The sequence below is a fragment of the Ruditapes philippinarum genome, unplaced genomic scaffold (assembly GCF_026571515.1).
Source record: "Ruditapes philippinarum isolate M1 unplaced genomic scaffold, ASM2657151v2 ctg6478_1_1_1_1, whole genome shotgun sequence".
NCBI lineage: Eukaryota > Metazoa > Mollusca > Bivalvia > Venerida > Veneridae > Ruditapes > Ruditapes philippinarum.
The window spans coordinates 1-55,212 of record NW_026859857.1 but is presented as its reverse complement, the minus strand read 5'-3'; the positions used below and the strand labels follow the sequence as shown (position 1 = coordinate 55,212).

The 55,212-nt window shown below is 31.5% G+C and overlaps 3 protein-coding genes across 4 annotated transcripts; 1 reads left to right on the top strand and 2 right to left on the bottom strand.

Annotated features, from left to right (window-relative positions):
• Positions 1-23,001: 23,001 nt before the first annotated feature.
• LOC132758131 (E3 ubiquitin-protein ligase TRIM45-like) lies at positions 23,002-30,642 on the top strand. The gene is made up of 10 exons (XM_060749645.1): positions 23,002-23,880; positions 24,073-24,092; positions 24,422-24,438; positions 24,844-24,991; positions 26,370-26,460; positions 27,013-27,032; positions 27,388-27,404; positions 27,814-27,961; positions 29,037-29,133; positions 29,378-30,642. Exons 1-10 carry the CDS (start codon positions 23,028-23,030, stop codon positions 29,395-29,397), a joined length of 1,431 nt encoding a protein of 476 aa, XP_060605628.1. The 5' UTR covers positions 23,002-23,027; the 3' UTR covers positions 29,398-30,642.
• Positions 30,643-33,756: 3,114 nt separating this feature from the next.
• Positions 33,757-41,477, bottom strand: LOC132758130 (beta-1,3-galactosyl-O-glycosyl-glycoprotein beta-1,6-N-acetylglucosaminyltransferase-like). The gene is made up of 3 exons (XM_060749644.1): positions 40,513-41,477; positions 35,684-36,816; positions 33,757-34,121 (listed from the first exon to the last, which is right to left on the bottom strand). Exons 2-3 carry the CDS (start codon positions 36,765-36,767, stop codon positions 33,838-33,840), a joined length of 1,368 nt encoding a protein of 455 aa, XP_060605627.1. The 5' UTR covers positions 36,768-36,816; positions 40,513-41,477; the 3' UTR covers positions 33,757-33,837.
• A 7,499-nt stretch (positions 41,478-48,976) lies between these two features.
• LOC132758129 (beta-1,3-galactosyl-O-glycosyl-glycoprotein beta-1,6-N-acetylglucosaminyltransferase-like) lies at positions 48,977-55,206 on the bottom strand. 2 transcript variants are annotated; one of them, XM_060749643.1, is made up of 3 exons: positions 54,842-55,206; positions 49,903-51,034; positions 48,977-49,350 (listed from the first exon to the last, which is right to left on the bottom strand). In XM_060749643.1, the coding sequence occupies exons 2-3, from the start codon at positions 50,984-50,986 to the stop codon at positions 49,067-49,069; spliced, it is 1,368 nt and encodes a 455-aa protein (XP_060605626.1). In that variant the 5' UTR covers positions 50,987-51,034; positions 54,842-55,206; the 3' UTR covers positions 48,977-49,066. The 2 variants fall into 2 exon arrangements, with proteins under 2 accessions (XP_060605626.1, XP_060605625.1); XM_060749642.1 differs by having other exon boundaries at positions 49,903-51,041; positions 54,843-55,206.
• Between the last annotated feature and the right edge of the window lie 6 nt (positions 55,207-55,212).

The following is a 55,212-nucleotide window of genomic DNA, read 5'->3' as shown; positions in this document are numbered from 1 at the left end:
TATTTTTTACACACTTTTGCATTAAAAAAAAGAAAACAACAAAAACAAAAAAACAAGGAAAAGAAAAATATATAAAAATAAAATTTTTCCCTTTTTAAACAAATTTTAAGGTATGGAACCCTTATAAGCAATTTAAATGAAAATGATTTTTGGGGCTGTTGACTTTTCTAAATTTTGATTTTGCCCTAAAAAAATATTTTTACTAAACTCTTGTATAGGCTCATAAAAAATTTTTAATTTGAAAAAAGAATTTTCATAAACCCAAAATTTTTAAAAAAAAATTTTTTCCCAAATCAATAACCCCAAAAGTTGCAATTTTTATGAAATTTTTTCTGTTTTTAATGATTCCGAGTGCCACATTTTTTGTTAAATTTTTTAATGCATCACAACAGCAGGGGTGTCAATTTGATTGTGGCAGCCTTTTAAAAGGGTTTGCCCCGAAATTTTCACTTAGTTTTTGTTATTTTTTTCGGGTTTTTTAAAACTTTGGAGTCCAGCATTTTTTAAATTTTTGGAAAATTTGTTTATCCTTTTTAAAACCGATGATGGGGTTTGGGGGGGGATGCTCCCATTTTCATTACATTCATTTTTTATGTTACGGGAAAACCGAGTCTGAAATTTTTTTTTTGTTTTTGGGAAAGGATTTTATTTTTATTTATAAAAATTTCCCACTCTGTTAATGAGGAATGAAATTCCAAACCCAAAAAAGTCTTTCTTTAAAACCCCTTCCCATTAATCCTTTTTTTTTATTTAAACAATTCAACCAAAAAAAACTTTTATAGTTCTGTGAGGGGAAACCTGACTTTTTTTAAGGTTTTGCAGTTTTTTTCTTCAGTAAAGGGACTTTTTGAATGCTACCAGGTTTTTCTGATGTTGAACTGTGATGTTTGGTTTCATTTGTTGCTTCTAGAAAAATTTCGCAAAAAATTCAAAGGGTTACAGGATTTTGGGCCCAAATATGGGGCAAAATTTTTTCTACTTTTAAAAAAAGGAAAAGATAAAGGGTTTTATTTTTTAAAATTCTAAATGTATCCATTTAATGAGAAAGAGCTTTGTTTCATAATTAGTTTTGTATACTTTTTGTTCAATTTACTGAATATGCTTGCTTATTTCAACTATCAAAACTTTTCTGTATTTAAAGATTCTTTTATTTTTTTCATTTTGTAATTTTCTAATCAATTACTAATTCGTTAAAAATTTTAAAGGTACTTTATTATATTGTATTCTTGTAGCGAGCGATATGTTTTGCAAAGAACAAGAATATTAATGTCTTATAAAATATTTATTATATGAATTATGTTCAGGTTTGATTATCTGCCAATGTAACTAAATAAAATTTTCATCATTTCATGTTTGAATGTTCTATTCTGCTTTAACCGGTAATCCTGGAAGGGGTGGGCGGCAGTGTACACTAGCTTACCAATACCGTCCATGAACCAGCTAAATTAAACCAAGCCTGCTTTGCTGTTCTTGGCGTTTCTTAGACATTCATTTTTCTTTCTTTATTTTACAGTAATTTTACTTATAACAACGATGATCGTATTCGGAAACAATACTACTGATCCTGATCTACCAATACCTTCGTCTATTTTTGTTGTTTTTGTTGCATATGTTGTCTTCAGAGTAAAGAAAATCCATGTGTCTAACGAATATATTCCAGTAGGTTCTGAATCTTTAAGAATAAATGTTTAATTAATTACATACTCGTGAAAGTTGGACATTTGTTGTTATGTATTATGTATTAGAATCATCAAATAAATGTCAATTAACCAAAGAGGAGCATATTACATGTCTTGTACAGAAGGTGCTTGTAGTCAAACCGCTTTTTGTTACAATTAATTAAAAGTGAGCCATTTCAGAAAAAAAACCTTTATATCATTTTTAAATGGCCAATGAGATTCCCAGATTTCTGTTTGTAATTTTAAAATATCAAATGAAAATTTTACTTTGATTCAGTTCTTCCCTTATTATTTTACAGGCAAACCTAACTAATTCTTCGATGAAATAAATCAGTTTTTAGTTTTATTCAATCTTCACCTGTTTTCTAGTGTCATTGTAAAAGAGAGAGTCAAAATAAATTTGCCAAAAAATGACTATTTTCAGTTTAATGTTAAATTATGCAACAATCCAAGTGACCTACGGCTAACACTTTAAATATTGTTAGAAATGTATTTGTATCAATCAATTTTTAAAATTTGTGTGGCCGAACTTTTAAAATGTAATTTTATATTATATCCTGAATATTTTTTATTATCAATTTTTGGTTAGTCACCATTATAGTAGTCAATCTATTGAAACACATTTATTTATTTACTAACTCAACTTAACTTGACAGCGACAAAAATGGTATTTCTGATATTTACTAGATATAACGCCCAGTCTAAAAAGCTATACAAGTATCTTACATCATGTTGCTAAATGCAGTTTGATATTTTAACAAACAATCTTAACAGAAAAAAAAACAAATACATTGAAAGGGACTTTATTTAAGAAAGTTGTACATTTCAACAACCATTATGATATAGAGTGACACTCTAAAACAACTATATTGAGGCATCAAAAATATATTTACATATACCGGTCATTATATAATATGCTATGCTGAGTTATTTATATATATTATATGTAAGTATCAAGATTGATTAAATTTTTTATTCAGTGAAACAATTTAACAAAAATTTAAGCAAAAAGTCGGAAATGACTACTAGTTTACAATTTTACTACAGTTTGGATAAGTTTACTGTCCACCCTCGCAGCATGGTTGTATGCTTAGCCCTGTACATCCGCTTAAAAAAAGTGAAAGACGTTAACTTTATTCTGAAAGTGTGATTAAAACAATCAAATTGAAACTAACTGAAAGCGTCTAACTGGAGCTTTTATTCTGTTGTAAATAATAATATGAGCATTTTTGTAGGTGATTGTAATATAATGCATAAATAGTTCTACTGCAATGTTTTAATTGAAATTATTTGTAATGCAGACTATATGATCTATGTCACATTATAAAAATGTGCTCGCTTCTGTATAATCATACTGTTAGTTGATGAGCCAATAAAAAATAACCGTAAGAGGGCGTTGTTGTGCAAAAGCGTATAAAATCAGAGGTATGTACTAAGGTGAGAGTTAAGTTTTGTTGGTAAAAACAAATTTGTCAGCATGTAATGCTGAAACTTGACGTTATATCTGCAATACAATGTATGTTATCCGTGTTTCCTAGGGTGAAACTCTTCCGGAGATGGTTTTATAGTAGAAACTAGAAAGATAACTGCGTTGAAAGTTACTCGTTTGATAATTGTAAAGATAAACAAAATAGAGTTATATAAAATTACGTGCATGATACAATTGTTAGGCATTGAGACTGGGCTTTGTGATTGTCACCTTAGATATCAATTAACAATATTGTATATACATAGTTTGTTTGATATTTGTTTAATTAAAGTTGTTAGATTTGCATTCCAATCATTTTGAAATCATTGGTCTTCAATTCTTGTAGGTTAGGAAACCTTGACGAAAATCAATAATGTATCATACTGAATACGAATACTTGTACTGTCGGTACACGTTCGTTACAATAAAAAAGCACACTACTAAAGTTTACGTAATAAAGCTGTTGGTTTTCCGTCCATATTTTGTTATGATATTATTGTAACGTGAATGTTAACATATTTTTATTTACAATTAAAGTACCGAAAAAGCATATTAAACAAGCCGAAACGAATTTTTCGAAACAAAAGTTCAATTATTCTACATTATAGTATCGAGACCCATAACAATTTTCCTTCAGGATAAGGACACATTACACTGCTTGGATTGTTTACGTTACATAATATATACAGTAATATTGACCCAACAAAGAAAAAATGATAAACAATGTACTTGCAATTATTATTTTTATAATAATACTATTCCAAAAGTTATTCGTAGAAGAATATTAAAATACGAACACAAACACAAACTTACATTGAACGTTTACATGCATACATTTACTTTTAGTAGGGTTAAACATTTAAAGTCAATTTGTGATGTTTTTAATGTATAAAATGTCTATTTTTAAGAAACTCCATAAAATATATGTTTATTTGATCACCTCAGGTAAGTTAATTTTAGAGATGCACTTTACACCACAATGATTGATTGAATGACGAATTTTCTTAAATGACGACTTGCCAAACGCTGTTAATTATGTTCAGCTCAAGCATTGTATTTAGCAAAAATTAATCAAATAGAGAAAAGCGATTCTAAAAATGAAACTAAAATCGTCAGTATAAGCACACAATTTTGACGCAGTTAAAATAGTACCTATACGTTTTGTACCATATCACTTTTTTGATAATCGTTCAATAATGTTTACTAGATGTTTGTGTTTTCTTTCCAGTACGGTATCTGAATATTTCTGTTAAAATTTCAGTACAATGTCGTATTTGCCGTCGTTTTGCTGTTACGAACAATTTCTTTTAACCTTCATCACTAAGTGGCGAATAGAATAATGATGACCCCAATACGAGTGCCAGTTTATACCATTAGCGAACGTAGAGTGATTCCCCGACTAATATAGTTCATTCAAATTGCTTAGATGACAAGCTTCATACCACCATGCTCCTTTGAATATTTGAGCGCAGTTGGCGAACCATGCGTCGTTATCCCGATCTTTAGTCGAGAACATATTTCCATCATGTAAATAAAGACTATCACCACAGTTTCCGGAGAAGCCTTTTACATGCAATCGAAAATTTGAAGCCTCATCGTCAACCTTAAACATGGCATAGTGAGCAGTAGCACTTGTAGGTTACACATTTTCAAATGCTTCCATGTCAATTTTTAAAGAACTGTCATCAGTAGTTAGACAATATATATTTTGAAGGCCGATCCAATACTCGCCTGATCTGTTACCGAATCCACAAGATTAATCAGTCCATGTTCTGTGGAAGCTTTCTGATCCGTCAAGTCGATGTTGTAAAGTGTCCATCCACATTTTTCATATCGCACCATGTTTGTATCTTTAAACCTATGAGGAGTTATATTGTATATATACCATCTTCGTTAGCTACTTTTTAAAAAAGTGGAAGACTGTCACTTTGTCTGAAAATGCAAATTAAACATCAAATTTAAACAGGCTGGACGCATTTTCTTACGTGTGATGAATAAAACATTGTAAGCGCATAATTGCTTGATTCTTCTTTTAACGTTTTTATTCTTTAGGCATCTATGGAATAGAATAATGCAATGTAATAGTGTTTTCTGAGTTTCAAAAAGTCCTTTACAAATTTTTGATTCTTTGATACATTGTTTTAATAAGCATAAACAATCCAAGTTTTATTAAGGATTTATTACTATCGTAATGATTATCATACTTTTCAAAAAGTTATTTTATTCACACATAATAATACAAATATTACGTTATGATCATGTAATTTTGTTGTCTATTTTTCTTTTCTTCCGGGGGAAGTTTGGAAGTTTTCAAGTTTGGAGTGTTTACACTATGATTAACTTACCAATAATAGGCCATTGTGCAAGATTGACCCAGGCTCTCTCTATAAGCAAACTTCCCAGACACAGAATACATATCACACATATGAAATTTTCTTCTGTAAACTGAGACATAAATGTTAGTGATATTATTTTGGAAATAACTCACATCGGTTACGGATGTCCATGATTATACACAATTATTAATTTTCTATTAATATTTGAAATAATGTAAAAGATAAAAACATCTAACTCTACCAGGATACATTTTCCTAGCATCTCATAAACACATTTTGATACGTCTTAATTTCAGATATCTATAAAAATATTATTCTTTAAAAAGATAAACCAGTTCATACTAAAATGCTTGAAAACCTGAAAACTGTCTTTCTCTAAAGTATTGATAAAATACAAACTTCAAAGCAGTAAAAGATAATAACTTTATGAACAATAAGGTAATTCTTCAGATAATAACATTACTGGATCAGCAGTTAATGACAATGATTTAAATGCTTGTACGTGTAATTACAAATAACTGTGTTCAATGTTATCACTTTTTTTTAATTACAACACAATTCATTATTAATACAGACACCATATATCTTTAAGTTTTTTGCTCTACGCATGGGCAGAAAAAAGGAACATTCATCCAATAAACAAGATTTATAGAGTACTACTATCTATATTTTATCCGTAAAAAGGTTGTAATAACATTTATTTTCATCATTGTAGAAGACAAAGCCTTACCCATTTTCTTTAAAATCAAAGCTGATAAAAGTATATAAATCAAGATTCAAATACCCATAATTTGTAACAAGCTTTAGTGGCATAGAAAACAAATACAAAAAGAATGTTTATACTCAATTTCAATCAAAATTATACACATTCTGGATAGAAGAAACTTAATTAGAGTAATAAAATTAGATACAAATAGTATACGAATACACTAGGAACAATTTTGCAAGATTGTTGAGGATGAAATTTAAGATATATCTCGCTGAATATTACATTCAAAGCTGATACCTCTCTTTCACTGCTTATGCCCGTGTCCCTCCTCTTTTGATGTTCATGCCTCCTTTTTTCTCCGTATACACCTCCTCTTTTACTCCTCATGCACCCCTTCACTCTAAATGCCTCTAAAATGTTATTCTTAATGGGAATTATAACTTCTTTGACTGCAAAGGACACTACTGATGCGAGATACAAAATCCTTCGCAAAATTGTTTCTAGTTTATGTTTGAAATGGTCAAAAAAATAATTCATTTGCAACACACACTTGTAAGAATAAAACTCATTTGTATGCCATAATCTTAAATGGTGTTATGAGAGTCAGTGACTCCGTGTGGACGTCAAAATGTCGAGACGTGTGTTACAAACATGGAAATATTTGATAACAAAGACATCACGTGGATGAGTACGAGGAAGATACGAAAGAAGCGGGTTTTAAAGGAGTCAGAGGTATCAATCTGAAATAATTTATATCAGGATGGGTCTACCAACACAGCAGACAAGCGCTATATCTAAAAGAATGCTAGAACCTGAAGCTAAATCGAAAGATGTATCATAGGTCAGAAAGACAAATAGACCACCAGCCAAAAACTCAAACGTCAAAATTCAAAAGTAGGTTGCTAAAATCAGGAAAAGTATAAAAATCTGGAAACAAAGTTAAGCCTCTGAAGCATTAATCACAACACAATTAAATGAAAATCGAGATTCAATTTTGATTGAGTAACATAGACAGGGTCCACCATCTGCAGGAAAAAAGCGGAAAGAGAACACCGGTGAACTCGACAACATCACAACTATTGGACGCATATTAAGCTGAATGCTTCTCTCATTATTCTTAGTTATTTTTAAAAGTGTTGAGGACGAGGTTTAAGTGTTTAAACACTTTTGAGAGAAAGTATAATGCACTGTATGGTACGACATAAAAAATGTCGCTTTTAGACATAGATTCGGATGTAGACCCAATTTCAAACGTATCAGTGGAAGAGGTGACGATGAGTCCATTCACAGTGACGGCGATGACAATTCATCTGTCACTTCAGAAGGGTATATTGAGATCGATCATTGTAGTAAAATTGTAGATGGATCGTTGAAATTACAGTATGACTCCATGGTAAATGAGACATTGGAGGAAGATACGACATTAGTGAATATGAAGCCAAAGAAATTGTTTTCAGGAATATGAAAAGCACCTTCCGAAAAGCAATGATGAATAGTTATAGGTCGCCATATGTAACAACATGAGATGTCAGTGCAAACGATCTAAAGATATATACATGTATATAAATAATAAATTATGCCATTGCTAAAAAAATATAGCTTTGGAAGCATTTTACATGAGAAATAGAGACAATTAATCTTTTTGTAGCTTTTTAAAAAAGAGAAAAATAAAATCCCTAAAAAAGCCCAAACACGGCAAAATTGAAAATGTTGCAGGCTAGGTTTGATTGAGCCTGTTCATGGGGGGACGGTATTGTAAAGTACAAATCTACCGTCAACGCCCCTAGCACCGACTTAAGCAGAATTCAACATTTAATAAACATGGAATGGTAAAATTTTGAATTTAGAAAATTTCCGCAGATGTGTTCATACGGCGGTTTTCATGGAACCTTTAGTGTGACACTTCCGTACCATTCAATGAACTAATAAAATGGAATTTTGAAAGGGAATCAGAGGTTATGAAGCCTGCATATTAAAGATAAAGACGTCAAAAGACACGTTAAAAGGCAGGCAACATATCCTAAAGGTTTGATTCAATATTATTCAAGTAGGAATATTGGAACCACACAACTAGAAAATGCCAAAGTTAAAACATAAAAAATACCACAAGCACAACAATTAATGTCGTGACTGCAACGCAATTTTATGAATCGATATTAACATCTCTGATTGAATGTACGGGGCGGACATTTTACAGCCTCCACAAAGGCACAAACAAACGCTTGATGTGCGCATCAAATTGAGAAAATAAGAATCCTAAAGGAAAAGCCAAACATTAAAACCATCAAGATGTCAAAAAGAAACCATATAACAGAATTGTATATTGATGAATAATAATTTTGATTAAAAAAAACAAACAATGAAATTTTATTGAATTTCCTTTGTTGACTCTTTTCTATATGTATGTATTCCTAGTTATCACTTTCCTCTGTGATATGAACCATACATTCCCTTACTCAACTGGTCCGCCTGGGCTTCTTACCATTGGTTCTTGTTGCTGGGTCACATGGGGGGTTGCGTTCATTGAACGCCGCCTTTCCTTGTTGATCTTGTTTATCATATTTTATGTTAACTGTCATGCTTTCCTTCTCTTTTAATCCTCATGCCTCCTCTCCTTACTCCTTATGCATCGTCCCTCACCTCCTAATGGCTCTGAAAAATGTTTTTTTTTTGCCATAGTGATCCTCCTGGGTCAATTGCACTGGTTTGCGGCCGTTTCTGACATTTATCGCAGACTTCCAGGAATGTTGATGCCAAATGGATTAAACATTTTAATTTGGGTTCTTGTAACCACAAGGAGTTCATTTCGTTGGTCTGTTCCAGATTCTGGGACACTTTCAGGATTTTAGGTGCAAAAGAAGATAATGACAGTTTTGACATCTAGGGACCTCCAGAGTTCATCTTTTGGTCTGCGAATGATTTTGGGACACTCGCAAATTTTCAAGAAGTTTGGTGCCAAAAAAGAGTGACATTTTTTCTTTTAAATTTAGGTCCCTCCAGGGTGCATTTGTGTTGGTCTGCGACAAATGTTTGGACACTCGCAGTCTCTCAGGAATATTTAAAGCCAATGGAAATAATGACATTTTTACATCTAAAGACCCTATAGAGTCCATTTTGTTGGTCTGTGACTGATTCTTGGGCACCTACAGTCTTCGCCCGACCCCTTTGTTTTATACTACTACCTACTTTACATATCTTGCTTATCTTTCTTCAGTAAGTCTTTCAGACATAGCACCATAATTGTTTCATATTTATAATCATAATAATTTGAGATGTTCCATTATCAACTGCCTTTTCTTTGAGTGCGTAATAATCACGGGTCTGTCTGCCACGTTTAACGTCCACCATCTACCTAGCCATTGTATAAAATAAAGGGTATGACTAAGTTTGTCCCGATATTAAATAAAAGACCAAAACGGTCAAATTAACTTTGTTGGTTGAACCTGTTCCTAAACGGACGGTAGTTGTAAGTTTCGTCCGTTTCCCGTAGTACCAGTTAATTTAACAATTAAATATGAATTGATGAACATTTACTATTGAATTTAGAATAAAATCAAAATTAAGGTTTTTATAACCATTTAACATAAAAAGAATTGTTGAAAAACAACGAAATGCCATGGAAAAATGTTTTTGTAGCATTGCTACTTTTATCACTAGTTTATTTTTCAAATTGTTTGCTGACATTATGTACATATAAGTGTCCACTTAACAAATCCGTTGTAAAAAAAAAAATCTCCCCTTTGCCTTGTTTGTTTGTTTTTTTCTGCACTTTTGCTATTCATTTAGGTTTTTTTTATTGTGAGGACTATGTTTCGTGAACGAACGTTGCTCTCTCCTGTTGATATATGTGTTCATATTTGACATTGTTTTACTCTTTTTACTTATAAAAAAGGACTTGAGAACATGTTCAATAAATACTAAATATAACACATTATTCCATGTAATTTTGCTTTATCATTTAAATGTATTTTGTGATAGTTCTGGTTTGAATAAGAAACATTCTTACAATTATCTTGAAAAGTTAACGTTTGGAGATTCAATTAATCATTGTGATTTTTTGAAACGACAAACACCAAAGTGATATGCTTTTGTTATATATGAATACGTTAATGCTATTTAAGTTTAATGTTAATGTTCTATTTTATTTGTACCATTTTGTAAGTTGGCATAACAGCTTGATCAATATATTTAGATCTATAATCACATTACTTTTTTAAGGAGGCTCAACATCATGCTAATAGTTGTGTTTTGAGTTTCTGCGCTCGATATTAAACAAGTGCATGTTTGTACTATTAACTGTTTAGATGTTTATATTTAGATTTAGTCTTGGGTTAAAGCTAGGAAATGTGCCTATTAAAATGAGTTGATTACAGCTGTAATGCACTTAAGTCTCAGCATGCACTTTATCCTCTCTCCCTAAGATGATGAAGCGTTTTGATGAAAAAGTTGTTCAGGATAACAGTTATAAATATTGCAGATGCTGCAAGTTTCCTGTCTGTCTACTTCCGAGTCATTAAATCTATTGTGATGAACGATACAATGTTTAATGTAATACAGCTTTATGCAATGCCTATAAGCTTCGCCGGGACCATTTAATTATTGATGAAGTTGTCCCATAGGAGGATATGTCAGTTTGTACGGTATTGTGTTAAAATAATGCATGTCATCTTAAATGCATGGTTTGAAACATTATGAATATGAAACAAACATTTTCGCATTTTTTTAAAGTATAAATCATCTCTCGGTACAATTTATTGTGTTATCACCATGTGGTTCTGTTTGAAGTCATTGTAAATCAATCGAACATAAATTCTCATTTGTCAGCTGAAATCATTTAAATTTCATAAACAGAATACAGAATTTCATAATTTACATATTCACGGAAGTTAATCATTTTCAAAAAGGCTAAAAGTCAAAATACTGAAAACACACCTGATAATATAAAATTCAAATTTATTTCACATAGTTTTGCGTACTTTCCGACGCAACAGCAAATTAGAAAAATCCTAGAAACAATATGGACAGCCACAAACAAAGCTGTGAAAATGATGCATGCTTGATTTGATTGGTCGGGTTCATGGATTATAGAAATATGTTCTACATGTACTAGCTATTGTCCACGCTGCGACAACTCAGCGCCACCACCAGCAGTGACTGTTTAATAAAAATGAAAGTGTTGAAATATTTTGCATCAGCAGTATCTGGAGATAAATATTGTTTTGAAGTATAGTTTTAATGAATCAGTCAATATTCAGCCAGAATAGTTAACACTTTTAGCTTTTCCTCTAGTTTAAATCTCAATATCAGCTGTTTTTGCATACTGTTAGATCTAAATTTTCCAACAAAGATATTGTTACTTTACAATGCAATATTAGTATCACGTATTCTTCAAATTCTTTAAAAAAATAAAGGGAGGTTATCAATACTAAATATTACCAAAAAAATATCTTAAGTTCATGTTCTTTGTTTATTTAACACGAACCCATTTAAGGATTTTTCAAATATTTCTATGATAAATTATATACGTTTTTTAGAATAATCGGTAATATATACTAATGCATATAATTTTGAGAAAAAGAAGTAGAAAATGCAATATGTCATTGCTAGAAGTGACAAGGAATCAATGATCCCCACCAACCGCTATAATGATTCATAGATGATCATAAAATGCCACCGAAAGTCCGAAATACGTCTCTAAATCAAAACAAAGAAAAAGAAATTATGTCATTTTATGTATTCAGGGCATAAACAAAACCGCAAGTATTCCGTCAACAACATCTGCGAAAATTCAAATTCTATTTAAGACAGAGTAAAAATACTTCCTAGTGTGACAGTACATTGTTAATTAACCGTTAAGTTGGTTAAATGTTATTTACATACACTTAATGCAAGAGTAAAAGTTTTGTAATTTCCAGGTAATAATGATAATTAAAAGTGCAAAACCAATGGGCTTCAATTATCAGGAGAAAGTTATGCACTAGATTTTGTTAACGAGAAAAGCAAGGCGATTTTACAGATAATGAATAGTTTGCTTTATATGTGTATTTAAAAAACCCGTATAACTTTGTTTCATACACTACCGGAAAAACAGTTGTAAATGGAAACGGCGTAATATTCGTTTACAAGAGTTAGATGACTGATATTAACTATGAAAATATTTGAACACGTTACATAACTACATTGGTTTCTTATTATGAGCAAAAATTGTTCATTGGATATGGCAGATACGAAAATTGTAAAAAAGGGAAACAAAATAAAGAGAACCTCCTGTGTTTAACAGTGAAAGTGGCAGACGCGTTAAGTTTATATTTTTGATAGCTAAAAATTTGTGAGGAAATGATATGAATAAGTGAATATTTTATTTCTAGTCCTAGAATGCAAATAAGTTTTTTTTTATCAAATTCAGCAAATATTTTATCTTGGCAAATGAAGCAAGATTTATGTTTATGTTGTGATCAAAATTAGAGAAAATCTTCTGAGACAGTTTCAATATCTTAATATTTAAACATTTTTATTATTTTTAACCTCATTTGTATATATGTGTTTTATTATATTGCTCAATATTATATCTGTTTGACTTGATGGATGGTACACTTGTGTTTCAATTCTTAAAGTTAATCTAATATTATATTTTCCGTTCTGATAATATGAAGCCTCCCAACATTACTCTAAAGGCAAACACAAAAGGGCACCGAATGACCTGTCAGGCGACATTAACCATCTTTGATTTAAGCATATTTAACAGTGTACAATATAAAGAAAGAATGTCCAAATATTCCTGTTTATAATGGCCCTTTTGGTCATTTCAGTGGTTTAACTGGTACATAAAAATCAAGGCAAATCGATATAAATAGACATTTCTATATTAAAATCATTGAAATATCAAAAGCAATTTTATTAACAAATAAAATATTTCCATACACAAGTCACATTTCTAAATTAACTTACAGATTCCGTTATTGTCAATATTTAATGTAATATCTTAAAGAACGGAAAATCTGGGACTAAATTATGTGTCAGCTATTTAGAGAGTTCAGATATTCTTAGCGTCCGGTTTTCCCAACTTTCACTGTATTTAGTAATTTTAGAGTTATTGCCCTTGACTTAGTAAACATTTACAATTTTCAATTTGTGTCGCACTTTACTCAAAAAGTATTTGACTTAATGCCATGAAGTTTTGCAGGGTTGTTAATCAGCCTGTGTAGTTGTGCACCTGTGTATTTTTGTGTGTATTTATTTAGTATTTTTAGAGTTATTGCCCTTTGTTATTTTGCAGTTTTCAACTTGTGTCGCAAGCAGCTTAAAAAGTATTTGACCTTGAGTCATGAAACCTTACAGGAACCTTGATCAGCATGTGTAGTTGTGCACCTGGGGTATTTTCGTGTGGATATAGAGTTATTGTCCATGACTTAGTAAAAAATACGATTTTCAACTTGTGTCACACGTATCTCAAAAAGTATTTGACCTTGAGTCATGAAACCTTACAGGAATGTTGCTCAGCATGTAAAGTTGTGCACCTTGTGTTTCGCTTGTGGATATATTATGTTTTGTCAGATTTATGGCCCTTGATTTAGTGAAAATTTGCAAATTTCAATTTGTGTCATGCGTAGCTCAAAAAGTATTTAACCTAGAGTCATGAAACTTAAAAAGAATGTTGGTCAGCATGTGAAGTTGTGCACCTAGTGTTTTGCTTGTGGATTTATTCAGTATTTCAAGAGTTATTGCCCTTGACTTAGTAAAAACAGTTCCATTATGTTGTGTTATTCGTTCCTTGAGTGCTTGGGTTAGAATCAACCAACTTAAAAGGAATAATGATCAACATTACTGCGAAGCTATGCACCTTGGGTTTTACATGTGGATTTGTTTCAGTTTTGTTAGAAGTAATGCCCTTGACTTGGTATAAATTTGCAATTTTTAACTTGTGCATGCATAACTACAAACATATTTGACTTATAGGTCTGAAAGTTTACAAGAATGTTGGTCAGCCATGAAGTTATGCACCTTTGGGTTTGCTTGTGAATTTATGTAGTATTAAAATTTTTGTAAAGTTCTTGTCCTTGATTAAGTAAAAGATTTTTTAGTTTTCAACTTGTGGCACATGTAGCCCAAAAATATTTGACCTAGAGTCATAAGGTTTACAAAACAGTGGAGTGTGGGGGCACCCGTGTCCTATGGACACATTTCTACTTGGTAATTATTTTACTTTAAAGTACATTTATGAGTCATTTCTCTTGTTATTTGAAAAGGGGTATTTATTTTAAGTCAAACTTACTATTAATTTCCACAAATATGAATGGTACATAATGAGGCAGATTTACTTGTTTTATTTACCAAGTTAGCATCAGTATTAGTGCAGTCATGTTCACACCTTTTAGACATATTACATCTTTAAAAACAACATGTCTTCAGAGCCTATTTATCCATTATTTGGACAATTATACATGTTTCTTTTCTTTTCTAAGACGGACTTTTAAATTCAGCATTCATGATTCCATGATCTTGTCAATTTCAGAGGTTTTATACCTTATTCATCCGTTTTATACTCCTTTACAGGTACATTTATCCTTTCTAATAGTTGGGCACACCCATGAAGATGTTGACTGTGCATTCAGCAAAATATCTGAAACATTGCACAAAAAAGATGCAGAGATATTGGAAAAACTTCTAGCAGTTCTTCCAAAAACAGGTCTAGTCAAAGACATGCTGAATGTTAAAGGATGGCTTGCCCCAGCTGTAAATGAAGTTTCTGGTGTGAGTAGATCGCTTCATTACAAGTTTGCAAAAGCGGATCTGGCAGTTAATACCTTTTACAAAGGCCAGCATGACCACCCATGGACACAGCTAAGTGGTACTTTTTAAAGTTACATTCCAGATGGCAGACCAACTAGATTGGTCCCGGACTATTCCAACATTGACTGTGTCGTCCAAATGAGACAAATTGAAAATTTACAGCACATGTTCAAAAAGCCGACAACATTGAATAAATGGAGGCAATTGTATGATACTATAGAAGACGGGACATTTGACCGGTATCTTCTAAATGAAGAGACTAGAGAGATATGGATTCTGGATCGTTTACCAAAACAAACACGAATTGAACAGTTTGTTTGTGCGATTCCAGAAGTAATAAGGCTAATGGAGAGGGAAACAGAAATAAAACCGAGAATCACATGTTTCCTATTGACATTACTTTAAAGAGCAAAAGAATAAACAACCGAGAATCATGTGCAGGGATATAGATTATACATCAAAGATATATTAAGTCTTGACATACTTGTTCACTACGAAATTTGTAAGGCATTTCTAAGGAGCAGATTATCCAGAAAGCCATGTCTGCATAATTATTTCCCTTCTTTATAGTTGCAATTGTCTAAAACATTTAGAATAATGCAATTTTCTGAAACATTTTCATTTATTTATTGACTATTGATTTATCTGGCTTTGAGAAAAGAGATGGATGCTGTCAGGTGTCAGGTCTTTGTAACTCTTACAATCCCGTATATACATATGTGTACATAACTGGACATTTATAATTATATCATAATTAAGCTCTGTTTCTGTCTTCAGATCAGGTTTAGAAACGTATGCATCAAACTGGACAGGATAAGAGTGTTACAAAGAGAGGGAAAACATAAACTGGTGTTAAAAGGTAATAAGTTTTATATATAAATCCTTAATTTTTGTCTTTTAATGCCTCTGGGCATGTGGTAATTGAACTTTCCGTCCTTCCATATGCGGTTAACCTAAAACGACAAGTTGGATTTTTCTTAAGTTCTTCCTGTAATAATGGCTTCATTATTTACACACTACCACTCAATACAAGGTACATGATCTTGTAGAACTCTGGCTTCCAATGATTTTCAAGTTCTTGGACTTTGAAATGGATATGGTTAAACTAAAGCGGCAAGTTGGATATATCTTAAATTCTATCTATACTCATAATTTCCATACTTACCTATCAATACAAGGTGCATGATATTGCATGATAGTGCCAATATATTTTTATATAACTGTGCCATCCATTTTACGGTCACAGTCTAACTTGCCCATGTTACCACTCATATAACGTACAAATGGTATAAGAGAACGCCTCCTCGTGATGTCGCAAGTGTCAACAATCAAAACACAATATATATTGTGTGAAAAACTTTATATCCAAACAGTTTGTAGTTTATGCAAATGAAGCTATGAAAAACATGTGATGTGTATTATCCAATAAAATTGATCGAACAAAGCAATGCTCTGCCCCTACAGTGATGTGTCATTATTATCTTTTGCATGCCTCTCCATTTTAAGTGCCCCAATTTCTCTATGTTAGAAATTCAAATTTTGTGTTTAGACTTTTAGACTTCCGAATAAAAAGTTTGCTGTGGGCAGAATAAATTACAACTCAAAGGGAGATTACACACAGGATGGTAACATGCAAGAATTGTAATTATGGGAACTAGCTGCCATTCATTATAATTTTCATATTAATTTCTTCTTTCAGGTAGATGTCGTGTTCAGTGGAAGTCTGATGGAATGATTTCCACCCAAAGGCATCATGAGGTACATAAGTTGAAGTAAACACAGATATATCCACAATGAATAGAACGCTCAGAAAATAGATGATAGTCAGATTCAGATCCACAATCCTTTGCGTGCTTTTGTGATAATTTGGCTCTCCAGCTAATCTCCGATTTTCACGCTCTCGTTAATCTTCGGCGATATCTGTGAATTATTGCTTACATTGCCGACATGGATTTTCATCGGAGTAATATTTGTGTAGAAAAGTGTGTTTTGTACTTTTTAGAATAAATAATTATTGCTTCTTATATAAGTAGAAAATGCTTAGTCTTTTTTGTTGATGTACCTCCGGGAATTCAATAAGGCGGTACTAATTTTTTTTACTCTTCGTTATATAGTAGGTGGCTGTAGCATTGCTTCTAACATTTAACAACCCTTGATTTTCATTAAACTAAGAAAACTGTTTTGTGTTGTAACATGTAAGAAAGCCTTTTTTTTTAATTTCAAGTCCGCCCAATGTTAGTAAATATTCTTGTTCTGTTTGATCAAACCTAGTTATATTTTGTAGTTTTTATTTATTTTTCAAAAACATCATTGCTTGAAGTTTTTCAGTCAATTTGTAAAGTCTGTAAAATGCCATTACATTTTTAGTTGTAGAAACTAATACTGTACATATGTTAGAAAAAGTGTAGATGTGTTAGAATTATATTTATATATCTGTAAATTTGTTTTAATGGTTAAGACTGTACGAATATAATTCTTTTTTCATTTTGTAAAATGTTCTGTGCTGTAACATTTTGAATGAAAACTTGTATTAAATGATTCTATCTATTGTCAGTAAACCTTTTTTTTAATTTAGAAATTGTTTTACAATTAAAAAACTGATTTAATGCTTTAGTCTGGTCATACAATAATTCATTTCGTTTTTAGCTTTTTTCCTTATTTTGCAAAAGTGCTGAACATTTTTTTTCAAAGTCAGCAAGTTTTTTTTATTATTTTTAAAACTTATTTGAAATAAAGAAAGTATTTTTTGAAATTTTACAAAATGTTCGTTGCCCTAACATTTACCATTAGTGAATTCTTTAATGCTTGAAAAAGGTCCATTGTATATATTTTGTACATGGTATATTGTAGTAAATAAAAATGCAAAAATGTCACCTCTGTGCCATCGAAGTTATCTCTCTAAAATTTCTGTCCTTTAACATAGCATTACATTCCAAAATAATATTATGAACATCTTTAATCGAAAACAAATTATTTATTTTTCTTTGATATATTCAATTTAATTATGATGAAGCATTTCTATTGCTCATGATCTATTTGTAAAAAAAGTCAATGTATCAAATAATCATTAGGCGTTTTACTAAGCTATCAATTGTGTTTGAAATTGGTTGCGCACTCCTCACATGTTATAGCCGACAATTTCGCATTTTCTAGAATGGACGAACTCATGGATTTACTCAAGCACAAATCAAATACAAAACATACACATAAAACTTACATGCAATCATTTATTATTATTATTACATGTATTATAGTTTCCGCGGTAAGTAATTTCTTAACATGCAGTCGGAAATCCCTGCACACATAGAAGGTCGAAGGCCGGTTGTTCAGCAGCTCACTCTCTTCTTTTTTGTCGGTATTCGAAGTACTGTTAAGTCTTGCTATTTTAATTATGTAAGCCTACACCAAGTATATACATTTTGTTGCATGTCAAAATGATTTCATATAATTACTGGTACCTATGCAGTCTAAGATTGGTGCTTAAGAACATTGAAACTAAAATTCTAGTAAAAACGGATGTTTTTTGGGGGAAAGACATGTCTTATCGTAAGTAAGATACTTATTAAGATGAAACATGTACAATTGCATGAAAAATAAATGATGTTTGATACGGTATTTGTTGAAGTTCTGAAAATGGTATAAAATTTGTCTGTGTGAATGCTTTTGACAGAATTTTAAACATAGAAGTGAACAATCTTTATTGATTAAAGCAATTAAAACATTGTGCAGAATATTTTACAGTTACCACTCGTAAGTATAGCTCAGTAAATCTTTGTAACTTTGTGGATTATTTACGTTAGGCAGATCTGTCTTTGAAGGAAAATGGAAATTTTGAAATTGTTTCTTGAAGACATTGTCACAATCATTTTCATATTAAACCATCAGCTGCAATCCGTGTATTATTCCAGAAACGACCATGAAGTTTTGAGTGACACTTATCACTAGTGTACAAGTGAATGCTTTAATGGTGGGCGATTTCTAAACTTTGTACGAGGCTTTAAATAAAATTCAACATAGGAAAATTTCAACGCATGATATCAATGGGTAAAGTTTTCTATTGAATATTTATGTCAAAGTCCATTCTTTGTCTTTTATCAAAGCCTTACACACGTATCAGCAATCACAGTTCTGAAAAATATAGCATACATGTAATATTTTATTATATTATTACTTTTTAAAGATTTTTGACGTCATATAACCTGTCAAAAATCTTTATAACTAATATTATAAACTTCACGATTATCCAATGAAAAACGACTTTACAATCGTGCAGTATTATAAAAAGATAAATATATCTATCATTTTCAATATTTTTTTCATATATTATATTTTGATTGTTAGGCGGGGAATCCGATGAAAAATAGATATTTTTTCCACCCCCCCCCCCTAAAAAAAAAAAAAAAAAAAAAAAAAAAAAAAAAAAAAAAAAAAAAAAACGACAAAAAAGACAGAAAAAAAACAACGACAAAAAAAACACACACACAAAAAACAGTCAATATGTAACAGAGCGAGCATCCGAATAGACTGAACTAGAATTCTGCTCTGCACACATATTGAAATATATTGGGGATTTTATTACTACGTGATGAGCGAAAAAGGTACATATATTTCTGTTCAGGCATACATGATTTATGACATAAACCCCAGCGCAGGAATATAATAAATATAGTATGTTGAATGGGTGTAGGTTTAATACAAAATGTATTGAACGAGTTGAATAAAATCATATGGGCCTTTCCACTGTTTACAGTTTTATGTAAATTGGCTAACTTTATACCCAATAGCTACACTGAGATAATACATAGTCACTGGTTGACCTCGTTTGCACAAACGAACACGTGGTTATGTTTGTGATACTGTCTAGCAATAAAAGGAAAAGGTGCTGCTAAATGTTCCGCTACAAAAAACAGTAAAGGTCCATGCGAGCTTCTGGCGAACATAGTATTTTTTTATTCAAGGAGTTCAATAAATTTAGTATTGAATCTACAGGAATATAAAATTATATTTATCACATATAATTACAAAATAAGAACGATAAACTGTTAACAAGAGTCATTTTTATTTGACGTGCCTAGAGTGTAACGCTAACATTAGCGCGTTTAAACGCTACCTTTATAGAGCAAATGTCGCCACGTCAAAGTGTTATTACACTAGTGTAATATCGTCAAGTGTAATATCATTTTTATTAAAAAGCTTTATTACACAACTGCGCCGCGTTTTTTTTGATAAAGCAACTTTAATAATAATGATTTTACACTTGTGTTATTACACCTTGACGTGACGCCTATTGCACTATATATAAACGTAGCGTTAAAGCGCGCTAATGAGGCACGTCAATAAAAAAATTGACTCTTTTAAACAGTTTACCGTTCTCATTTTATATATGTGATAAATAGAGTAGTATTTTCGTGTAGATTAAATACTTAATTTCTTTAACTCGTTGAACAAAACAATATAATGCTCGCCAGAGGCTCGCTTAGTATGATTTTATTCAACTCTTTCAACGTATTAAACGTACACTCATTTAATATCATCTATATAGAAACCCATGCATGCATGATACTATGTTACAATAATTTGTTACATTTTTCACTAATTGATCCTTTAATCGTCTGAGCTTAAAGTAAGATGGAACCAGAATAGTTCTCAGTGAAAATGAATGAATGCATACTAATATCTTGTTTGAACAGCTATAAGTTGTTGATATGGTTGACTGCCATTGGTTATAATCAATTGCGCCTTACAAAATGTTGACAAAATGTTTGTTTTTTTATATTAAGGATTAGAACAACAATACATACCTAGGTTTTCTGTTTACCTGTGAAAAAAATAAATTAACAAATAACTAAATTATTTCAAGCATTTTACAACACTACTTAAATTTTCTAACTTTATAATTAAAGTGATGATCATAAAGCTCTTTCCAACTTTATCTTATATAACGACTATGGTAACGCCGTTTTGAAAACTTATATGTTTGAAGAAAAAGAACAGAAATTAATCAAACATCTTAAACATAGAGGTGTTCAAAGACTTACGTTTTGCTTGTCATGTTCGGCATCTGGAATGGAAAGAAAGAATCTTTTAAAAAAACGACTCGGAAAACAGGTCGTAAAAATAAAGACATGTAAACGAAAAATTTCGTGCTACAAATTCTAATAGATTGATGATATCTTACTTTATATATAGTACATAATTATAAGAATTGTTTTTACCTGGACTTCTTTGAATTAAGTCAAGTCCTTTACACCCTTCAATCACATTTCCTATGGTGTCTTGTCTAATGAACGTATATGCTCTAGCTCTATTATTTTTGTCAAATTAAGCAAAAGTTTCCTTTATATCTTTCAATTGTTTTGGCGAACGTATTGGATCATTTTTCACTATCTCCAATGTCATTTTCAGTGCAGATAGCTTTTCTCTCATTTGATGCATTTACTTCTAGCTTTTCTAAACATCTTAAAGTCTCGGTTTTTGTATCGTTTGCCTCTTCACAAGCGTCAAACATCATGTAATCCATGATACTTTACATGTTTTATGTTCGAAGATAATGCAGTCTCTACATCCAATCTCTCGATGCGTTGCGCAATAAAACGTCAAAGGTTGTTGATCATGCTTCGGACATTTATCTTACAAACCTCCTAATTCTTCGTTCACAGCCGACGAACCAGCAATACAAGCAGTATCCAGAAACGTATGGTTCCTACACATCTTTCCCCTCCGATGATGCTGAAAACACTCAGCACACATGTTCTCCTGACATTCATTACAACGGCCTTTAGCTGATGTTACATTTCAATCAAAAATGCACGGTTTACACATAATATCTTTTACGTTTTCAGATTTTTTATAAACAGAAACATTACCTTCCGCTACAGCCATTTCAATACATGTACTAAATTAATATAATGTTCTTTTAGAAAACATTTTTTACAAGGAAAGTTAAATCCCATAAAACTGTCTTTGCGTAAACAACTGTATTATAAAGTTATTCCAACGATATTGATTTTTGAAATACGGTTTATATAAATATTTAAATAAAGCATTTCACATTAAGACGGTATATATATTCAATCGACATACTGTACTACGAAAACCAAATAGCGCCATTACTTCAGTCAAACGCCTTTACGAATTTAGATATTAACTACAGTCATGGTAGACGTTTATGCATTTTAACATAATATTACAACAAATTATTGATTTACAGTAATATCTAAAATTCTAAATGAAGTGGTAAGATCAGCGTTTCAGACGTTAAATGTATTTTTAAACTGTACAACTGACAATATAAATCTTTAACCAAACAAAAGTATTAAATAAATTATATATAAATTTGATAGTAAAATATATCCTTAAAATGGTGATTAATGCGTCCGTAATTTAAGACGCGTGCAAAATTTTGTCGACGATGGTAACCATCAGACTATCAAACCTTGGTAAAATCGAAATGATTATGCACAATTTTCAAAAGTTGTCATTAAACAAATGATTGAATCTGAACTGATATTTATAGTTGATATCGATAAGACATATATGTGACAAAGTTTTTAAAATATTTTATATACGAAATAAAAAAAAAACTAAATAAATACATAAATAAGTAGTTTCACGAAGTTTCCTAATTTGCGATATTTCAATTGATGTTGGCAATTTTACGTCCTCATGTTGTAGCAGATGTGAATGCACAAAAGAAAGGTGTATTAAACCTGTATTAATAACTTATTTAGTCTAATTTAAAGGATGTATGATTGCCATATATTTTCTCTTAGTTATAAACAGTTGTGATTGTGCCAAAAAAGTTTTGTCACTGTAAATGCGCCGTAGTTTTTATCCAGGGTAATATAGGTGAAACTCTTTATATTATGATAAATATAGTTTGTATAAAGTCTATATAAATGCCTAAGCCTTAACCTGTTCACTATTTATGGATCGATATTTCAATTATTTACTTGTAAAGCGTTGTATGTGTATAAGCTTTAAATACAGTATTTATAGTTTCGTTATTTCGTTATAGCATACAGAATTTAACTATTACTCGTAAAATGGAAGTATCTGGACGAAAAGGACATATTGTTTGTGAACCGTGTGCAGAAGATGGAGACGACATTACTGCTGACGGATGTTGTAAAGAATGTGAAGAGAATATGTGCAGTAAATGTTTTCAACATCACCGGAAGGGCAAACATTGCAGAAACCACGTGTTTCTCTATGCAGAATATAGTGGTTCACCATCTGCTTTAAAAATAAAGCCAGTAGGATTGATAGACAAATGTCCAAAGCATGTTGAAGAGAAAATAAACTTCTACTGTGAAGCTCACGAAATAGTTGGTTGCGGAGAATGCATAATACACGAGCATAAAACATGTGAAGTTTTGTATATATCAGATGTGACAAGGGGACAGAACGAAAATGAGTATATAGAAGAGGTTGTTAAAGAAATAGAAAATTGCAGCAACGAAATTAAAGAATACGAGAAAGAAATACATAGAAATATTGACAAAATGAAAGCTACACATGTAAAATTCACTTGTGATGCTGAGCGATTTAAGCAAGAGATACTGGAAAAAATAGACAAACTCATATTTGATGCATGCAAACAGGCCAGTTTTATTATAACCGATACCTTGAGTGCATTAGGGAAGCTTAAGGTAGAAGTATCTCATATAACAGATGAGTTATCATCAATGAAAACTAAGGCCGACATAGAGAAAAATGAGCCAACTGGTAATTTTGTCACGGCCTTGTGGTTAAGAAAGAGATTAAAGGAAATAGAAGAAGACTTAATAGAAATTGGCAAAAGGACTATTGGGACAAAATATAGGTTTGTGAAAAATGAAAACATTGAACAAGAACTTGAAACATGCAAGGGACTTGACTTATTTCGAAGAAGTCAAGGTAAGAAAATTGATTTAATAGCACATAATGATTCCTATTTATTATTGTCATGACACGCAAATACTATAAATTTCACATTAATCGTTCGTTACTCGGAGATAATTTACAAGCGTCTTTTTGGCATTTACAAAGTATGTCTTCATATTGTCATATTTCATTTTCATTTTATTAATAAATACGTTATTTTTTCAGATGCTGAACAAGACAATAATGTGAGCATGCATTTTACAAAAGATTGATTATATTATTATTTAAGTCTCCTATTTGCGGTTTAAGAAAGTCAAATTTATTTCATAAATGGGTACATGATGACAGGTTGACAAATTGCAATCGAACTAAAGTTTACATATACCTTTTTTCTACATTGTACGTTTTGAGAACTTGTTTTAATCAGATTGATTGACATAGCTCGTATTCATAACTGTACACTAAATCTAAACGTTTAATTATCATACAGATACTTAAAACAATGTTTAAAATACTGGTCAAATATTGGTATAAAATTTTAAACTGACTTTGAGTTCTTCTTTGTCTATTTTAGGGTATCAGGAACCTAAGGTAAGTGTCGTTGTCTTTTTTTGCCTTCTTGCAATCTGTATAGAATATGAATTGAAAATATTATAAGTTTTAATTGCCCACTGATGGTACAGTCTTAAGCGGAGGTAATGCCAACGCCATACTTATATCGTTATTAAATATTACACAGCTGATTAAAAATTAGATACTGGTCATTTGTTTCACTGAGTTAAAGTATCTAAGTCATACTTATGTTAAGCTTGTATCGTAATTATGAATGGAAATATCAGTATGATTATTTTCAAACAAAATTTACACACTATCTTTCAGTAATTAAGAAATAAAATATTTGCCGAGATCTTGTCAATGGAGAAAGAGATTTGCCGATTTTAAGTGCAACAAAATAAAATCTGTTTCATGGATAATTTTTTTTTCCATGTATTTCAGAATGGTTACCTTAGAGAAAGCCTCTGGAGTCCTTGGTTTTAGAATAGACGGGGGAATTGATGGACAACCGCTATTTGTAGGTGAAATTATACCTGGTACACCAGCTGCAAATTCTAACAAGATACTGATTGGAGATAAAATCATTTCGGTAAGAACGTAAATGATTTAGTAAAAATTGAAAGGAATAAAAAGAGCTAAACTTTGTTAAACTTTTATTACAAAACTCAAGTTATCAAAAAAATATTATATTACCGTAATGTTTTTTTTAACAGTTATATCTTTATCAAGTAAATAATGGGAAATGTATTAAGATAAGAGAGCTCATAAAAAAATGAGAACACTGAGCATTCTTGACAATAATAGGAATGTTATACTGTTTTTATTGGCTTCTTTTTTAGTATGAATGTTTTAACATCTAATTCACTTTGAAATAGCGCGTAACTTATAAGACGAAGCCTCCTCAGTATTCATATATATGTTTTTTTAAATATTTAAATGAAAACCATGATGTCAAGATCCTGGACCATTTAGCCCCGTCACTTTTCCGTTCCCAACTGGGTACTTTTTGGGTAGTCCTGCGTGCTATGATTTTGTCGGCATAACGGTTAAACGTTCTGTCTCGTATCGCTCTACCTTGCATTTGATATTATAACCTGCTTATATCGAGACCTTTCTTACGTAATATAGGACAGAAAGGCTTCATATGAACGAATGTGTTTATAATAAATAAAAGTTTTCATTTAGAGTTTTTCGTTACCAGATGATTCTCAGAATAAAAATCAGACCGCGCTGCAAACAGTTCTGCTACTTTCGAATTGCATAAGTAATTTCAATGATATAATTTCAAAGAAAGATATTTATGCATTACAAAAAGGGGGAAAAAGAAATAATTAAAACATAGAGGGGCAATCCTGTCGCATATTTCAAAGATAACACTTAATACAAACGAGCGATATCTTGACATAATATAGATACTATTAGATAAAACGATTTAATTATTTTTAATACATACATAATTCATAACCGGAAAATGCTTCGAATGTTTTTGTTTTTTGTTGTTTTTTTTTATTCATAGAAATATCTCAAATTTGTTTATTTGTGTCTTTCTGAACGAACAACATTTCAAAGAACTTTTAAAAATGTTCGACATATTGCGAAATATTTATTATTTTTTATGGATTTAACTCAATACAGGATTGGAGCAGTACCTCTAGACGGTTGCAGAAATCATGATCACAAAATAGACAAATATCGTTTTTTTCGCCGATTTTTACATTTTTTTTTCATTATCGTACATAAATTGCTGTGAAAAGATGAATTAGACCTATTAAAGTTCATTCCGTTGGGTAAAAAGACAAAATTTTAGCATTTTATGATTCAAGCGCCTTGCCCGTTATATACCGGAATACGGTATTTAGTGTGGTGCTCCAATCCTTTTTTTAGTCTCACTCATTTTTTAAAATATATATTTCTAACTGGTACTATGGTGCTACTTATTGTTCAGCTTTTGATAATTATTTTAATAGATAAACAACGTAGATGTAACTTCTCAACTTGAGGCAGCTGCCTTAATAAAACAATGTGAGAAAACAATTCTAGTTCTTTGCCGACCAGAAGGTAAGGACATTCTTGAAAAATGTATATGCTTTAAACTACTGTACAAAATATAGTTTTATAACAGACATCAACACGCATATATACTGTATGACCATTTGTTTGTAAAAAAAATATTTTAAGATTACTTGATTTACTGCGTACAATCAATGCTAGAATGTTAACGGTATGCGTATATTTCAATAATTTCATTTCAACCGGTAACTTTGTCACGGCCTTATGGTTAAGAAAGAGATTAAAGGAAATAGAAGAAGATTTAATAGAAATTGGCAAAAGGACTATTGTGACAAAATATAGGTTTCTGAAAAATGATAAAATTGAACAAGAAGTTGAAAAATGCAAGGGACATGACTTATTTCGAAGAAGTCAAGGTAAGAAAAATGATTAAATAGCACAAAATGATTCCTATTTATTATTTAAATGACACGCAAATACCATTTCACATTAAGCGCTCGTTATTCGGAAATAATTGACAAAGCATTTCTAAGTATGTCTTCATATTGTCATAAATTTCATTTTGTTTCATTTTATAAATAGATACGTTATGTTTTTCAGATGATGAACTGGACAAATATGTGAGCATGCATTTTACAAAATATTGATTATATTATTATTTAAGTCCCCTATTGGCGGTTTTAGAAAGTCAAATTTATTTCATAAATGGATACATGATGACAGCTTGACAAAATGCAATCTAAGTAAAATTCAGATATACTTTTTCTACAGTGTACGTTTTGGGAGCTGGTTTTAATCAGATTGATAAACATAGCTCGTAACTGTACACTAAATGTAAAGGTACTATTACAAAAAAGATACTTATACAATAATTCAAACAATTGTGAAATATTGGCATAGAACTTTGGACTGAATGACTGTGATCTCTTCTTTTAAATTTTGAACTGACTTTGAGTTCTTCTTTATCTATTTTAGGGTATCAGGAACCCAAGGTATGTGTCTTTGTCTCTTTTTGTCTTCTTAAAAACTGTTGAGAATATGAATTGAAAATATTATTAGATTTAATTGCCCACAAATGGTACAGTCTTAAGCGCAGGTCATGTGAGCGACCTATTATACCGTCATTGACTACTTCACAGCTGATTAAAAATTAGATACTAGTCGTTTGTTTCACTGAGTTAAAGTATCTAAGTCATATTTATGTTAAGCTTGTATCGTAATGGAAATATCAGTATGATTTATTTTCAAACAAAATGTACACATTGTCTTTCAAAATAAAATATTTGGCACATGTTTGTTACTGCCGTTATCTTGTCAATGGGGATAGAGATATGCCGATTTTAAGTGCAACAAAACAAAATCTGTTTCATGGATAAATTGTTTATTTTTTGTGTATTTCAGAACGGTTATCCTAGAGACAGCTTCTGGAGTAATTGGTTTAAGTATAAAAAGAGGTGATGATAAGCAATCGCTATTTGTAAGTAAAATCATACCTGGTACACCAGCTGCAAATTCTAATAAGATACTGCTTGGAGATAAGATCATTTCGGTAAGAGCGTAAATAATTAAAAAAAATAATGAATTTAAATGGAATAAAAAGAGCCAAACTCCCCAAAACCTTTTTTGACATAACTTAAGTTTTCAAAGAATGGTTATATTACCGTAATGGTTTTTAACAGTTATATCCTTATCAAGTAATAATTGTATTAAGATAAGACAATATTAAGCGAAACTCATATTATTAAATAAACGAGTAAACTGAGCATTGTTGACAATAATAAGAATGTTGTACTGTTTTTATTGTCTTCATTTAAAGTATGGGTATTTTTACATCATTCTATTTAACTTTAAGATAGCGCGTAACTTATAAGAAGAAGACCCATAAGTATTCATATATGATTTTTTTTAAATATTAAAATAAAAAACATGTTGTCAAGACCCTGGACCCGTCACTTATCGGTTCCCAACTGGGTACCTTATCGGTAGTTCTGTGTACTATTTTGTCGGCATAACGGTTAAACGTTCTGTCTCGTATCGCTCTACCTTGCATTTGATCTAATAACCTGTTCAAAGCGAGACCTATCTTACAAAAAGGACAAAAAGGTTAAATATAAACGAATTTTAGGAGTTTAAAAATAAATAATACTTTGCATTTAGAGTTTTTCCTTACCAGATGATTCTCAGAATAAAAATCACACCGTGCTGCAAGCAGTTCTGCCACTTTAGAAATTACATAAGTAATTTCAGTGATATAATGTCAAAGTTTGATATTTATGCATAACAAAAAGGGGGAAACAGAATTAATTAAAACAAAGAGGAGCAATCCTGTCGCATATTTCAAAGATAACATTTAATAAAAACGAGCGATATCTGACATAATCTAGATACTATTAGATAACACGATTTAATTATTTTCAGAAACATACAGAATTAGATTTTCATAACCCGAAAATGCTTCGAATGTTCTTTTCATAGAAATATCTCATATTTGTTAATTTATCTCTTTCTGAACGAACACCACTTCACAGCACAAGACGTTCGAACATGTTCGACATTTTAATTATTTTTATAATATTTCTGACTGGTGATACTTATTATTCATATTTTGATAATTATTTTGATAGATAAACAACATTGATGTAACTAAGTCGTTTCACCACGAAGCAGTTCCCTTAATAAAAAAATGTGAGAAAACAATCCTAGTTCTTTGCCGACCAGAAGGTAAGGACATTCTCGAAAAATGTATAAGCTTTTAACTATTGTACAAAATATAATTTTATAACAGACATCAACACGCATATATACTGTATGGCCTTTCGTTTGTAAAACATTTTTATTTTAATATTACTTGATCTACTGTGTACGATTTTGTTTCCATCTATGCTAGAATCTTAACAGTATGCGTATATTTCATTAGTTTCATTACTCTTTGGCAAATTATTTGAGCAATCTTATCCAATTTCAGATTACAACGCAAAAAAGTAGCTATGAACAAGTGAAAGTTTTAGAATTATGATCAGCATGAACTGTTTCAGTGACAGGTAAGAGGCAAGATGCCCGAAATCAAGAAGATACATCAGAGCAAGACTTAGATTAAAGACTTATATGATGAGTGTATTTAAAATATAAGTTTAATAATGGTTTTAGAGCATGTTAGATGCTTGTAACCTGAATAATACACATATCTCGAAATAAAAATAAAGTGTGTCAAAAAGTGTAAACAAAACAGTATTTCGACTTCCATACAAAATACTGAACCACTATAAATTTAATGTACTAATTACCAAAAAGCAAATGAGTATTTGTTGGAAACTATAAAAATACCACCATAAAAAGATTACCAAAACTTAAAAGTGAAAGCATTTCCAAGACATAATGTGCCTTCGAAATTCGCTTTAAATGACAGAGGAACTTGGACCTCATCGACATATCAAACCGGATTGTTTGAAAATGTAATAACTTCGGAAAAAAACGTGCATTCTATTGAAGCTAAGACCTTAAAAGAATTGAGTTTCAAAATTAAAATATCACACGGAATGAATTATCTAGATTACCGTCGGAAGTTAAACCTGTCAGCAACGTAGGAGTTACATGCCAAGCAATTATATAAAACTTCTGTAGAAATTACTTCAACATTTGCTGTTAAAGTTTTTCTAAGAAAAGTAGGTTTAACCGAAATAAATATAACACTTGGAATTTATCTTTATCACTTGTTTTTCTAATTGAAGTTTACTTTAACTGTTACAAACTTAATGAAACTAGTCTGGGATATGTAGGTAACAATTTACGTGTTAACTTCAACATGCAGTTACATGCATTTACACCAGTCGGATTGCTACTTTTTAGAACTAATTACACGAATGTCTTAAAAAAACTTGCAAATTACGAGAGTTTGTTGAATATAAGCCAGCTTATTATTCAGTTGTATAAATCAAGGCAGAAATGATATATTATAAGGCTTAAAAGTCATTAGATACTTTCATTTCTGTGAAACTAAATAATTATTTATATATACAATAACAGTTATCACCACTTGTTGCAAATTATCACCACTTATGATAAAAACAGATCATATTACTATACACTTTAATTACATTGCATATATGAAATAACATTACCTTGTCCCAGATTACAAAACAGAAAGGACCATATAAACAAATCAGGCGAAATTTTGCTTAACTAACAAGCACGGCAACATTTATTTGTTGATGTCGTGTTAGAATCGAAATAATATAGATCTATCCCAAACAGTGATTTTATCGTTTGATAACATCACTGTTCGTCGTTCGGATGCGCATCATTATATCACTCGGGCTACGCCCTCGTGATATAATTCCTCGCCTCCGAACTCCAAACAGTGATGTTATTAGGCGATAAAATCACTGTTTGGGATATATTTTTTCTTAATTAAGTCATTAACGCTGTAAAGGCGTTTAAAAGAGTTGTTTACATGACGTCACAATTTAGCGCCAAATATTGCGTGCAAAACAAGACGCATCTATAAATAATAATATTACTGCGCGATGTACAATTGCAGTTGCGTAACAAGCAAGGGGGTTCGTAAACATTTTTTACTATGAAATTAAATTAAACGGTTATTTTATCGTTTTTCGTGAAATATGGTATATATTTTCACTCAACATGATAAGAGGGAAATACATTACTTTTTTATACTTGCTATAATCAATTACATAGTAAATCCAACCCGGGATTATGCGCGTGCCTTTGTATTTTGTAACTTTTTTCAGGAGAGCGAATTGGTCATCAGTCTTAAGTTTAAGACAAAAGATAGGACAGTTACTTGAAACGGTCTTAAGTGCAAAAACTTTTTCTCCTAAAGTTGGTCATAAGTCCTAGGGTTTAGGATTAACATAGGACTCTCCATGAAACTCAGCCCAGATGCTCTAAATGTCATTGGACGTTTAATATACATAGAGTTTGCAAGAAATGTTCTTTTATCATTTTTAGTTTTATAAATTTAAGCATGCTTGGTTTAACATAATAATAACTTTTCATGCACAATTTCCTCAATTCAATATAACACGGGCAAATCAAAATAAAATGATATTCGTCTTCCATTTCGTGTTTATCACAGTATATACAATAAAGTTGATTTTTCTCGATAATCTGGTTACCGTATCGACCTGTTTGAATTGTCAAAGAATGTGAAGGTGAACTTAATTGTGTAATATTATATCTTAAATTAGATTGCAACATATCCAAGTACTTTTCATATTCAAAATCATAATTGACATCATTATATACGACTGAAACTGGACTGTTTTCCTTATTCACCAATTGGCCACCCTTTAACAAAATTATCGATTATCCCTTGTTTAAAGCATAATATAAATTTTCTTTTCAAACACATATTCAAAGTCATAATCAGATTATATTTTTACACAAGTGACAGTTTTTTTCTATCCCATTTCTATACGTGTGCTGTAATATTATATATTATCTGTTTTAGTCAGTTCAAACCAATATATGAGTACATATATATTATTTAATATTTTTCACATATCTCATTATATAAAGATGATAACGTGCAAGGTCATCATATACAGCCGTTGAATATGGCGTTATTTCGACCTTTAATATATTTGTTACAAAGTTTGAGATACATTATTTCAATTTCCTTTGAATTACTGAATCCCCATATATCTTATGCATAATTTAAAATCGAACCAACAAATGAACCAAATAATAGACAAATAATTTTATGCCTTAATCGATATTTGCGACAATAAATAACAAATGTAAGGCTTTCAATGTCTTACAACTAAATGTTAAAACTACCTGTACAATTAACAAGAGCCACAGTCGGGGGGGGGGGGGGACAATGCTCGATTTTTTTTTCTAAAAGCAAGTAAAAAAAACGGTAAATAAAAAAGTATAGTTTTTTTAATTGATCTTGTAACAGATTAGACAACATGTGTTAATTGTTTCACAGGAACATTTATGTGACTCTTATTAGTTCGCATCATATTATGGTGTCATTCTTTAAATGATCCAAAACTTAGTAATTATTCAGATTATTTTTATCAACAATGCAGGGCTGTTCGGTATTTCCGAAATGACCTATTCTCGTTATAGATAATAAGATCATCATTCGTTAGTATGTTAAACTTTTAAATATTGGGACATCTGGAGTAAATATTACAAACATATTTTAACAGTGGTTAGATATTTACATTCCTGTAAGCAATGTACTTAATTCCTTTCCTCATTAATGTGCAGAATGAAAAGGGAAATAAATAGCTGTCTACCACCGTTAGTAAAGTCAGAGTTGTCTCTCTTTTTTATACATTCTCAAATGGTAAGCCCTGGAGTCAAACGTCCCCCAGCCCAATTATTATTGATTTGCTTACATTAATATAGTAAAAACTTCAAAAATCGTCTTTATAAACCCCAAAAGAGTTAGAACTTAGATATTAAGCATGAACAATCTTCTTAAAGGTGTAAACCAAGTTTGATTAAATAAAAGCATCGAGTTCAAAATTGGCACCGTCCCAGGGGGTCCTTGATTTTACTTTTATGTACTTAAAAATAGCAACCAGTAATGTTTTACACATGCAGATACAAATATGAACTTTGTGATATCAGTTTTAGATTTAGATTTTATATCTGCTCTTGTTAAAAGATTGCAATATAACTTGTTCCTTGTCATGGAGAGTTTTATATTCAGGTCACCGATTTCAAGGCCATCATGGCGCTCCTGTTTATTTAGCTAGTCATAATTGTTTTCTTTCTTTGTGATATAAGTTTAATTTTTGTCTATTATTTTGCTTTACAACCAGTTGAATATCATATGCTTTGGTTTAATAAAAACTGAAACTGTAAAAATCTTAAGTATTTAGTATAATTGTAATATTTAAAGAGTAGTTTATCAAGAGATTAAGGAAATCGAATACTGATAATGATCTTTTAGATCTTGTATTCATGAGACGGATTAAGATGTTGTGGCTAGTTCGGTTTCTGCCCAATTCGTATTTATGTTGACGACCACTATTATTTTGCCGAAAAAGTAATTTCGTCAACGGTAGTATATACTTGCACAACTGTTTTGAGTTCATAGCACTGTCTGCGTGAACAACGCAGGGTTTTGCGTCACTGGGTGCACTGTCTTTCAATGGTGGTCTTAGTTTATCTTGTTCAAAGGTAGCAACAAGCATGCCGCTAAATTTGCGTCAATGACGATGATGAATAATGCATAATGATTGATGATAATGATAATAATGATAATTCATCTGTTCATTTTGAAATGCCAAGATGATATTGAAGAACATCTTTGAAAGATATTTAAAGTGACAAATGTATTCATACACAGTGACAGAACTCAGCACTTTTTTAGATTTTTATTTCAATGTTACCCGTCTTCAAAAAATGTAAAAAAATGAAAGAGTAACATTCAATAAATAAGGACTAGCTAGTAATTGCAATTTTCTTGTATTTTTTGGTGTCAATAATGCCCACTTGATTAAGCGTTTTATTATGAATCCATTCTTCCATACACATGTAAGCAATGGGGTCATATTCAATGTCAAACTTATTAGCGATGAGCTCATATCTGTCTTTTAATGCTGGAAGGTCAAGGGCACTGAACACGCAGACGTTATGCACGTAATGTTTTTCTTTGCATCTTGATAATAATTTAGTGGTGTTCCATCCAATATAACGTCCAAAGAACGGCTTCTTATCGGGATCACCTGTAACAAAATTAGATATAACTTACATAAATGTAAATATCATATACTTAATATTAAAAACTTTTGACGAAATAAAATGCGTATTTGTATTTTCCGTATTTTCACTGTAAAAAATATTTCCCTATAGTGAAAAATATTTTCCGTATTAAGACGGATGTTTTCCCGGACTACGTTCTTCCAAATTCTGCCAATATACAATATTTAAGGGAAAGTCTTTCAAATTGTATTGTCACAAAAATATATAAGTATATAATAAACATAAATTTCAATTTTTTTCTATGAAATACAGGATTTATTTTCATCTTGTGGTATGAAAATTATCATATATCACTCGTTTCTACAGCTGAAAATCCTGTATTATTAATAGAAAAAAATGAATATCCCTTATTGATATACGATATGTACCGTTGCGAAGATTTCATTTTTATATACTAAGAACAATAAATATTAAAGAAACTTTGAGTATCAGATTGAGTTTTTTTCTTGTTTTTGCGCCGTTATGTGGATTTTGGCGCAAGGGTCATCATATCATTCCGTCGCCGGTGGGAATATTGTAAATTCATACGCGACTACAATATTGGTGCCTATCCTACGTGCCTTTTTTCAGCGGCGGACATGGACAACTTGTTTAGTTTTTTTTTATATGGGATAAAATGTAGAGTCCGCTCATCTTAATGAGTAACCCTTATGTATAATAAGATAGTGCTGAATAGCAATATTAAATTGCATTACTTTTTTTAGCTTGACTTGTTAGTAAAACGTTAAATTCAAGAAAAAAGATCATGTAATGCATAATGGTCCGTAATTCTTGTATATATTATAATATAATTGAACTTTACTGTAAGCTTATAAAAAAGATTGCATAATAGATGGTCATATAAAATTAAATATGGTTGCTGATTTGTTACACTTTAGCAAGCGACAAGACAACAAATATCGTTATCGCCAGTTAATAAATTCTTCCATTTGTGTCAATCTACAATGTCTCATCGCGACAACACGCCGTAAGACAATGCGCCGTTAAAGCATTGCTTCGCTTGCAACAGGACGACAAGGCGATAATCAGCCGTTTGGCGCTTTGTCGTGTTATCGCCAGCGACAGCGTGACGCGCAAAATAATAACAAATCAGCCACCATAATTAACTATGGTGGCTGATTTGGCACGCTTTTGTGCGTCGTGTCGGCGCTAGCGACAACAGGATAAAGCGCCAAACGGCGCTTTGTTGAACTTCCGTCTTGTCGGCCTGTCGCTAACGATGTACGCCAAACGGCGCGTTATTGTGCGGCGTGTTGTCGCAATGTCACATTGTCGCCCGGTTAAACTGAAGGATCGGCTTATAAGCCAAGCGACAGGGCGACATTGCGATAACGCGCTGCACGACAACCCGCAGTTTGTTTACAACGTTAGCGACAGGACGACAAGACGAAAGTCCGACAACGCGCCTTTTGGCGCTTTGTCGTGTTGTCACTAGCGTCAAAACGAAAGGCGATAACGATATAGGTTAATGTTCAATGTACCAAATCAGCCACCATAATTAACTGTAATCTTGAGTAATACACACCTTTAAAACCACCGGGTGTATCAAGAAATGGGTTACTGTACAGATTATTCAAAGTTGCCCAGTAATGTTCGTCGGGAGTTAACGTATCAGCTGACCATGCTAGCAAAGCCCGAGCTCTCTCGTCCTCGAGGACAAACTCAACAAATGCCCGGCTGAAGACATTATAAGCATTGCCCTTTGTAATTTTTAAGCCGTACGGCGGACCTTCTTTGGCCTTTTTTGTATGTATGATGTACCCAGATTTACTCTTTATATCGATGTAAGTAAAATGTTTTTGTTTAAATCTTTGACTGTCCATAGTAATGAATACTTCGTGTATATCATTAGCTCCATTAAAGTCATTCAATATTTGAACTGTTTGTAAATTCGTCATAATAGGGAACTCGCTGGCGGCCATATTGAGTAGATATTTCCATTCAAAATTTCGTTCTATATGGTCTTTCATACAATTAATGTCTGCAACTAATCGCGTATAACTTGCGTATATGATATATTCAAGTTTAGATGCTATGAACACGTTGTCAAAACAGTCAGTTAACAGTTCCATCGTTTCTAAAACGTCGTCTGGCGTTTTCTTATCAACATGTATACAATACTGGTTCTGTGGTCTATATATTGCACGTAAAAGTCGTTCAAACTGTTCTATATTTCTGTGAAACAAAATATTGTAGGCAATTGGGAAATCCTGTTCTAATTTTGTTACTGGAGCAGCAAAGAATCCTCGGGATTTCTTGTATTCTTCACAGTTTAGCGACAACAGTCTAAATTCATCGTCTTCACGGTTTTTAAAATGCCGGACATTTCTAAGGTAATCACTGGCACGATTTATCTCCGAGTTATCGCCCTGGAATAATTTATCACAGCTAAACGTTCTAAGAACCGGGTTAAGTTGAGGGTCTGTCAAATACTGTGCAGTTTGAGATCGTTGTAAAGTTTGCTTTTTATTCGTAAACATTATGGGTCCATCGTAGAACACATCTTGTGATGACTTTTCAAGCCACATGAAAGAGAAGACGAGGGACAGGCACATTATCAAGGACACGTAGGTGAAGTATTTCACGAATTTGATCCGTAAAAACCTCATGACGTCACTCACAACCACTACGTTATCTTCAGATAACTCTTTTGAATACCTGCAGAATAAAAACAAAACGTATATTGTTAATTTAGTTTGTTAATCTAAGTTTAATAAATTTAAGCGGAACATCGACAAAATCTTAAGAGAAAAATAGCAATCCTTTGAAAATGTATATAGAGACAAGTGTGTCTACGACAATAAAACAACAACATTTCAATATTTTCATTTGTATTGTTGTTTAACTCTCTTTTACTGTTTAAACTCGTTATACAAGAACCATTTATAGCAAAATAAAAGTAAATAACATAATAAAATAATTTTATCAAAGAACATCATCATCATCATCATTAACAGCAATATAATCATCATTAACAACACCATCAGCAACAGCATCATAAGATAACAATTTACAACAACAACCACAACAACAACCACAACAACCACAACAACAACAACAGAAACAACAACAACAACAAGTCAAATTAAAGCTCTTCTGTTGAGATGACGCAAAGTGAGCGATTCAGGTCTTACATTGTTAATTTTTGAAAAGTAAGCACTTTTCTGAATTACTTCACATGTCGTGAAAGTAATTGATTCCCTCGCTGTGGGAAACAAGCAATTTTCAAATGTTAGAACGGATTATAATCCCTACAATGATGTGTAATTTTTGAAATAAGAGAAATGCCAGTTTTTCACAGTGAACTTTCACCATGATAGATGTCGCTGGCCGGTCCAATATTTAGTTCAAATTATAAATGTTCATCACCCTTTAAAGGGACTCCACTGAGTTTTTTTTCTTAACAAGACGGAACTAAAAATATTTTTTCGAGGTTAATGTTCAATTCTAGACAAATTATTTAGATTATTCCCCCAATCCGCTTTTAAAGAATAATTATTCAAGTGAATAATGACCAATAGTTAAAGCGTTGCAACCCTTTTCACTCAAATTGGTCTAATAATAGCACAGAAATACGATGTTAAATTTATTTCAGACTATTTTTCTTAATTATCGTTTGCAAATCGTTCTGTTTAAGGTGCCCTTGCCGGTCTATGTAATAAAAATGGTTTAAGCGCTTTGAAACTCTGTGGGGTTCCTTTAAGGCGTTTGCTTCAGTAAAGTATATGCAAGAAAAAATTGCATATAATAGAAATCATTTTAACTCTGCACGATCTAAAAATATGATAACACAAAAATTTCGAGCGAAAAATAAGTGGGAGTCACCGAGTTTATTTTTGAATATTCTGCCTTTGACATTATATTTTTTGCTATTCCAAATAAAATCATCAAAACTATTTATTTCTGTCATTTTGATAAATTTATGGTCTGGTCAACGATTTAGGGTCATTATATGGTCATTTAGTTTTGTTACTCGGATATTCAGATTATACTTTTTTTAATATACGAGGTGCTCATGAGTTTGTTTCTTTATATTTGTTAAGTAAATATTAGAATATTTACAAAGGCAAATAACTACAGGGAACTTTTAAGGAAATTTTGCATTTATTAAGGTAAAAACAAAAAAGGTACAACTTTAATTTTAAACTAACAAACTACCAATAAGGCAATAGAAAATAAATAACTAGATTCTGATCCAAATTTTGGGAAAAAATGGGGCGGGTGGGTGGATTTTAATTTTTATTTTTTATTTTCCATTCTCGGTCAGGGAGGTCAATATTTGGGACTTTGTTCTATATAATAGGTTCTAATATTATGTGTATGTAAGATATATTTATTCAGATTGAGAATGGAAGCAACATTATAATATATCTTGATTGTAATGATCTAGCTGTTTTATTGAACCTTTCATATTATTGACATGTTTGGACAAAAAAAAACAAAAACAACAATATATAGATCTAAATGTATTGTTACAAAATAAGACATATTAATTTTATAAAGGAGTTGAATAAAGATGTACTATGCCTATGCTGATCAATAGTGCTTTTACATGAGTAAATTAATTAATCAACCAATGAAGCTACACAAAAAGACTCCCATTTATTTACATTGCAAAAATAACATCTAAGCTATTGAAAATTTGGCAAAGAAAGTACAGAGATTTACATATTATATTAAAAAGCGATCTTATTTTCACTTTCATACCATGACTAGATATTATAAAGATTACATGTATACAAAATCAAGCAGATTTCAGATTTCAAGCAAAATTCATTTTTAAGGCCACAAGGACCGGCACCCTTTTGTTTATAATTAGTTCAGATGATTATTTCAGGCCGTGACATTTCAAGTATTATATGATAACAACCTGGGTGAATGTCAAAATGACGGCTTTTCTTATTGTGGCTTTCACTGAAGAAACAAAACAAAATGTGGCCATTAGAAATAATCAGGGTCCTCACTAGGATTTTCAAAATCCTGAGACTCCCAATTCTTCTGTTTCTTCTTGATTAATTCCATCATGGAGCTTGTATAATATATCTGTGATTCCACACACCCCCCTCCCTTAAGAAAATATACTTTGTGCAACACAAACTGGCTAATGTCTCATTCTAAACTAATGTAAACAATACAGTACGTTTACTTAATTAATAAACTATATGAGCCGTGTCACGACAAAACCAACATAGTGCGTTTGCGACCAGCATGGATCCAGACCAGCCTGCGCATCCCCGCAGTCTGATCAGGATCCATGCTGTTCGCTTACCAACTCTATTACAAGTAGAGAAACTGATAGCGAACAGCATGGATCCTGATCAGACTGCGCGGATGCGCAGGCTGGTCTGGATCCATGCTGGTCGCAAACCCATTATGTTGGTTTTGTCGTGACGCGGCTCATATTTAAAGTGTCATTTGACAATTTTTATCAATTATAGACTTCCTTTTTGTTACTTCTTTTTTTATTATAAAAATCGGCATCGCGAAAATATGTGACAAACGAAAAAATATCTGTTTTCTGCATAACCATTCACAATTCTAGTTTATGTTGATTTTAATTTTATCAGATTAATTATTTTATGAGTATTTATAGATTGTTATTCAGCTGCTTTTTTAAAAGACATTGTAAAACAAAATTTCCAAATTTGTAATTTACGGCAAAATTTACCGATGCTGTTTATGAACTGCTGTTTATTTGAATATTTGACTTGTCAAAAATTGGTCTTTTGTGGTTCAAACTTCAGTATAGTTAAATTTCTGTAACACATTTCATTTTAACAATCAAAACAGGTTATTTTTAGCTCTGAGAAATTTTATTTGGACCCGAGGATTTTTCACGGTAAGAAATTTAATCTCGGCCCGCATGATCCGATATTTATTCAGCCAGGACCGAGACTGACGGATTTTCGGCCGCACAGATGATGATACACTTAAATACTTAATTCTTTTTCTTACTTTCTTTTCTTTTTTTTCTTTTTTCTTTTTTCTTTTTTTGAAAATAAAAATCGTTCGGGCGGAGCAATTTTTGCCGGGCGGGCGGGGATGAGAATCTGGGAATTTATTTTCTTTTGCCTAACAACAACAAACAAACAAAATAAACAAACAAAACCCGTCACACAAATAACAACAAACTTGACATGGTGTTTACATGCTTATGTACGTTCATTATATTACATTTTGGCTCATAATATAATCAGTTGAACATGATTAAATCACAGGGACCCAGCACAGTGTTGGGATAGTATAAAAAAGTAATTCTAGAAAAAAAATATACTGTATATATAATATAATATATACAGTATATTTTTTTTCTAGAATTACTTTTGATTATATTATTAAATTAAAAATTCATACCTAATTTTACGTAAGACTTCTAGGATACGTCATTTTCTTTGTAATATGACTCTGACGTAACGTAGTGTCGTATGCACGTCTTTCCATTTCGCATCCAGCGGCTGTATACACGTGACACATTCTATTTATAAATCCAGTATTTATAAATGATTTCTGATTTCTTATCTAGGCACCATGTGCAGTTATTTTTCTTATCTCCCGTACGAATTTTATCTCCCGTACAAAATAACATTCCTATGCTGATCTCTTGTTTACTATATATTATTCAACAAATTATTTCATTGTGTTGTGTCGAAATCAACATTTAACTCTTAGTATGCATAACATTATGCGGACCCTAAACATTTTGTTTTGAACATTTAAATGAGTCACTTTTAAACATTGTAGATCTAATCCAATAAAAGAAAATCTTTTTATTACATGTTGAATTTCACATGTTAAATCGCCAAATCAGCTGTTTGTGAGATCAAATATTAGATAAGTATTCAACATAGCGTGCGTTATCTCCTTAAAGTTCTCGTCTGCATTTGTGAAAAATGACAGAAGGTTTAAATTAATAGTCCTTCGTCGATCTGGATTTTGTTACTGATTCCTTATCACAGATGTTAAAGTACAAATCCAAGCGGTAATTTTACTATGTTTCCTAAAACTGCAATTTGGTGCCAAAAAATAAAGATCCATCGATAATATCACTTATTCTCCTAAAACATTACGCAGATATTGTGTCGTCTGCTATCGATTGCCTGTGTTCTGCAATTCCTCTGCAGAATCCGAAAATTAGTGAACATGAAAGTCTTAACGTGGCATTTACTACATACCAGGTTTAATAATCATAACGAAGTTAACGAATATTCCCACATGCTCGTCTGTGTAAATAAACCAAAATTCTCATGTACAATGAACTCTTATTATAACAGAAGCAGAGGGGCACGTGGTGTAATTTTATATACCAGCTTGACATTTCATTCGTTATTCGTTTGGTAATCGCATTGTAGTAATCTTAGCGTAATTTGGGGTCACTTAAACCAGAAATGTGTACGCTTTTAATTTTTTTTTAGATTGTAAATGATAATATTTTCTTTGTTACTATTGTTTCCGACATAAAACAAGCACTTGAGATAATTAATTGTTTCTTCCATAATTATGCACTCAAGATATACTTAAAACTGAAAATGAGTTCACGTTGACATCCTTAATCCTGCTTTAATAATCACAAATCTTGATATTTGCTATAAAAAAAGAAAAACGCGTTTTGTCGTCTGCTTGATATTGTTTTGTTTACACGTCAGTTCCAATGTTTAACTATTATTGAACATCTTAAGCGCCCCCCCCTCCTTTCTTCTTTCTAATCCTGCCGGGTGTCTGGGTTATGTCGGGGACTGCGTTCTGTGCTTCGTTGATTCTTAATTCTCATTTTTACGGCACTTTTAAGTAGCTTAATCTGATTTATAATTGAACCGGTGACCTACAGGTATGGTGTTTGTCTCTTATGCGCCAGGTGATCTGTTAAAGCAGTACGCTTAAAGACTCCTGTTATTTTTATGAAAATCTAAACTTTGTATTAATTAGTAATTATTCCATAGTGGACGATTATTATCGTGTTTAACGTTGCATATTTTGCATATTATCTACAAAAGTTTAAAAGCTTATCATTTGTCGAAATATACGGAAATACCCATTACTATGTTCAGAGACATAGATAACATATTTATGTTATCTACATCTCTGCTATGTTTTTGTTTGCCACAAATACTAGTATATGTAGACAAAATAGTAGTACTAAGTATTACTTTCATTATAAATAATTATATAATTAATAATTAAATAAATAGATACTTATACATTTCCTATCCAAGACGAAAATTGTTTACCCTCTGTACGGCACTATGAGTTTAATACAAACATTTATTAACTTTTATAATGTACATGTTATCAGCTGATCACAGGAAGAAAAAACGTGCTGAATGTGAAATTATTCGATAATGGGGCTTTAAACAATGACCGCTTTATATTTTGATTTTTATTGCTTAAAGGATCAAGATCTGGGGCGTGGCTCTTTTTACAGACGATGACAACGAAAAATACTGGATACGCTCGTCTGTTTATTTTTGTATCGGTATTACGTATCTGGGGTGGATATCATGTATCAGTTTGTGAAGCAGACGAAACATGCAGAAAATTAAGCAAACTATATTTAATTAACATAAATATTTTTCTCATAGAAAACACGTGCCCTATGTTTTTTTATCAGTTAATATGTTTCATTTTATACGAATTTATTTAAGTTTGATATTGGGTTGGAAGCTACAAGCTTACTGAAACACTCTGGAGTCCGTGCCTGCAACTAACCAATACAAAATAATGAGCGTAAAGTTTCTTTCTCGAGGAAACAACGGCTTGCCCTTGACTGACGGGGTTTACACCGAGCGGCCAGCAGTCCTTAGATTTCTAATCAGACGCGTTAATCACTCGGACACGCATATGTTTTGCTATCGCATTCATCAAATACTAGTAGTACTAAAAACAGAAGCAAAAAAATATTGTTAATTAAGAGTTTGTTTGTTTTAATGATTAATTTCATAATATACATGTAATACACTTAGGACGCCGTAATACCGGAAATAAATTTATTTTGCAACGGAAACTGCATAAGACATTAAAGATCCCGTAAATCATTTTTTATGGTTTTATATAATAAATAGTATGCTCAAATGAAGATTTATCAATATTGTACGTTCCAAAAAGCATTATTTGAAAAGATATTAACGAATTTACATTTTGTGTCAATAAAGGGAAGTAATTAGAAACTCATTTTCGATAAAGTCTAAGCCATTTTTTCAGAAAAGAAATGAATGCGATATATTTTTATGATTACTTATAACGTTTATAAACATTTGAAAATTTAACATATTCTTGGATGTTAGAAATGTTTTAGAAGACTAATTATACACAAATATAAAATTTCACTTAAGTGCTGTTACAAATACCGGATCTTTAATACAATTAAATGTCCGAACAATTGACACAGAATATCTGCCGTTTAAATTAGATGCCCTCTTGTAAAGTGAAGTACCTTTTTGTTCAGCACAAATGGGCACACAGGGGGAATAATGGTGTATGGCGACCGGCATGAAAATCGCTCAGTGGATTTATGTATGGGTAAGAGTTCGTATTAAGACGACCGTAGGGAGTCTTATCGGACTCTTACCCATATAACTGCAAATCGGCTCTTACAACTCGATATCAGATAAAAATATAGAAAGTGTCACCTCTTTAATTAAGCATAACATTATTTTTCCCCAGCAGTCACGTACAAACAAGGATGGGGTCCAATTACTTAATCTGGCATGTAAAACAATGAGTTTTCAACAATACCTAGTATTTTTGATGCAATTCATTCCTGTCATATGAAACAAAATAATGTTTTGCTTACTTTTTCTAGAAAATATAAAACAGTCAGCAATTAATAATTGACATTTTTCATAGAGTTTAAAGGATATCAAAAAGTTACTGTGTTCACATTTGTCTCTGCGAGCTGAGCTCCACGTGCATTATCTATGTAATAAATTTGAATGTATCCTCACATTGCTACAGTGTTATCAGCCTTTTTAGAAACACCTGACCTGGCTATTTAGAATATGCCAATCACAATTTTCAATATCAGCACTGGTTTCTTCATGAAATAGCGGCTACACTAATTACTGCCGAGTAAGAGCCGATTTGCAGTTATATACAATAAATGAAACAAACAGACTATTTATGATACCTTGTATATATTTATATAGTAAACTAGTGCTAGATAGTAATTATGTTCTTGGTGATCAAGGTGAGATTATTTTATGATAATTTGATCATTATTGGCCAAGCAAATATGCCAAACGCCTGATAATTAAACCATACAATAGATTAACAAAAATAGGGAAAAATAATCAATTCAATTTAAGTAATAAGTGAAAGAAGTGTCAGTACAAGTAATATTTTGTTGTTTTTCGTGTGATGAAAGCAATAAATGTTATTCTCATCATTATCATTATGAATAAATAAATAAATAAATAAATAAATAAATAAATAAATAAATAAATAAATAAATAAATAAATAAATAGATAAATAAATAAATAAATAAATAAATAAATAAAAAAATAAATAAATGAATAAATAAATTATAAATGATTAAAAACACGTTGAAATTGGGCCCTAAAATTATAAAAGTCTCTACCGGAAGAAAATAAGGTTTTTTTAGCTAGAGTGGCGATGGACTGAACTAGTGACCTACACACTGGTATACCACTGGACTGCTGCGACCAAAACGGTTGTATATTACTGAACTTAGCACTGCCACCCACTTTAAAGCTACTTTACAACATTTTTATAAATAAAAAATGTATATGATGTTATTATCCCAGACACAATGCACGTAAACACACTGAAAACTCCCTTTACCGGAAAAGCTGAAATATTTACTGCGCCAATGTGTTCGTACCAATTAATTTAAAACTAATAAATTAAATTAAAATATATTCTTTACTTTGTTTAAGAAGATTTTATTACATTCTTTTTAATCTCATTACATTTTCATAAGATGTATGTTTAAATGCACATTCTTGATAGGAAAATTATTTATAATACGCTAGCAATGACGCTTCTCTAAACACAAAATTGTATGCAAATGATGGTTGATTATTGTTTTTGCTTTAAATTCGCTTTTTAGTAAGCATTGATTAAGAATGGGCACGTAAATGAATGTTTTGAAAACATGTTCAGATTAAAAGACAGAGGTTAAACTATTCAAAATTAGTGATTTTTATTGTTTTTTCTTCAGAGTATAACCTGTTACTAGTTATAGAAGGTCAGTGTTTCTGCTCAAGCCAACCACGAATAAATTAAAACACGAGCAAGAACCTGCATGAGCCTTCCTGTGTTGATAAATGGCTTTATGCAATCCAAATGAAAAATATTGTGTTTCATTTTACGCGATGTACTTGTAAATTTTAATATAACAGGGTCAAAATAAGGACCCGTCTTTCTCTATACCGTGCCTTAACCCATTACTTCATGAGCATTTTGTGAAAAATGGCTGTTTTCATTGAAAAGTCTCCCGTTACAAGTTCAAATTGCTATAATACTATAAAAACTGCTTCAACACTAATCAAACTTGGCACAAATGTTGACTGGACCTTTGTCCTTGCAACAACATGCTCAGGCTTAAATTTTCTGTTACCATGGCAACGAGGGGTCATCTCAAAATTGCCAAAAATCACTATTTTGCGTTGATTTTTTCCATCATAATTGATTTCAAAGTGCTGCAACTTCTCAATGGATTGAGATAGAGTCAAATGCTTTTCAGCGTTGGTCACACGTTACCTTATGATCAATCTGGGGTCATTTATAGCCTCTCACAAGTCCAAAATTTTCTTGGCGATGAGGGGGACTCCGCCCCCCTTCAAACCCCTGATGTATCTTTTGGTTGGGGGGCCGCGCCGAAAAACTGGTCACTTTTTTTAACAACATTTCTCAAACAAAAACAAGTGTTAAGGGCCTAAATAATGCATTTTTTCACCATTTGAGACAACAAAAGGGGGGGGGGGTGAAAAAGGCGTTAAAAGGCGTGTATATGAAGTAATGGGTTAAATAATACAGACAGTAAGAAAAGAGGAGTTTTGACCTCACATAAAAATCAAACCCGATTGTCTTAACTTCGTCTGTGAAAATAAAACATGTTTTTATACCAAATTCAACGTTCTTAGGTTCAATACACTTAGTGAAGCTAATAACTTGAAAAGAATTGTGTTACAATCTTCAAATATCACACGGAATAAAATATATAGATTACCGTCGGAGGTTGAACCTGTCAGCAACGCGGGAGTTAGCCAAGCAATTATATAAAACTTCTGTAGAAATTTCTTCAACATCTGCTGTTAATGTTTTTTCTAAGAAAATTAGGTTAAACTGAAATATATACAACCATTGGAATTTATGTTACTAATTTGTTTTTCTAATTAAATTTTACATTAACTATTACAAATTTAATGAAACAAGTCTGGGATTATTTTGTAAGTAACCGTTCGCGTGTTTAATACCACGTGCAGTAACATGAATCTATACCAATCGAATTACTACTTTTGAGAAATAATTAAATAATTACACAAATGTCCAAGGAAAAAAAACTCTGAAAATTACGAGAGTTGTTGAATAAAAGCCAGCTCATTGTTCATTTGTATAAATCAAGCACCGCCTCCGTGGTCGAGGGGTTAGAGTCGATGACTTCAAATCCAGTTACCTCTCTGGCGTGGGTTCGATCCCCGGGAGATGCTTTGGTAGTTTAGCGCGGAGGAAGGTAGTCTAGTACTGGTGTAACTATCCAGGGACGATGGTTAGGAACCTACCCGCCTACATGACTGAAATACTGTTGGGAAAAGGCGTAAAATGAACCAAACAAAGTATAAATCAAGGCGGAAATGATATAGCATAAGGCTAAAAAGTCATTAGATACTTTCATTTCCGTGACACTTAATGAATATATATACAATATCAGTTATCGCCACTTATCGCAAATTATCACCACTTATGATAAAAGCAGATCATATTATACACTTTAATTGCATTGCATATATGAAATAACAAGGCATTGTCCCAGATTACAGAACAGAACGGCACATTCATCGTAACATACTTACAAAATTGATACACTTACATTAAGTATAATACAGTCCCATGATTAACATTTATTTATTTATAAGTATCGACTCGCAATATCACATACATTAATTTATTTAAATTGAATAGAATTACATGATATTTTAAACATGCAATATTCATTATTTTTTATTCTGGAGCATTAACTTATATATGTGTAAATATGTGTAGCAGATGCTGTGAAAGTCATAGCAAGTTTAGTATTAACAGCTAAATTTGTGAGAATTGTTCTTTTATCATATTAATAGTTCTGTTAATTTAAGCATGATTAGTTTAACATAATAATACCATTTTATGCACAATTTCCTTAACTCAATATAACATGGACAAATAAAAAAAATGATATTCGTCTTCAATGTCGTGCTTATCACAGTATAAACAATAACGTTGATTCCCTGGGTACTGTATCTACCGGTAGGAATTTTCAAATAATTGGAAGACAACATTTAATGTATTAGATGATATCTTAAATTAGAAGGCAAAATATCCAAGAACTTTTTATTTTCAAAACCACTTTTAACAGAATTATATACTTCTAACACTGGACTGTTTTTCGTACTTACCCATTGGCCACCCTTAAACAAAACTATCGATAATCCGTTGTTATATAAATTATATATATTATATAAAAACGTTTTCAGGCGTATCACGCACATATGCAAAACCATAATCAAATCAGATTATTTTCCTTTTCACATGTGACAAACAGTCTTTCTTTCCCTTAAAACAATCATCTTATGCAATTTTATACGCGTGCTGTATTATACTATATGCTTCAGTCAGTTCAAACAATTATTTAGATATTTTTTCTTATCTCATTATATAAAGAAGATATCGTGCAAGTTCACCATATACAGCCGTTGAACATGTCGTTGTTTCGACCTTTAATATTACTATTTCTTTTTATAAATTAGCGGTGCATTCTTTCAAATTCCTTTGATTTACTGAATCCCCATACCACTGATGCATAATTTAAAATCGAACCAATAAATGAATCAAACAATTGACAAATAATTTTAGGCCTTAATCGATATTTTCGATAATAAATAAGTAACATAATTATTTAAGTTTTTCCTTTTTCTAAAAACAAACAAATAAACGGCAAATAAAACATTGATAGCCACTTGTAACAGATAAGATAACATAGGATCATTTATGTGAGTCCTCTTATTAGTTAACATACATGGTGTCATGGTTTTTATAATCCAAAACTAAGAAATTCTATTTGTTATCATTAATACTGGACTGTCGGGTATTTCCGAAATGACATATTCTCGTTATAGATAATAGGATCGTTCGTAAGTTTGTTTAACTTTTAAATATTGGGAATACTGGAGTAAATATCACAATCATTTTCTATTTATCAGAGGTTAGATATTTGCATTCGTACCTAGTTGGAATAATGTACAATTTCCTCATTTAAAAGGGAAACAAATAGCTACCTATCTCAGTCAGTAAAGATCGAGTTGTCTTTCATTATTTTAAGTAGTAGAAAGAGCATCGAAACACGAGGCTATGCCCCTCCCTCGTACAAATCAGATTGCCGGGTGTTCTGAATTCTTTTTTACATTAAACCACCTTTTATGATATTCACTTTCATCAATGATGATTATGAAAAAATGATGATTGATGATGATGATTACGATACATCTGATTATGTTAAAAGAACAAGATGATAGTGAAGATCATGAAAGGAGGTTTGGTGTAAAAAACGATTCTGAAAGACATTCATGTTGACGAATACACAACTAGTTGAAACACAGTGACAAAAAATTCGTTATTTTTTCTTTTTAATTTTTATTTCAATGTAAGTCGCCTTAAAAATATAAATCTGAAAGAGTAACATTAAATAAATAAAGATTATCTAGCTATTGCAAATTTCTTGTATCTTTTTACATATCTAACGCCTTCTTGATTAAGCGTTTTATTTTGAATCCATTCTTCCATACACATATAAGCAATCGGGTCATATTCAATGTCAAACTTATCAGCAATGAGTTCATATCTGTCTTTTAATGCTGGAAGGTCAAGGGCACTGAACACACAGACGTTATGCACGTAATGTTTTTCTTTGCATCTTGACAATAATGTAGTGGCTTTCCACCCAATATAACGCCCGGAGAACGGCTTCTTGTCAGGATTACCTAAAACAGAATTTGATTTAGCAGAATTAGGTAAACTCTAATACATGTAACTTGATAAAATAATAAATATTATTATATACGTACGACCCCGGCTTTATTTTTCAGGCTCCGGCAGCAACTTCTTGAGCGGTCGCAAAATTTTAAGCATGCCAAATGAAAAAAAAAAATAAAAAAATAAAAATGAAAAATAAAAAAATGAAAATAAATAAAAAATGCCGGAAGACAAGGCGAATGTTCATTTATTAGATAAATTTGTAAACTTCTTGGTAAAAATGTGCAACTTTGAGGTGACTTTGTGTGTGGATCGGATGACATCGTGTGATCTTCGGTAGAAATCATGCATGTGTGGATCGGATGTGATCTTGTGACCTTCTGTAGGAATCGTACTCGCTTCGGCTGTTGAGAGGCTGTCGACCAGTTTCGGGGCCACCTTCGCGCGATATTTAAAATTCCATTTTCGCATGCCCATCTGGTGTCAATTTCGGGACAGCGTGAGGCCTGCAGATTGCACATTGGTCATTAACATTAACAATAATATTGAGTAATACACACCTTTAAAACCACCAGGTGTTTCAAGAAATGGGTTACTGTACAGATTATTCAAAGTTGCCCAGTAATGTTCGTCGGGAGTTAACGTATCAGTCGACCATGCTAGCAAAGCCCGAGCTCTCTCGTCCTCGAGGACAAACTCAACAAATGCCCGGCTGAAGACATTATACGCATTGCCCTTTGTAATTTTTAAGCCGTACGGCGGATCTTCTTTTGCCTTTTTCGTATGTATGATGTATCCAGATTTACTCTTCATATCGATGTAAGTAAAATGTTTTTGTTTAAACCTTTGATTGTCTATATCAATGAATACTTCGTGTATATCATTAGCTCCGTCAAATTCATTCAATATTTGAACTGTTTGTAAATTCGTCATAATAGGGAACTCGCTGGCGGCCATATTGAGTAGATATTTCCATTCAAAGTTTCGTTCTATGTGATCTTTCATACAATTAATATCTGCAACTAATCGCGTATAACTTGCGTATATGATATATTCAAGTTTAGATGCTATGAACACATTGTCAAAACAGCCAGTTAACAGTGTCATTGTTTCTAAAACGTCGTCTGGCGTTTTCTTATCAACATGTATACAATACTGGTTCTGTGGTCTATATATTGCACGCAAAAGTCGTTCAAACTGTTCAATATTTCTATGAAACAAAATATTGTATGCAATAGGGAAATCCTGCTCTAATTTTGTAACTGGAGCAGCAAAGAATCCTCGGGATTTCTTGTATTCTTCACAGTTTAGCGACAACACTCTAAATTCATCGTCTTCACGGTTTTTAAAATGCCGGACATTTCTAAGGTAATCACTGGCACGATTTATCTCTGAGTTGTCGCCCTTGAATAGTTTATCACAGTTAAATGTTCTAAGAACCGGGTTAAGTTGTGGGTCTGTCAAATACTGTGCAGTTTGAGATCGTTGTGAAGTTTGCTTTTTATTCGTAAACATTATGGGTCCATCGTAGAATACACTTTGGGTTGACTTTTCAAGCCACATATGGGAGAAGACAAGGGACAGGCACATTATCAAGGACACGTAGGTGAAGTATCTCACGAATTTGATCCGTAAAAACCTCATGACGTCACTCACAACCGCTACGTTATCTTCAGATATCTTTTTTATATAGATCTACCTGCAGAATAAACAATAAATAAAAATATGTTTGTTTTCACAAAGTCTGTCCAAAGTGAAAGTAGGCCAAAATGCATATAACAACAAAGCTCACATTGTTATATGATGAGCCATTTGCAAGTACACTTTAAGGACAATTATAAACAAAAATAAAAATGATAACAATAAGAATATTGACCTTGAATCATTTTTATTTTTGTTTAAAATAGTCTTTTAAAACATAGAACTGGAAGTGCACTTGCAAATGGCTCATCTTATAACAATGTGAGCTTTGTTGTTATATGCATTTTGGCCTACTTTCACTTTGGACAGACTTTTTGAAAACAAACATGGCTGACAAAGCACAATCACCTTAAGTGAAAAAAAAGATCATCACCATTAACATAATCATCAACACCATTAACAATGACGACCTAGAAAACAAAAACAATCACCATAAAGCTACACATGTACAACAGCAAAATCAAATAATAATAATAATAATAAAAAAAACAACAGACCTCAGCAATACATTGTAGTATAAACACAAAATTCCGTTTACTCTACATTATTATTTCATTGGCATTTAGAAAGGTATCTATTTATGTACAGTATCATTTGTAAATTCCAATTCTGTCATTTGTAGTGTTGTTTAAAATTGTTTTAATGTTTGAACTTGATACATTATAGCACAAATGTCAAAAGCAAATAAGACAATAACAATATTTTTAAAGAGGTTTTAAAAAAGTTAAAAAAAAAATAAAAAAAATAAAGAGGTTTTAAAAAAGTTAAAAAAAAACAAAAACAAAAAAAAAACAACAACAACAACATCACCAGCTACAACATCATCATTATTATCACCGTCATCATCAAAAATAACACTTCCATAAGACGAAAGCGACTAGCAACAATAACAACAGTAACAAATCAATTAATTACGTTGCATTCCAACAGTAAAAGCTGTAAAAATAATGCACAGAGAGCGATTTGGTTCCCCATTAATAAGTTTTTGAAAAGTAATTATGTCTACTCTCACCTTTTCTGTGAAGCTTATTTCATTTACTTCACATGACGTGAAAGTAACTGATTCCCTTACTGTTTGAAACAAGCAATTTTCAAATGTTAGAACGTATCATATTCCCAACAGTAAGGTGTATTTTTTAATATAATAGATATGCCATTTTTTTCTTTCTCATTAACACTTTGAAATTAGATCATTAATTGGAGTCGGCCCAATAGTTAGTTCAAATTATAATTAATGTTAACCTCTTTACAGCGTATGCTAAAGTTAATTAACTACATAATAAAAATTATTTAAGATAAACACAAAATCAAAAAATTATCAAAGAAATATGTCAAGCGAAAATAAATTTGGGCGTCACCGAGTTGAATTTGTTACCGAATTATCTATTTATTTTTGTTATTTTAGATAAAATTATAAAAACTATTTATTTCTGTCATTTTGAGAATTTATGGTCTTGTCAGCGATGTAGGGTCATTATGGATTTTAGTTTTGTTACTGGGATATCCAGATTACATTTTTATTTAAATATATGAGGTGTTTATAGACTTTGTTTCCTTATGTTTGCTACAGCAAATATTCAGGAATTCGACAAATTACACTTTTAAAGACATTTGCGACTATTGACTTAAGGTAAAAACAAAAAGGTTACAAACAAAAAAACCCCAAAAAACACACAAAAACAAAACAACAAATAAGAAGAACAACAAAAACAGCAAAACAACCAATTAAAACCCGTTCAATTTCATAACTCAGCCAAATTTCTATATATTTTTAAAAATTTGGTCTCGATAAATAAAGTAAAGATATATGTATGCAATGACATCTTTCAAATTAAGCAGTGTTATAGGAAGACACAGGAAAAATTTTCATTTCTCCGTTTTGAGTTTTTTTGATTTAGTATTCTGTAAATGTCCTCAAAATGGATACATTAGGCAGTCACAGGAACAAAACTTTTCTCCTTATGAATAATAAAGTGGTAGTTTCCTTACTTGACCCACGTGGGTCAGGTTAGAGCGTTAATATTTAAAAATAGTTTTCACCGTGAACTCTGGAAACGTTAAAGAACATGTCAATTATTGACTTAAACTTGTTTCAATCATACTTTATCCACAATATCTGTTATTGTAACTTCCAGGGTTTGTTCAAGTCACAAGACTTGTTTTAGAACTACTAGGTGATTCTGTTGGCAACTAAACTAAAAATATATTATAGAAAATTACGTAGAAATTATTGCTGGGAGTTCAAAAAATGTCATGAGGTATGATAAGAGTAGTATATAGGAACATTTTAATAGTTTTATAATTTTTTGCCTGAGTATCCCTTTAAGTATTTTGTTATATACGAACACTAAACAACCTGTGAAATCTAACACACATTCTTATCAAACATTGAAATTTCTACTATAGAATCGCTTAAAAGAGGCAATGTTGCGTAAGAAATACTATTGCATCTGTAAAAATTAAATGATCTATGACACTCACCAACGAAAATCCCGTCTAAATGTATTTTATACCGCAGCTAAACGAAGAAATGCACAACGAAATTTTTATTCTTCTCTCATGCCTCCCTAACAAATATTTTATCCGGAACACTCTACCTTTATTGTTTAAATGATCATGGCTCTACGATAAAATTAGAGTATTCCGGGTAAAGTTTGTGTGCAGTGACGAAGAAAATACCCGTTTTATATTAAAAATTTTTGTTCGTGTAGCTGCGGTATAAAGATGATAAAGACGGGATTTTCATTGGTGAGTGTCATCGATCGTTTAGGTTTTTACAGATGCAATCAATATTATATTTCTTACCCAACATAATTGCCTCTTTTTAGCGATTCAGTCGTGAAAATTTCAATGTTGACGTGAATCAGATCTTGTCAGATTTCAGGTTACCGACTGTTTCAGTATAAAACAAAATACTTAACACTTAATATGGAAGATGTCATGGCATACATATATCGATACTCTAGTTATCGAGACCTAGTTTGTAAAAATATATAGTGATTTGGCTGAGTTATGACATTAAATGTAAATTTGGGTAGAAAAGCGCGAAAGAGTTGCTATCCTTGTTAAACTTATACTATAGGCCCTTTGAACGATGACATCACAAGCACATGCTGCCAGAAGTTAGCAGATTAAGAACCAATATTTATATTCATTATATAGCAGCAGAATTTTTAAATTCTAATCACTTTATTATTAGTGGATCGATTTTTCAGATTCTTATATCATTTTTAATATTTTTGAAATATAAGCAGATTTTCAATTTTTGCTTTAAAAAAAGAAAGTTCAGCTACTTTTCAACTGTCATTTCAATAGTTTTCTAGCACCAAGTTTAACTCTTTACCTAGAAAAAATGAAAACGTTTTACCCGGTTTTAATTCATTTTTTAATGTAAAATATATGAGTAAAATGATTTTTCTAATGATATAATATACTAACCTGTTACATGAAAAATAAGTTTGTTATTATAAATATAAATTTACTATATTTTTCATTTTGTCAGCCACCATATTTTTTGCAAACCATCCGAAAGTAACCTGTATCTCTTATCAGCAATTCGTTACTATTAATAGATTTCATAACAATAACATGAAACATGCCTATGGAGATATAATGAAAATTGTGTGATAGTGTCATATATTATTGTTATTATGAATTCTTAACGTGGAAATAGACTTTAGATAATTTTTTTGGGGGTTGTAACAGGACTTGAGGCCCGGGGAACAGTATAGGGGATAATATTTGATCAAAGCGTCTTATCCCAGTGATTTATTATACAATAGAAATTAAAAATACATACCTGATATTACGTAAGACTTTAACGGCACTCCATTTCCTTTACAATATCACTCTGACTACATGAAATATTCTTGATGCACGTCTTTCTAAAATATGTTTCCATTTCGCATCCAGCGGCTGTATACACGTGACATATTCTATTTATAAACCCAATATTCATAATTCCATGTTGCTAATTTCTTATCTAGGCACCATGTGCAGTTATTTTCTTTATCTCCCGTAAGATTCGAAAAAACATTCCTATGCTGAACTCTTGTTTGCTATATATATTGATTCAACATTTATTTTGTCGAAAGCAACATTATTTAACTTTTTTCGTTCATAACATTATCCAGACCCTAAACATTTTGTTTTTAACATTCAAATGATTT

Coding starts and splice junctions, on each gene's coding strand:
- LOC132758131 (XM_060749645.1), top strand. CDS start 23,028: ATGGAAGTATCTGGACGAAAAGGACATATTGTTTGTGAACCGTGTGCA. Junction 24,992..26,369: donor TTGGAGATAAAATCATTTCG/GTAAGAACGTAA, acceptor TTATTTTAATAG/ATAAACAACGTAGATGTAAC. Junction 29,134..29,377: donor AGTTCTTTGCCGACCAGAAG/GTAAGGACATTC, acceptor ATCCAATTTCAG/ATTACAACGCAAAAAAGTAG.
- LOC132758129 (XM_060749643.1), bottom strand. CDS start 50,986: ATGAGGTTTTTACGGATCAAATTCGTGAGATACTTCACCTACGTGTCC. Junction 49,351..49,902: donor AACACCTGGTGGTTTTAAAG/GTGTGTATTACT, acceptor ATTCTGTTTTAG/GTAATCCTGACAAGAAGCCG.
- LOC132758130 (XM_060749644.1), bottom strand. CDS start 36,767: ATGAGGTTTTTACGGATCAAATTCGTGAAATACTTCACCTACGTGTCC. Junction 34,122..35,683: donor TACACCCGGTGGTTTTAAAG/GTGTGTATTACT, acceptor ATTTTGTTACAG/GTGATCCCGATAAGAAGCCG.